Source organism: Dendrobium catenatum, unplaced genomic scaffold (assembly GCF_001605985.2).
Source record: "Dendrobium catenatum unplaced genomic scaffold, ASM160598v2 fragScaff_scaffold_428, whole genome shotgun sequence".
Lineage (NCBI taxonomy): Eukaryota > Viridiplantae > Streptophyta > Magnoliopsida > Asparagales > Orchidaceae > Dendrobium > Dendrobium catenatum.
The window spans coordinates 1-66,576 of NW_021318890.1; the positions used below are offsets into that span (position 1 = coordinate 1).

Consider the following 66,576-nt stretch of genomic DNA (forward strand, 5'->3'; position numbering starts at 1 on the left):
GTTTGACCATTACTTATATATGAGTAAGAAGTTTCCTGTAACTGGGAGGAGACCCCAACATTAAAAGTTCGTCTAATGAGTACCAGTTGTTAACTGACGTGGATTGTATAATATAAAGAGGATATATACCGTATTCCGAACAAAATGTACATACATAATTCCGTTATCAAACAAATTGGCTTTAATTTTTGTCGTTTCGCAATTTATTTTGCTATCTAATAATTTGTCACTACTTTAAGTTGGAGCATAAGTTACATACAAATGAATATATCGTAACATGTAACTAGATCGTGTTAAATACATATCAATCTATCCAGAACCATTACTTTTAATTGCATCTATACTCCTTGTAGTATCTGTATTAGTATGATGTGGTCAACGTACTAATATGAATGACAGAGCATGAAATTGAGTGTTATGGATTGTCAAGAGATGTTATTCGTGAATTTTGGAGTTATATTCATTTATTGATGATCGAACTGTTGTATCATAGGTAAGTACTGGAAGAGTATGGTATTAATAAAATAAGAATTATCAATAATTTTTTAATGTTTTTTAAGTGCTGAGTGTTTTTGAGATTGGATTAGCTAGGAATAACTCTTTAGATATAATTCTATTTTATTATTTTTGATTTGGTTATTTTTGGAGTGTATGTGAGATCAGAGTAGTCGTTGGTTGCCTAATGACAATACCAAGAACTTTCGTTTTACTAAAGTGTCTAAAAGGTGCATAGGCCATATGGTTTTATGTAAATAGTAGTGACAATCTGGAAGCAGCCCTTGTAAGCGGCTATGTCGATATTAATACAAATTGTACTTGCTTTAAGCATACAATGATCCTTTGTATAAAAGAGTATGATGTCTAATGTGTATCTATAGATTGTGTATTTGTTGTCATTATAATGTTGGAAATTTTGCATTATTTTAGAAATGCTATATTTCGCATCTCGTTATGCTTAGTACTGCTAAACCATTAATATCGAGAGAACTTGATTCCTAACAAGTACTGGCCCAATTATGAGTATATTCGCTTAACCGACATGCTTGTGGCAGAGACTATGTTACAATTATCCTATAAATATTTTTTTTTAGTCCAGTTCAGTAAGAAGAAACTAGCTAAATTATCTGACTGTTCATACATGGATACAAAACTAGATTATCATCATTAATGTAAATGGTAAGTTAGATGTCAGATGTACTTTTTATTCTTCTAACTTTACCCTTATGACTCCATAAAAACATTTGGAATATTGTTGATGTACCAACTATAGAAGATTCTCACAATAAGGGATGATGAATGTTACGTTAAGAGATAGTCCAAAACCTTCCTTATTCGGATACCTAGGTATAATATGGTAGCCTTTAAAGAATTCTCCTGACTACAGGTTAAGTGACAGACTCTTATATAAAATCAAACTTTGAAGAATGGCCACAAGAAGGCACCACACTAAATTTGTCCGGTATAACTTGTCATTAAGTTGAGGAATAAATCCGATTATTCCTAATATATTTTATTTTCATGCAAGTCATATGGCTGAATTTTCATTACCGGCAAACATGGTCTTTATGTTTCATAAGCTAGTAAGTTATCTAGAGAGCTCATATGGAGTAGTTTCACAAAAATTATAGATAATGAGGTCTTAAACAGGCATGAATGCCATGTTCATATTTTCTATTAGAGCATACCTTAATGTATTTAATTTGGCTCAAAAAAATTGATGACCATCTATTTTTTCCATTTATTATATTGAATAAAAATAAAAAAATGTAATTAAGACCGTTCCATCCATGCACTCATTTCGAACTCATTTACTTTCTAATTTTTTGGAAATTTATCACATAAATTTTATCCAAGAGATCCAATAGAGTTCCACATAAATTTGAATAATTAAAAGAATAATTCAATAATCTATTTGAATCCTTTGTAAATAAGAGTGATGGTGTCCACCTACTCTTAGACAACATAAAGTACTCCTATCTAGTAAATAATTGAGCTACAGTCTTTTCGTCATTGAAGGCTCCACGCTAGGTGCTTGCTTAAAACCCACACACCTTTTAATTGAAATTTCATTAGTCTTAGAAAATTGATGAACTGTTTCAATCTGGGGGTTGCTCAATGTAAAATATCTCCTTAAACTCTCATCCATGTTTCTAGAAAGAACTCTTACATCCATTTGATTAATTTAAAACTTTTTTGAAACCAAGTCAAAGGGCTAAGAGTACCCTTATGGCACTTCTAGTTTCTTAGCTAACAGGTGGGCAAGTATTCTTCATAAAATTATGCCCGTCTAATCTATGGTTATTATTCCCTTGGGCTTACTATCTACGGCCTTCATTTTACTATGTCCATGAAAAATCATTCACCTTTATTTTATAAAGTCCATTTTGATTCATGCTTTTATGTGTCTTGACTAGTTCCAAACATCATATATTTCGGTAAAAAATCAGGTTCAATTCTTCTTGAGCTTTTGCTAGGTATCCAAAATTATCTCCTAAAATCTTTTTAGCTATATTAAGTGTTTCGATTCTAATCTATTAAAGAGAATTATGATTATGCTCTAACATCTCCTAAGTACTAAGAAATGAGCTCATAACATTTCTTCACATACTGCGAAACTCGGCTTCTCACACTATAAATTATTCTTTAGCGAATGACATAATATACATATTTACATTACTCTTGAGGAATCTTACTTATGAAGCTTATTAACTCCTTCATCTGTTCTCCTTTCTTTTATGGTTCATAGTTTTTTACTCCCTGAGTTGTCTCTTTTATCTTCTTCCAATTTCAGATCAGAGGGTTATCGGCTATTCAGTCAACAAACTATTGGGTGTAACTCTTTTAGCTATCTAGGGTCTCCTATGAAATGATCTTATTAATAGGCTTTCCACCATTAATAGATAGATAAATACCCTAAGAATGACACCTACTATCATAGAACTTGGAGGAATCAAATTTTTCCTAAGAGACAGTTTGACCAATTAAAATTAAGATGAAAACACTTATGTACCACCTATAAATTGACATTGAAACGGTTGAAAGCGATTCGGTGTTCTATAAAATTCCCCTTAAGAGTTCTTCATAAGGAGTTTTATTCAGCTTTGATCTAATGTTCACCCTATTTAAGACATAACACGCCATGTTTACCGCTTATGCCCAACAATATCTAGGAAGGGTGTACTCAGCTAACATTGCCATAGCAGCTTCTACTAAGGTTATATTCTTTTTTTCTGCTATTCCATTTTGCTGAGGAGTTTTAGGGGCTGAGAATTTATGCTCTATACCTATCTCTTGGCAAAATGATTCAAATTTTTCATTTTAAAACTCTCTATCATGTTGACTATGGATTATTGAGATTTTATATCCTAATTTTTGTTGAATCCAAGTGGAGAAAATCTTAAATTCCTCAAATGACTCATTCTTGTGTACTAGGAATCTTACCTAAGTGAATTTAGCGAAGTCATCTATAATTATAAATCTATAAATTTTCCCACCTAGGTTAGCTGTGCTAACGGGTCTAAATAAGTCCATGTGAAGGATTTTTAGTGGCCTAGATGTGTTCACATCTTTGATTGGATGAAAATATGATTTTATTTGTTTTCCTAGTTGGTAGGCATTGCATAAATGGTCCTTTGTGAAGTCTAACTTAGGTACACCTCTAATTAGATTTTTTTGAGTGATATTTCTAAGTGTTTTAATACTAGCATGGCATAATCTCATATGCCATGACCACGAGTCATATATTATTATTTTTAAGTACAGTGAATTTGAATTTTCAATGCAATCAAGATCTAATATGTAAACATTGTTCATTTATTTTCCTTCTAAAATAAGTTTGTCATTTAAACTAATCAGGCATTTATCGAAAAGAAATTTTATGTAAATAGAGGAGATGACAACCAGATGTGAGATCTGTCAAAGGAATAAATACCTGGTTATGTCACCAAGAGGATTACTACAACCGTAAGCTCTACCGGGAAGATTGTGGAAGGAGATATCTATGGACTTCATAGATGGGTTGCCCCACTCAGAGGAGTTCACAGTGATTTTAGTGGTGGTGGACAGACTGAGCAAGTGTGCACATTTCATTCCTCTCTGACACCCTTACACCGTAGTGAAAGTAGCGTCAGCCTTCATCAAAGAGATGATTATATTATACGGAGTACCAGAGGCGATCGTATCAGATAGAGATAAAGTGTTCCTCAATCACTTCTGGAGGGAGTTATTCAGATTACAGGGGACAGTTCTCAAGAGGAGTTCATCTTACCACCCATAGACAGATTGCCAAATGGAAGTAGTCAATAAGAGCTTGGAGATGCACTTGAGATGCTTTGTGTTAGAGACACCCAAGCTATGGGCTAAGTGACTATCATAGGTTGAGTACTGGTGCAACACATCTTTTCATTCTGCTTCACAGATGACCCTATTCAAGGTGTTGTACGGACCAGATCCCCATACTTGGTGCATTTTGGGAGTAGCAGCACTCTCATTTTTTCAATATAAAAGTACTTGGAGGAGAGGGATTGAGTGGTAGAGGAGTTGAAAAGGCATCTACTGAGAGTTCAAGAAATTATGAAGAAACAAGCAGAAGGACATAGGAAGGACATTCAGTTTGAAGTGGGGGAGAGGGTGTTCTTGAAGCTCCGATCATATAGACATAAGACAATCGCCAATATGAGGAATGAAAAGCTAGCTCTAAGGTACTTTGATATTTATGAAGTACTATAGAAGATTGAGATAGTATCATATCGACTGAAATTACCACCAACGATGATTTTACATCCAATTTTTCATGTCTCGCAGTTGAGGAAGGTCATTGGTAACTACACAGCCAACCCCGAGCTACCACGAACTGAGAATTTAGAGGTGATTTTGAAACCTTTAGAGCTGATGGGGGTTCACTAAAAAGAAGATGAAACTAAGGAAGTGTTGATCAAGTGGAAGAACCTCCATGATTACGAGGCCACGTGGGAGCCATACGAGAGGGTGAAACAATGGTTTCCTTATTTTCACCTTGATGATAGGTGATTCTTTGAGAGGGCGGTATTGATGTGTCGCCAGTTCACCCTAAACTAGTCCAGCCGGCCCAAGAGCCGGTTCAGGTTTATAGGAGGCGGAACTTGTCTGCCTCCCTTGGGTTTGGTCGGCCACATGGTGGGCCCCAACTTGCCAAATAGCTTTGAATTTCAAAGAGGAGTGGGCGACTAAGTGTTAGGAGGGAGAATAGTTTAGGAAAGTTTTTGTATTAAGAGGGAAAGGAGGTTTAGGAAGGATTATGTTTTGTTTGATTGAAAATTAGGGTTTCTTGGCATTTGGGCTCTTGACTCTCTTGTCTAGAGATTTGGGAGAGACGATCCTCCTCTCGAATTGAGGATCTCTTGTATCTTGCTTTGTGTTTGTTTCCCTTTGTTTTCTATAAGACATTGTTATCCTTGATTGTTCTTCCACGACGATTTCTACATTTTTCTCGCTGTTTTTATCGATTATTGTTAGGTTTGCTTGCGAACTAAAGTAGACCCAACATGATTACTTGAGAACTCAAGTATTTCATATCAAAGGAAGTAGGGGTAATTCTACCTTAAGACAAAGAACTTAAGTACTAAGAGTATCCTAAGAGAGATATTTCATCTCATTCAAAAATAAGGTCAATTGCTTATATCTATGAGTTTTTAACTATGTTTTATGTGCTTGATCTTGATTGATTTAAACTCGATGTGACCAATTTTGATGTTATTGGATTCATTTCTTCGAGCCAATCATCTTGTTAAAATTAGAATTTGGATAGTTTAGAGCTAAATTTAAAAAAAAAATCATACTATTTTATATTGAGATTAGTGTATTAATCATTTTAGTTTTATTGTTTAATATTTTAATTTTTTTAAATATCTTAATACAAAAATTTTCAACTGATTTGAGGAAGCGCGTGCTGTTATCCTTTGGGTGATGGATAATATGGATGGCTCTGACAGGAAATGCTATAGTGATAGGTTCCTCAGCCACCGGACACGCTAACATGCGCTGATATCGTGTTACCGTGCACCTAATTTAATCCTGCCCGCCATCTCTCTCTCTCTCTCTCGCTCGCTTGTAGCGCAGGTGCCCATCAATAATATACCTGAAGAACCTTTGCTTCGATGCTATAAAAGGCCACGGCGGCCACCTCTTCCTCTCTCGATATCTCTCTCTCTCTCGTCGAAAGAGAGAGATATTTTCTCTGCCACGTCTATTTTATCTGGGCCCTTTTCTTTGAGTTTGGGTGTAAGGGTTTGGGTTAGGGCTAGGGTTTTGGGCCGAGAGATGTGGGATGCTTGGATCGCTTATGAGGTTGCTGTCGACGTGCTGGTGCCCACCCGGCCGTAGCAGTACTGGTGGAGATATTGATGATGATGGTCAGGAGGGGCTGCTGTGGTTCCGGGACATTGGGCAGTGTGCCGGTGGGGATTTCTCAATGGCAGTGGTGCAGGCAAATCAGGTGCTGGAAGATCAGAGTCAGATCGAGTCAGGGCCATTTGGCACTTTCGTCGGTGTATACGATGGACACGGCGGGCCAGATGCGGCGCGCTACGTTTGTGACCATCTCTTCAGGAACTTCCGAGGTGATCCGTCGTCATTGTTGTTTGCTGATGACTTTTGTGCTGCTCCGATTCTCTTGTAGGGACTGTGATTTAGGGTTGCTGTTATGCGGACTTTGGCTGGATTTGATGCGATTTGAATGTTTAAGGGCTGTTTGGTAGTCTATTTTAGGTAGGATTTTAGCAAGATTTAACATAAATTCTGCAAAGCAGTATTTAAAGACGTTTAAATCCCTACTTGCTTGATAAACCTTGTTTCAATCCCTGTTATTGATAAGCATTTCGCCAAATTCAGTGTCTGCCATCGTGGTTCAAAGATTTTACAGGTTTCAAAAGGCTAATGGTGGGAGGCTGCTTGGGTGAGGAAGAATAATTAAGATTGTTACCCTTCTAGTTTATTAGGATTGATGCTCGTGTAGCTTTTATAGTGGATGTATTGAAAGTAGTGGAGTAAGGATGATCTATGTAGTGTTATCCACGTAGAAAAAGGGTTTATGTGAAATCCAAGCCATCGTCAGTCGTCACTGTTCATATTCTTTCTCAGTACCTGGAAAATTGCGATGAGCAAGCTTAGGGTAGATAACCCATTCAAAGCCTTCTGTCTTGTGGCTTCATGATACACTAGTGGCAACCCCGAAACTTGGCTCCACTTGATAGAAAAATTCTATGTATTTAACTCTAAAATCCTTCCACATAGATGGGCTAACATAAGAAAGGTATCAATGATTCACTAGATGGCAAAAACAAAAAGTTTAACAACATTTGCTCCGCAAAACCACTGTTTGCCATTGAAATAAAAGGAATTGAAGTACTAATTAGCAAATCTAATGTGATAATGGTTATCCTCAGAGTATCAATTGTAATTTAACAACTTCTCAATTAGATAATTGGAGTGGATCAACTATTTTGTAAGACTAGTTTTGAAATCATCTTATAAATAGAGATTCATAAGGAGATTCAAATTCATTGACCCAAAATATTAGATCAAGTAGGGGTGTAAACGAGTTGAGGAGTCACTCTTGGATTGAGCTTGAGCTTGATTAATTAGTTGAGTTCGAGCTTGAGCTTTATTCTACGAGTTCGAACCGCCTCATTGGCCTGCTCGTTTATTATGAAAGATAGAAAATGATTATTATTTAAGTAATTATTATAATAAAATGATAAAATAATGATAAATTATAAGAAAAATAATAAATAATTACTTAATATAAGAAATTGTCATATAATATTTAAATATTTTTAACAACTTTGTATTTAAAATCTTGAATCATGATATATTTTAAGTATATTTTATATTAGTAATTTTGAACGAATTGGCTCACGAGTTAGCGAGTCGTGTCTGGGTTAGCTCAAACTTTGCTCATTAGCTCGTGTCTGGGCTAGCTCAAACTTTGCTCATTAGCTATTCGAGCTCAACTCACAAGTCATTTATCGAGCTGAGCTTGAGCCTGAGCTGGCTCACGATTCAACTTGAATCACTTACACCTCTAAGATCAAGTCATTGAAGTAGCATTTGAGAATTAATGGTATAAGTAGTATAGACATCCAAACAAAGACACTTTTTGGTAAAATTACTTGGCTATGATTTCACCATTGAATATAACTTAGGTAAAATAAATAAGGCTACTAATGCCTTATTAATAATACATGGACGCATCGAAGAGCCCTAACCAAACACAAGATTGCTTATACTCATCAGTACCATTATTCCCACTTGATGGATCAAACAAAGAACGAGCTTGTAACAAACTCTGGGATGGTATGTGTTGACAAACATCCAAAACCATCAAGTTGAATATCCACAATGCGCTGTCGAGATGGTTTAGTTAAAAAGAATGGAAAGGTGATGTTAGTCACTGATCTGACATTGAAAATAGTGGTGTCCTAGGAATACCACGCTAGAGTGGTTCGAGGACAAGAGGGAGCAAAAAAGAGAAAAAAAGCTTCATCGAATGGCGGAACACTTATATTAGGATGTCTAATAGTTTATCCAAAGTTGCTCAATTTGCTAAGTGAACTTTATAAACTGCAATATTGCTCAAGTCGCCTTTTGTTCCAACTGCAAATTAAGGAGATATTGCATTAGATTTCCTTATGAAGTTATCAACATCCACTATGGTCATTGTTTATGGACTTACTAAATATGTACTCTTTTAAACCTTAACTCAATTAAGAACAATAAGGGTTCTGGCAATATTTATCTCTGTGTACAAACGCCATGAGGTGAAATATAATAATCTCAAATTGCAATGGGCTGTTTTTGAACAATTTTTGGGAGTTAATTCAAGGTTCTTATCACAAAGCATTACAATTAGTGCCGACATTCGAATAGCAAATAAATTCAATATAAAGAGTAGAGAGCATTAATTATCCCAAACATGTGGATTATGCCAACATTCAAATATCAACCAAGTCCAAAATGCCTAAATCGTCACATGAGTTATTATGTCGGGCTTGAAATCTAGTAAAATCCGGAGAATAGTGATAGACTTTCATGTAGTTAGTACCTCGCTAAAAAATATCAACATAATATTCTAGCCACTAAATCAACAATTTTTTTAAATAAACATGAGATTGGACCGAGCTTTAATCATCATAACCTTAAGTGAAGGCATTAATAAAGCATTGGTGAAAACAATTGTAGATTTGCAAAGTGAATAGTTAATGGGAATAGCAGCAGGTTCTCCAATAGGTTGACAATTGTTTGATCCAGGAATAGCTCTTGGTTAATCAGATGATGACTCAAATAGGGAGTATTACCAATAACATTAAGTGAAGGCATTAACTAAAAAGATGAACATCCCTAGGGAAATAAGGTAGAGTAGGCAGGACCTATTTTATTGAAAGACCTCATTTAAGCATGATTATTAATAACACAATAGTTTAATGTGTCCATATTATCTTCAAAAGAGCCAACTTCAACAGGTGGAATCTTGGAGGATGATTTCCTTAAGCCTAGTTGAACCTTGAAGCAATCGATAAAATCATGTTAAAGAAAAACAAACTTGTTAGATTTACAATGTGAGTTATAACTTTTAAATCCCAATTTTTGCCAAAAACCTTGGGATGAAGTGATGATCTGTACTTTCTAAGCTAACGAGGTAGAAATATCCATCTCAACGAGAACACATGCGATAGATAGTAGAAAGAGTCTAGCAGTAAACACATTCACCTGTAGTGGTTTGCCAAAAATTGAATCTAAATAATGTATTGTGGATTTATTGATGTAGTAATCACTTGCAATAGAGACCACTTTAAAATATGCATTTTAAAGGCATTTGCATAATAGGCACTCCTAGAGAACATTCTATAATAATTTTCTTCCAATGATAATTTGATAAGCACATGACACTTGTCAAGAAATCTAACAGAGTAATCACTTGACAAATGAAGCTCAAACATGAAAGATCGAATCATTTCAAAGCTTGGGCACCAAAATGAAAAATTTTCAATAAAAGAGTAGGAGACTGGAGCAAGCATATTAGAAATCTTTGCCTCTGAAAATAAGGTTATTGTGAGGAGCAGCGGTATGCTTGTGTCACACAGAATTTGGGTGGCGATGAAAGAATAATATGAAGGCAAGCGGTGGTAAGGATTGAGAGGGGCCTTTGGCCATAACAACATTTGCAAAAGAAGAGGGAACAATAGGCTTTGAAGTTTGACTACCAATGCCAAAAGCAATCCGACACGAGGAATCAACAGCTACCTTAAATCATCTAGAGATGTTTGACGGGCATGCAATAGCAAATTATTGGGTATATCCATCAAAGCCATGGAAATAGGTGTTGCAGAAAGCCCAAATAAGATGACGATAAAGTATTAGAAGTGGCAGGAGAAAGCTCTAGTTTAGAGAAAAAAGGACTGTAAGTAAACCTTGCCATGATCCAGACTTAAAAGGGAGATCTCTAACTCGGTAGTGGGCACAGTAATAACAAAAATTCACTTGTTGTATGGGGTGAGTCGCCGAAGGAATAGAGACCGTTGGCCCAAAATAGGAGAGGACGTTGTCGCTTTAAGTATTGAATTCCAAAAGACTTGACAGCATTCAAGATTCAACAGACAAGGTCACATGGGTGATCTAAAGGAGACGCACTTGTGACCAAATATGTGAGAAAGATTGTAGGCAAGTGTGGAAGCATGTGTCCGAGAAGCAGCCACTAGGGCACATCACCACAAGGATGATGGTGAAGCTTGAATGTTCTAGGATGGTGGAAAGGTTGTCAGAGTGTGTGAGCTCGACAATGGATGTGAGAAAGGGTTGTTGGAAGCACAAAATGGTAGTTTGGGTTTAGAATTTTCCATACATGGTTTGGAGAGTTTGTTATGACCAAATTTGTCAGTGTGGTTGTTGAAGTATAGCTTGTCTTGAGAAAGCATATAGTGGATGATGCGGTCTGTTAGTTTATTGTTGAACTTGTCTTCTTGAATGAAGGAATTAAATTGTTGTTTATGATTGGGGTTACTTGTCATCTGCCTTATATCGACTCTTTGATTTGCTTTTTGTTTGTTTCCCAGTGCAAAATTGTGTTCATAGGTAAATGAACATTTAGGAAGTCAGAGATTTTATTTTTATTTTGGTTGGTTGGATTTTGGGCGTGGGGTGTTTGCAGTGGTTTTCTGCAGTTAAGCTGCTCAACATCCTTCGTGTATCAATTGCTCATTGATTGACCTAACCCATAGTGCTTGGTTCTGGCAGTTATAATTTTGGCTATTTTTCTTGCCCTTCATTAGCATATATAGAAAACCAATTCATGGAGAATATTTAATTTATTTGCATATGCTTGTACTAGTTGCCATCTTCTATTATGTTTCTACTTTCTATTTATGCAGAGATTTCGTCTGTATCTGGGAGTGTGACGAGTGATGAAATCCGGAGGGCTTTTTTAGCTACAGAAGAAGGATTTATAGCACTTGTTTCACAACTGTGGAACTCTCGGCCTCACTTAGCAACTACTGGCTCCTGCTGTCTCGTTGGATTTATCAGTCAGGGGACTCTCTTTGTTGCAAATATAGGTGATTCCCGTGCTGTACTTGGGAGGAAGATTGGTAGCACTAGCGGTATTGCTGCCATTCAGCTGTCTACTGAACACAATGCTAACGTTGAAGCTGTGAGGCAGGAACTGAAGGCACAGCATCCAGACGACCCACAGATTGTTGTTTTTAGACATGGTGTTTGGAGGGTCAAAGGCATCATTCAGGTCAGTGCCTGAAGCGTACTATCTTTAGTGTATATGTTGATGTTCAAGATTTTTTCCTTGTAACGTTGATAGCATTTATGGAATTCATTACTTAGTATTCTTTACATTAATCAAGATTATGCCTTTTTCCCTTTTAATTTAGAGACATGTATAATATATCACTGAACCCTTCTTCCATGTTCCACCTAATGCACTTGATGCAGGACTATATGCGAAATAGGAACCTTGCACAAAATAGTTAAAGAACAATTTTGGATTTTCGTTATTAGCCACTAAAACAACAAAATGAAACTAATAAGTGGTCACTTCCGTTTAGGCTAAGCTAAGCAAGAGACTAAACGAAATCAAAACATTTAGAGAAATTAAAGCATTGCATGCGGAGTAGTTTCCAACATAACCTTGGCCTAACAATGAGATCCAAAGGCAAAGAAGTAACAATCCTACGATTACTAGTGGATGGCGATTAGTAGACACAATCTCTTGCTAGAACAATCTCTCTATGAGGCAAGTAGAATTTGAAAGTAAATGAGTCAAGGAAGAAGATCACCTCCTCGGAGGAACGTCTTGATTCACCTCGTACCTTCCAATAGTTGATCCTTCAAAGGCTTGATCAAATCGAACATCACGTGATCCACAGATTTTCCATGGATCCGTCGATGCATGGACTTACGTTGATGAACGACAATTTGAGAAGATCCTTGATGCCTTGGCCGTCGTATGCGAAGCCGGAATCAAACTCTGGATCGGTCAAACATCATAATCATGTGAGGAGAGAACACGAGATAGAAGAGGGAGAGGGTTGACGGTGGGGAGGGGGGGCCGGCGGCTTGTAAGGGGGGAAATGCTAGGGTTAGGAAGAAACTAGGTTGAGTGGAAGTGAAAATGTTCTAATTCCCAAATATGAAATTATTCTCAGATTTGAGTAAGAATGGAGGGAAAATAATTTGACTTTGAATTTCAAATAGCACGCAATCAAGTCCCTTAATGGAGCATTAAAGGAAAGGGGCCTACTAAGGGGGCCGGTAGCATGGTGAGAGGAAGGGGGTTGGGGAAGAGTGTTATGTGTTTCCTAATCCGCTCCGACTAATTAATGATGAAAAATTTCAAATCCGTTCCAATTCAAATTTGAAAATTGAAACCTCATTGAAACTTTCCTAATTTGGCATCGGTCAAATTTGGAAACTTTCAACTCATCAAATTTTTGAATTTCAAATTTGAAAATACGTGAGGTGGCGGCAAAGGAGCCGGTGATTAACGGAGAGGTGGGGGAGTGGATGAAGGGGAGGCCGGCGGCTAGAGGAAGTGCCGGCGGGATGATGGTGAGGGTCGGGTTTTGTGATTGGGATGAGGGTGAGCTTTGGTAGGAGGGGTTATTGGGTGGTGGTTGGTGGTGGGGGGGATGACCGGCGGTAGGCGTTGGGTAGAGGGGAAAGAAGGAAGGAGGATAACCAAGAGCCACCGTTGGTGACTGTTGGGTACGACGGGTGGCCTCTCCTAGGCTCCACCAAGCTCTCAATCTCTCTCTCAAGCTCTCACTTAAGCTTCAAGAAGACAAATGCAGGAAAATTTCTTAATATTATTCATTAACCTTGAAAATAACAAGATGAAGGCTATAAATAGCCTCATACAATGACCTAAAGCAAAAGGACTCAAATACCCTCAATGGGCTACATGACTCAATCCCTCAAGCAAGGGTAAAAGCGGAAAATACTGAAATAAAAAAGATTACATCAATAAGTAGACAATAATAAAATTGTGGCCGTTGATTTACGGCCACGTCGACGGTAGACTTTCCAACCGATGTCCCCATCAACACTCTTCAAGCCGTCATAATTACTAAAGTTCCTAGCACTTGTCATTATTGTCAATGGTAAAGAAAATCTCTTAAGAGTTGGCGTAAGACTGCAGTTGATTGCATCGAGTACCTACATACTTGAGGAATCAAGGTTTGGTGCCGGTAATAGGTCCTTGTTGTGTTGGTAGGGGTTTTATGTGATCGGTTATGATGTCAAACTATAAGAGAAGAAATGTTTTTGTATTAATCTTTAGGAAGAAAAGATATTTTTATAGTTGTAGTAATATGATGAGAATAAAATTTAGAAGCCGTGATGCGATATATTGAAGTTATGAACAAAGGCAATGAAACATTAACTTAGAAAAATCGTGTTGATATTAGTGAATCAAATTAGTTTTTGTTAGATCTATTATGTAGTAAATTTTTTTGCTAAGAGAACAACGGAAGTATTAATGCAAAAAATGATTTTTATAAGATTTTTGTAAGTGTTGATAGGTGCATCCAATTGTGTCCGTAATAATTGATTTGATAGAAATTGAACACATCAACATTTCCCTTGTTACTTTATAGTCGGAGGCAAATGGAAGGTCTGCTCACCTCTACTTGTAAATTGAAGCGCTCGATTCCCTCTTTTGATTTTTTTTTATTGTCAGTAGGAGTTGCTTGAACAACTTTATAGTATTAACTCTTGAACATTTACTCTATAGTGACGTGAATTCTTTCTGCTGTTCTTGATTTTCTCCATTATTGGGAGATGCCCTTCCTTTCCTCTATAGGTGATTATTAATAGATGAGGATTTTGAAGCAAAATAAGTGCATATGCATAATCTCTGAAATCCTTTGGTTAACTTAGAATTTGTTAGTGCAAAAAATCCTCAATCATATATTTATAATTACGAGATATTACTCTATATATTTGGAGGGAGGCAAAAAATGATGAAAAGTTTTCTCCATAAATTTAACAATATATCTGTAGAGAGTTTTTTGGTGTCTGCTTTGGTGATGAGTGATGAGTGCGACACTTCTAAATCGTCATTCACAGGTGTTAAATGAGGATTTGGAAAACCTCAACTTTTTGATAGGTACAACTTTAGTTAGCATGTTTGCAGGGTTTACTAATCCCTTAATCTTGCTCAGTGATAAATTGGCTTTTTTGAGTTGTCTACGTTAGTGTTACTTTAATTGTATGAATTTTATCCTAGAGTGGAAGAGGATGTTTTTTGTTAGGTGAATTGAGGTTTGATTATCATAGAAGATTATATATCCCATCTATGTTTTCTCTATTTCTTCTAGAAAACTTTCAAGCTTAACTATCTCTTTGTTGGCTCAATGACGGTTACATATGCTACTTCCATTGTCGAGAATGCAACAAATCTTCTATAACCGAGTCTTTAACACCAATTTGCTGGTAGTGCCACCCAAGGTATAAATTTTCCCAATAATACTTCTCCATGTATTTAGATATTCTTGTATATCCGCATTTATTCTCCATGTATTTAGATATTCTTGTATATCCGCATTAAGGTATTCTTGTAGCTTTATATATCTTTTTTAAACTTTAGTGCGTCTTTGATTACACTGTTCAGGTAGCTTAAGATTCACTTTACAACTTCATATTCCTTTTTAAGTGTTATGCGTGGATTGTTAGCTCTTACTACATGTAAAATATTTGGTTTTGTGCAAAATATTTTATACATCAAAGAGCCAATTGTTGAGGCATAGGATACTGTAGTCATGTAATGTTTCTAGTGATTGGAGAACCTGAAATGACTTGCAATGGAATGCTCATCATCCTTGCTTGATTCTTATTAAATTTGTCCAACACTTTTTCAATGTATTGAGATTTGTATAAGTTCAAGTTACTTGTAGTTTTGTCTTGATTTATACTCATAATGAGAATATTTTTGACTTACCTATGTTCTTCATATCAATTTTTGTTGACAACTAATCTTTTCATTTTATTGATCTTCTTGATGTCAACCCTTGCAATTGACATGTTGTTAATATATAAAAGCAAGATGTTACAATCTTTTTTGTGCTTTATATATAATAGTAATGATTAACTTTGTATCTATGAAGTTAATCTTATGTATTTAGCCTTCAAATTTTTGATATCATTGGATAGTGGCTTTCTTCAAGTCATAGATGCTTTTATCGAGCTTGCAAACTAGAAATTTCTTTTTTTACAACAAATTCTTCAGGTTTAACTATATAGATTTCTTCATCTAGATAGCCATGGAGGAAAGATTTACTAATACCCATTTGTTGACAACACAAGTATTCTGTAGCTATGAAGCTCAACTGTAGTTGTATAGTTACTAGTTTAGTCATTGGAGAAACTTTTAGCGGAATCAGCATTTTCCTTATGTTAGAAGCCTTTCACTATATTCTTATCTTGTAGATTTTGTGCTTTTTTTCTCATCCAAGATATGGGTGTCAAAACGGGTCGACGGGTCGGGTTTGGGTCGAACCCGACTTGACCTGGGTCTAAACAGGTCAACCCGAACCCGACCCGACCCATGCGGGTTGCCAGGTTGACTCGAACCGCGACCCATTTGGAAAATGCCAATCTGAAGCCAGGACAGAGACGACTGGGCGAGACCAACTGACCGATTGCGGAGTGCGGATGAGGGCCGCGACTCACGAGGCAAGCGGCGTCCGGGGCGGGGGCAAGACTCGAGGCGAGGGCCACGATCTTGCGAACCCAAGTCGCGAGGCCTGCCGCCTGCGGCGTGCACAATCTTGCGAACCCGAGTCGCGAGGCCTGACGCCTGCGGCGTGCGCGATCTTGCGGCGGCCAGGCGAGGCTAGACCGTTGAGCACGAGGTAGGGCCGGAAATCGAAAAAACAGCTAGGCGAGGCCAGCGCAAAATCTTGTTAGGTCGCGCAGGATCCGGGTTAAACGGGTTGATCCGCAGGTTATCGGGTCAACCCTAACCCGACCCGTTCAAACGGGTCATTAATCTGAACCCAGGCCAATCCTGTTTCACAAACGGGTTGACCCGAACCCGGATTTTTTGGGTTGGGTTCTGGTCGGGTTTTCGGGTCGTGCCAAAAATTGACACCCCTAATCCAATAATTTTTAGATCCATTTATGTTTTATTACTTTCTTATCTTTCAGTAGCTTATTTAATGTCCATGTGTTGTTTTGTTAAAGAAAATTCGTCTCTTTATTTATTGTTAGTTTTTACTTGTGTGAATTGTTAACCCATAGAGCATCTTCCTAACATTTAAGTTCATGTCCTAGAAAGTTTTTGGTAGCCCTACATGCAGCCTCATACTCATTGGTCTTTCCATTTAGAGGTTTGTTAATCATTTCGACTGCTCCATTTCTTCAAGAAGTTGCTAAGGCCATTTTCTTCATTCATTTGTAGATAAGACATTACCCAGAGATTTCGCCCTCATTTTTATGAGGACTTTATGATCTTAGTTCTGGTTTCCTATAGGCGCAAGCCCCTATAATTAATTACCCCTCTCGACAACGAGAGAGAACTTTCGATTAAGGCTAGTCGTCAATCAGATACTTAGAGAATACATGTTATCTGTCATATAGTAGTAGCATGGGTTTGAGATATAGTTGGAGAATTTAGAGGATTGGAAGATTTTGAGATTTGATATTTAAAATTGGAAATTTCACCATTCTGCACTTAAAGCGGATGGTGGGGGAATGGATGATGGACTCGATCAAGATCCCATGGTTCCGTCGTCCCGGGCCATCGTGGTCCCTGGTCTACTTAGTCAGAGGAGGTAGTCGACCCAACCTGACAGAAGGATCCTTGTCGGCAGCCATGGGTTGTTTCGTCCAAGGGGACCTTGTAAACCTGGGGTGAATATTTATTTAATGGGACAAATTTGAATCCACTTTAGCTAACAGAGGGCTTTGTGCCCTATCGATCATATCCTATTGATTCATATCTCAAGGATTTGATGCCACTAAGGAGCGTATTGGCTCTGGTCATAACTGGTATTTTGTGGTGCCATTTGACGACAAACCACTCAGTTCAGTGGGCCCCGAGTCATAACCGTTTATCCTACGGTGTCATTTGGCGGCAAAACTGCCAGTTAGAGGATACGTACTACGTCCTTAATGGCAGGAGATTGTTTGAGAATGGATCCTAGTGATATTTTCGACTAGGCATTTGGCTCTATGTGAGCTTAAATAAATTTTAATTTTTTCACCTCGGCAAACTGTTGTGGAAGGTGGATGAAATTTGCTTTAAGTATGGATGCATAATTTCAATTTTAAATATTTGGGATTTTGGGATTTCTGGAATTTTGAATTTTATGGGTATTTGTATAGAGTTTGAAAGGCATTTGAAATATTTGGAATGGTCCACTCCGGTTGAGATTAGTATTCAACACGGCCATCATCGGGGTGTGGGGTCATTCATTGACCAAACCTTGTTGACCCTATCACCTTGTCGATAGGGGATCGGGCTTTCATAGATTTCATGCCTTTATTAGTGAATTCTCTTAATCATAGGCCTTGAAGGCCTAATATGAATGTATTAAAATAAATACAGCGGTTGCCACAACCGTGTATTTGTTTGAAGGTTCGAACCCTGTCGGCTCCTATTGATCCGCATAGGAGGATCAAGTTCGAACATGAATTCACTTATCGGCTCGCGTAGCATCCCTAGATGTCATGTTTGTACCAATAACACGTTCACCGGGGCTCATGCGAGTATTTGGGGCATTTTGTAATTATGTATTGAACCTTTTCGACTCCTATTTACATGCTTAGGAGGATCAAGTTCAAATTTATTGACCCGCGCAGCATCCCTAGACATCACGTGTGTACCAATAACACGCTCGTCGGGACCCATGCGGGTATATTATACATTTACCCCTTTTTAGTGTACCTACTTGTATACAAACTATAGTGCACGTGTGGGGCATTTTGAGACTTTGTTGACGCCTTTTGTTTGCTTGTACGAAGGTTGCAGATCCGGTGGCGTGAAGTAGTAGTTTATGGATTGAGTTGTTTGCTGTTTTGTACAGGCAGATTGTCGTACACTACTCATTGCTATCTGCATGTGGATTGTAGTGTACTAACGAATCTCTTGCTTGGTTATAGATGATTGCATTTTTTGTAGTGCTTCTGTGTTCGCTCACAGACAATTTGTTGTATGTGCAACAAACTTCTTATAGCAACTCGTATGCATTTACACTTGATGTAGTCACTTTGCATCTTGCTTGTGGACAATAGACTGGGTGTACTATGAGTCTTCTACAGTGGCTCGTGGATACTTGCACTTGTTGTAGTCATTTGATATTTTGTTTGTAGATAGCATTTGATGTGTTGTAAGTCTCCTACGATGTGCCTTCTACGAGGACCATAGGCATTTACACTTATTACATCCCTTGTGCATTTTACTGTGGTTTTTGGTCCTCACAGTACATCTGCTACTACTATATGAATGCAGGTAGATGTATTTGTTCACATATTGTAATTGACTACAGGATATTGCATTTACTGATGTCTTTTTGTATCTACCTGCAGATGGCACATGGTGCATGCATTTGTATTCGTAGGGAACTTGTATGTATTGCAGATCTTTTTGTAGTGACTTGTAGGAGTTTGTACACTTTGCAAGTTTTGTGTGCATTTACATGCACACTGGCTTCCTTGCTATCATTCACAAAGGATCTTGGTAGTGGCTTGTTATCATTTATGTTCGGACTGCTGCATGTATTTCAGATCCTCAGGTTGTAAGGAATTGGTGCTTTTGACTGATATTAAGTGGTTGTTGACTATGAGACAACTTAGCATTCACCATTTATTATTTGCCATCACCTTTGGTTAAACTTTTGTATAAAAGAGAGCTCTGCTACATCTGCCTGTGAACCCCTTTGTTTGTATGTGATGAGTCTCCTACAATAGCTCATAGAAGCTCCCCTTTTTGCATTCTGCTTGTGGACAACATTTAGTGTGTATGTCGAGTTCTCACAAGGACCCTTTACTCTTGCTTATAGGGAGCTAGTATATTTGCTTAACACTGGATTATTGTTGATTGTAGGAGTGTTATAACATTCACTGCATGTTATTGATTGCCACATATAAGTATATTGTTCTGCATTAGAAAGTTCCTTCTATCATTTCTCATGAATGACAACTCACATAAGTATCCATATGCATTGGAGACTCGTCATATCTGGAGCATATCCACTTCGTGCGTAGTGCCAGCAAATCATTGAATTTATTAGCAGCCTACCATGTTTATATGTTTCAGCTTTTCGTGCTCTTAGATAACCACTATATTCATCTACGAGCTGGTTTCCATTGATTGGAAGGAAGCCTTACTATTCACTTCACGTTCTTCATATGTTCTTTGTGAATATGACATTCATGATTGAGATGAATAACATGCACTCATGTTATACACTCACTTTAGGTTGATCGTATACGATGAATTTGATATTTGTTGATTTGAATATGCACTTCCATTTTCCCTTACGATCATTTGAATGTTGTTGTCCAAGGAGTTACATGTTAGAGTGCAAGAAACTTTATTTGTTTGCATAGGGATTGAATGACATCTCCAAAAAATTCTTTAACATTTTGAAGTCCTTCATTGCTCATTTGTTTCATTCATGTTCAGACCAATGTCAAACTTGATCTCAAGCTTAATAAATTATGCTTAGGTTCATTCAAGTTCTAAGTATGGCACATTCAAGTACAAATCCAAGTAGCCTTGTTCATTTCCAAAACTTGCTCATTTGAGTCAAATGCTTACAAGTTCAAGTCCCAAATAACCTTGTTGAATTTAAGTACAAGTTCAAATCAACTTTGATTTGAGTCTTTTGATCATTTGAATTTTGAGTTCAAATGGTCCAAGTCATATTCACTGAGATCTCAATTAGTTTGAGTTCTAAAATGAGTCTTCAACACCTTTGCTTGTGTTCAAATCATTCATTTCATGATTTGATCAAGTTTAGTGAGGTTCAAAGTCTTTTGCAATGCACTTAGATCCCTTGTCATTATTCATTTGAATTCAAATTTAGGCTTGTTATAATTTGCTTAAGCTTGAGTTCTCTGTGCATTTTGTTCAAGTTCAAATTATCTGAATTCAGTCTAAGTCTAGAAGTCCTTTGTTTTCCTTTGAGTTCAAGTATTCAATGTCAAGTCTGCTGCGGTCCAAATCTTTATCTTTAAGTTCAAATGCTTTAGTTCTTTTGAGTTCAATCAAGTCCAAGTCCATGTCCATTTTCGTTCAAGTCCTCAGCATTTTTTAAATGAATTTTCGGCAGCCTCCCGGCTTCTCCCCTATTTAGGGGAAAAACCAAGAGACAATCTTTCTCCTCGACGCTTCGTGAGCGCTTCAGGTAGGTGTCAAAATGACACCGCGGTTGCAAATTTTTGTTAAAATCCCTGCCCACTACGTGAGCGTTTAAGGGTTTGGAGCACAAGTTAGAAAGAGCACAAATTTCCCCCCTTTGCACTAAGTGAGCGTTCGGAGGTACTTATATTAAAAAAACATTTTTTTATCCCCCTCGCCGCAAGCGCCGCACCGATTACCCTCCCTACAACGCTACGTGAGCACGTAGGGCTCTCTCTCTCTCTCTCTCTCTCTCTCTCCCTCTCTCTCGGCTTGGGAAGAAGAGGGCACGACACAGGGAAATAGAGGAGAAAGGAAAAGGTCAGATGAAGTTGTCGGCTTAAGTGGAGATCGGGATGGGGTCGGTCGCAGGCGGAGAGGTCAGTCTCTCTCTCTCTCTCTCTCTCTCTCTCTCTCTCGATTTGGGGGGAGAGTCGGCGCAGGCAGAGAGATCAGGATTAGGTTGACGGATTGAGGACGTCGAGCAGAGCTTCGATCAGGTGGAAGAGGAGTTGCTTGGTGGAGATCGGAGGAGTGGGGTCGGACTGAGGAGAAATGGGCGAAGGTCTTTGGTCTCGGCAGAGGAAGGGAGATCGGAGGTCTCACAGATTGGAGTCGTGTGGGAGGAGAATCAGCGACCAACCCCTGAAGCTTCATTTCACTCTCTATTTAATGACGAGAGTGGCTATGGTCGAGCGGGTTCTACGCAGATATCGTGGGAGAGGACACGAGCGGCGCCGCTTGCAGTGTTACGGACATGAGCGGGATATCTGGCAAAGCTTTACACGTAGGTAATGATTTTTTAAAGCCCCTTAATTTGTTGTTCTGTTTTTATTACAGAGGTTAACATCGGGTCAACCCTAACCCGACCCGTTTTTCAAACAGGTCATTAATCTGAACCCGGATCCCGAATCCGGATTTTTTTGGGTCGGGTTCTGGTCAGGTTTTCTGGTCGTGCTAAAAATTGACACCCCTAATCCAAAAATTTTTAGATCCATTTATGTTTTATTACTTTCTTATCTTTCAGTAGCTTATTTAATGTCCATGTGTTGTTTTGTTAAAGAAAATCCTGTTGCTTTATTTATTGTTAGTTTTTACTTCGGTGAATTGTTAACCCATACAGCTTCTTCCTAACATTTAAGTTCATGTCCTAGAAAGTTTTTGGTAGCCCTACATGCAGCCTCATACTCATTGGTCTTTCCATTTAGAGTTTTGTTACTCATTTCGACTGCTCCATTTCTTCAAGAAGTTGCTAAGGCCATTTTCTTCATTCATATCCCATTTATAACATGATAGTTTCTAAACTCTACGCCATCATGCTCTTCACAATGTTATACTGCAATTTTTTTTTATTTTGACACATTGATTTTGGCACCAACTTATTTTCAATCTAACTTCTCCACTTCACAATATAATAAACACATTTGTTTTTAGTGAAGTAACTTGTACCTTCTTGGTGCAATTGTCTGTGAAAGTGATAAGGTACATGAAGTCTCCTAGGGATATTACAAGAAATGACCCTCATGTATAATGTGAACCAATTTTTTGTTTTTTTTAGTTCTCCTCTAGTCTTAGAGGATCTCCCTTCTTTGCTTTCTTGAAATGCAATCTTAAAAAAAATTAGATTCAAAAAATTTCTGATGTAGGCAGGGGGGGGATCAAATCATCTTGAATTTCTTCTTGACTTTGGGCTGCTTGCTGTTCTCGTTTTGGGGCCTTGGGCTGCTTGCTATTCTCGGTTTGGGGCCTTAGGCTGCTTGATGTTCTCATTTTGGGGCCTTGGCTATTGCTATTCCCGTGAAAAGGCTGTTGGGGTTCTGCCCCCTTTTTCCTGGTCTCCTCGGTTTCTGCTGGTTCCTCCCCTTGTAAGCTAGATTGGGATGAATGTGGATGATATTTTGGGTGCCTTTTCAGCTGCTGTTTGTGGTGTCTTTTGACCTTCTATATCCCCCATTTTAATGGGCTTAATTAATGATTATGGTGACTGTTTGGTTGCCATCTCAAGTCCTATATATATGTGATGTTTGGTGAATAAAAGAATGATAAAAAATGGTATTTTTGGATAAAACCTGAGGGTTTTTGGAAAAGTTTGCTAGCTTGTTCCTCTTCTTCTTCTTCTACTACTTGGGAAGGCTTGCGAGCTTCTCCTATCTTCGTTTTGGACTTCTTGCCTCCTCTCCGCAAGTACCATTCCACTTGTATCCTTCTTCTCAAACAAAGGAAAAGCAACTTTAGGTGTATTTTTATGTTTGTTTATGTGTCGTTTGTAAGTCAAAGTTGTAAGTGTCGTTTTTAAATTATAAAAGTTAAGGGGGGGGGGGGTCAAATCATCTTGAATTTCTTCTTGACCTTGGGCTGCTTGCTGTTCTCGGTTTTGGGCCTTGGGCTGCTTGCTGTTCTCGGTTTGGGGCCTTGGCTGTTGCTGTTCCCATGAAAAGGCTATTGGGGTTCCGCCCCCTTTTTCCTGGCCTCCTCGGTTTATGCTGGTTCCGCTTATTGTAAGCTAGATTGGGTTGAATTTGGCTGATATTTTGGGTGTCTTTTCAGCTGCTATTTGTGGTGTCTTTTGGCCTTCTATATCCCCCATTTTAATGAGCTTAATTAATGATTATGGTGTATGTTTGGCTGCCCTCTCAAGTCCTATATCTATGTGATGTTTGGTGAATAAAAGAATGATAAAAAAATGGTATTTTTGGATAAAACCTGAGGGTTTTTGGAAAAGCTTGCGAGCTTGTTCCTCTTCTTCTTCTTCTATTAGGGAAGGCTTGCGAGCTTCTCCTATCTTCATCTTGGACTTCTTGCCTCCTCTCCGCAAGTACCATTCCACTTGTATCCTTCTTCTCAAGCAAAGGAAAAGCAACTTTAGGTGTATTTTTATGTTTGTTAATGTGTCGTTTGTAAGTCAAAGTTGTAAGTGTCGTTTTTAAATTATAAAAGTGGCTTTTTGAGTATTTTCTGTATATTCTTATCCTAGGAAGAGTTTTTCTCTTTGCAAAAATTTGGGGCTTTTCCCAAATTTTTGCTTGCGTCAAATTGGTATCAGAGCAAGTTGTCGTATGAGTCTTGGTGTCATGTAAGTTTTTTTTAGTCATGATTCATAGTCCATACAATCAGCCTTCGGAAGCCTCAGGACAAGATTCAAAACAAACTCAAGCCTCATTGGGAGATGAATTCTTTCAACCGGAGGAAAATTGATGTAGGCAAGGTGGGGGGGGGGGGTCAAATCATTTTGAATTTCTTCTTGACCTTGGGTTGCTTGCTGTTCTCGGTTTGGGGCCTTGGGCTGCTTGCTGTTCTCGGTTTGGGGCCTTGGGCAGTTGCTGTTCCCATGAAAAGGTTGTTGGGGTTCCGCCCCTTTTTTTCCTGGCCTCCTTGGTTTCTGCTGGTTCCGCCCCTTGTAAGCTAGATTGGGATGAATTTGGCTATATTTTGGGTGCCTTTTCAGCTATTGTTTGTGTTGTCTTTTGCCCTTCTATATCCCCCATTTTAATGGGCTTAATTAATGATTATGGTGGCTATTTGGCTGCCCTCTCAAGTCCTATATATATGTGATGCTTGGTGAATAAAAGAATGATAAAAAAATGGTATTTTTGGATACAACCTGAGGGTTTTTGGAAAAGGTTGCGAGTTTGTTTCTCCTCCTCTTCTTCTTCTTCTTCTTCTTCTACTAGTTGGGAAGGCTTGCGAGCTTCTCCTATCTTCGTCTTGGACTTCTTGCTTCCTCTTCCTCTCCGCAAGTACCATTCCACTTGTATCCTTCTTCTCAAGCAAAGGAAAAGCAACTTTAGGTATATTTTTATGTTTGTTTATGTGTCGTTTGCCAGCCAAAGTTGTAAGTGTCGTTTTTAAATTATAAAAGTGACTTTTTGAGTATTTTATGTATTTTCTTATCCTAGGAAAGCCCCAAATTTTTGCTTGCATCAATTTCATATTTGAGAGTTTATTTTTGGAGTGGAGGATCTTTGTCTTTCTTGCTCATGTAGCCTAATCTCTGATGCTAGGTTTCTATATGTGTGTTTCCACTTATTGCAGCTCTTATTTCTTATATAGTTGTTTTTGTATAGATAGTATAATTGTTTTTGTATAGATAGTATCGATCTTGCTATCTTTGATCGTCACCATGGTTCCTTCGGTTTCATTATAGGTATTGGCATTGAATGTGGCATTGTATCCTTTAGAAGTATGCTATCTTATTTGATTATCTTTCTCCGTTGGCTAGGATTGTGTTTGAACTGATTAGCGCTACAACATGCATGCAGAGTCAAACCTTGTATTTAGTAAAGAAGGGAGTGCCCTAAAGTTGAAGAAGCTAAATGTACATTAAATGCTAGGGCCATGGAGAAGGAAGTAAAGTTTGAAATATGAGTCAGTTGTTCAAGCTAGGGGTGTAAGTGAGCTGAGCCGGCTCGAGCTCGACTTGTTTATGAGCTCGCAAGCTGAGCTTATCGAGCCACGAGCTCGAGCTCAAGCTCAAACTCCACCTCGTTTATTTGACTTGCGAGCCGGTTCGAAATTATTAAATTTAAATATATAAAAAAAATTAATAATAATTTCATATGTATATTTTAAATTTTTGCTTGTTAAAATTTCAAAATCCAATGCTCATTTCGAGTTCTCAAATCCTGCCTAAATCTGAAATCTCAATCGTCTCTCTCTCTCTCTCTCTCTCTTCCTTCGGTGCAGTTGTAAGGAGAATTAAAGCCGAGAATTAATTTTCGAGGATTGTGCGTGTTGGAAGGAGAACCTGACCACACCGGAGGCTTGGCGAGTGGCTCAAACCTGTTTACGGTGGAATGAGTCGAGCTCGAGCATGATTTTTTAGCTTGACTTGAGTTCGAGCTCGAGCTCGGTATTTAACAGTTGAGCTCGACTCGAACACCTCCTGACTCGAACTCGGCTCGACTCATTTGCACCCGTAATTCAAGCTAGATATCCAGAACACCTATAAAGAGCACCAAAATTTAGGATTTCCATTGTTAGAAGAGATCCCTTTGATGGAAAGCAACAAGATGAGAAGCCCAGAAGTGGCCTGATAGTGGAAAATAATATCCGTGAAAGCAAAATGAGTGACTCGCCCAGGATTCTTGGAGTAACCACTAATTAAAATTACAACCCATCCACTGAACCACACCTTGTAGGCAGCAGAGAATGGATTGCCTAGAAGCTACGGACACTAGGGTACATAGAATACTAGAATCACGGAGAAGGAAAGAAATTGAGCTAATAATCTGGAGATATGTGCCAATTATTCAAAGCTAGAGATTCACAAAGTCCACAAAGAGCACCAAAATAGAGAGCTAGAGCCAATTTGCTAGGAGAGATCCCTTCGAGCCAGAGCAGTAAAAATGAGAAGCCCTAAAATTGCTTGGCTGGGAATGCAAAAGGAGCAATTTGCCTGGCAATCATTAAGGCAGCATGCATCCAGGAGAAAATGAAAATCTACTTCAAGTTTTTGTATCTTGGATTTACTTTTCTTCTTGCATGAACATAATTCCATGGAGCTAAAATTAATGTTGATATTCGTTGCAAAATCATAATATCACCATCCTCTCAATAAAATGATTTTCTTCCTTTAGTCTTTAGCCTTTGTCTTGAAGCATTTCTACTCGCAAAACTTTCTTACTAGCGCCATGCTATTGCTAATTCATTTCATAAAACGGCAACAGAAGTTTTTGTGAAATGATGCAGGCTGTAACATAGCTTAGCACGGTCCTTGGGATTATGATTACTTTGGCAAATGATTGTTTTCATTGACCAGATTAGTGCTTTATTTTAAATGGATGTCTACTGCCATACCCATTTATTTCTCTTCTGATGATTCATATTTTCTTACTCTTTCCTAAAGATGTTTTCTCATTTAGCAGTTATAGCCCTCTTGTTGATGCTTTTGTGGTTTACTATGCAGGTTTCTAGGTCTATTGGTGATGCATACATGAAATTTGCACAGTATAACAGGGAACCAATCAACGAGAAGTTCAGAATTTCTGAACCACTGAAGATGCCAATCATGACTGCAAATCCAGCCATTTTATGCCATTCTATTCAAACAAGTGATTCTTTTTTAATATTTGCATCGGATGGCTTATGGGAACATCTGAGTAATGAGAAGGCTGTTGAAATTGTTCACAATCACCCCCATGCAGTAAGGATTTACTGATACATCACGGTTATAGCTTTCAATCATTCCTCAGTAAATGAATTCAGCCTTTATTTCTTTATCATGAATCATTATAATTTATTAAATTTTTTATATTGACAAAATAGTGAGATGGTGGTCTTAAGCGAATTATTATTTTTTTCCGATTATTTATCACTTACATAAACCTTTTTTTTAATAGGTTGCGCCTTACTTTGTTGTAGTGGGTTAGGGGGTTCTAATGTGAGAATTTATTGATTTATTAATTTATGATGAGTGCTTACGAGAGAATTATTGAAATGAATGTGTAAATACTCATATTGATTTAGAATATGACTGCTCTGATACTTTCTGATCTGAAATTATATGAGTGATACCAAATATAGAATTGAGATGTTGATGAATTATGATAGTGGTAGGATAATGAAGGCTTTATTGTGAACTTGAGCGTTTATTTGAAGCCTTGTGATTTATGCAAAAAATTAAGAATCAAACAGGTTAGGGTTTCCTTGATGACGATTTAAGGTTTCTCCCAAATTAGGAAGCATGCAAGAACTATGGAGATGGTTGAAAGAAGAGCAAGGTGAGATGTTTGCTATGCAAGATGAATCCCTAAGCCCTAATCATAATTCTATATTTCCTCTTGTAGGGAGAGGGAGAGGGGACGAGAGAGAGAGAGAGAGTGTCCAAGTCACAAATAAGATAGTGATTGAGTTTTTGGCTCTTGTTGTGATAACTGAAAATAGGTAGGAAAGATAAATAAGTGATTGACCAATGAAAATTGAGTACTATTATGCTTTGAAGCTTAAAAATAAAACCTAATGAAATCCTATTTAGAAATGTAGGATGCATCACAAATCCTACTTCAAATGATTAACAAATTTAATTTATTTCTTGTATTCAATGTATCTAACAACAATAATTTAAATGCTAATAAAATAATCTAGAATTATCCTGAATAATTTAAATAAACACAAAACAATTGTGTGGCAGATCAAGGCTCTTTGGTCTTGATTTTGATGCATTTTACAATGATCGAGCCTTATCTTTATTTAGAACATAAATATTCTCCTTTTAAATTTGATAATTTTAAACCTAATTGTCTTATGACAAATTCAATCATAATTGTATTGAATTGGGAGTTTGAAGAGCTTCCTGGATTATGTCTACCCCCTTTATGTCATTTGTTTCTGCAAAATTGAATCTATTGCACATAATGTCGAAAAGAAATTAGGGTGAACACTTCTGTAATGATATTTTCTCTAATTATATAATCAATATAATTGATATTTTGAGTCTTCTAGGAGATGTAATTTGTCCATCCAATGTGTTAAGCCCATGTTATGTTTTTTTGGATATTGGGGTTGGTTTGGATGCATTTTGATAATGATGGATCTGCAAAATGCAGTTGATCATCAAATTATGATCACCCAATATTGAACTAGACGTGATTTGGAGGGGTGGTTACTGTTGTGGCCATCGCAATAGTTTGGTTGGTATGATGTTGCAAGATGCCGACCTTCCTGAGTAGTTGCAAATATGTGCCTCTTGATATCGCCTTATGAGCTGTCTGCTAAAATACTCACTTAAAGGCATCATGCACCCGCAGTGAAGACCTAAGCTAGAATGATAATTACTAATCTCTTTTTGTTCATGATGGCATCTTCATGAGCATCCCTTGTCTCCTTTAACTTTCAAAAAATTATCCAACTAGAATCACATATGGTCCCTTGGGCACATTCATCCTTCGCACGCTTGTATGATCAATTCACTCTTTTATGAAAAACATAACATGTAGAACATTGGGAGATGTATATTGAATCTCTCTTTGAGTTCTAGGACTACTACATGTTCCATTGAAATTAGTAGTTATTGTGCTTTTAGTGTGAATTTAGTAGCAAGGGCTTTAATGGTGATCTTGAAGTTGACCAATTAAATTTTAAAATTTGGGTATAACCTCTTCAAACTTCTCCTCAATGTTGGCTTGAGTTGATACTCAAGTTTCATGGGATTCAGGCCCCACAGGGTTTATAATGCAATACTTACTATCCCAAACAACGATGGGAAATTCTGTACTCTTGCATAAAAATATGCAATTGCAATGCAAATATCTCGCGGTCTAGGTAGATAATAAAGGCTTTATTGAGAACTCTAATATTTCTTGGAAGACATGAAGTTCACTCGAGAAACCAAGAATTAAACTATGTTTAGTGTTTCCTTGATGGCTAAGGTTTCATAATGAAAGAGACTTACATGAATGCTTGGATCAAGATTTCTTGAAGTATTCAAGTAGGGTTTCATTGTTTTGAACTAAACAAGAATAATGAAAGAACTATGGAGATGATTGACAGAAAAGCAAGATGAGATATTTTCCATGCAAGATAAATCATTAAATCCTAATCAGGCGTGGGTGGAAGTGAGAGAATTGACTAAATAAGAATGAATATTATGGTTTCATCAAAGCTTGAGAAATGTAATATCAAATGATTTCTTATTTAAATATATGATGCGATAAAATGCTCATGCAATTTAATAACAAATTTATTCTAATTCTTATATTTAATGCACCTAAATAAGAAAAATAATTGAAATGCTAATAAAATAATCTTAATAATCCACATAAATCCTAAAGCAAGTATATTGCTAGCTAAGGCTTTTCTATCTTGATTTTGATGCTATTTTAAATGTAGAATCTTACTTGCATATTTTTTAAGGTTTTAGAAATTTCTAGAACATAGATAATTCCTTTAACTTGGATAATTTCAAGCTCAAATTAGCTTGACCAATTTAGTCTCAATTGGATTGAATTAGATTTTGTAGAATCTCTCATATCATTGATCGAGAAGTTAATATTAGTAGTTTTAGGCTTTGTTGGGATAGCTTTCTTACTACTTTCTAAAGCAACTTTTTAATTCAAAAATTTTTTGTACTAGAAAGCTGCTTTAAAAAGTATTAAGAAAGCTGTTCCAAACGAAGCATTAATTTTTTGCTTTTAGTTATATGCCTTTTTTGTGAAAGACATTCACAGATGAATTCTGCCCAATTTAAATGATTCCTTATTATGATGCTTTTCATGTAACACTTATAAGTTTTTATTAGGTTGTGATTTAAAAAAAATTGGTGACCTTCCATTTATCATCTCATTGCTTGGAGCATATAGGTGTGCTTATCATGACCCAGTTCGAATACTCAAACTAATGAGATGGGAACTGATAGTCGGACGGTTAATATAATTACACATAATAGTAATAATTAACAATCCACAAACTTTGAAGAGCCATTAACAAATTATTCCTTTGCTCATGAGTACAAGTCAGATTATACCTGTTAGCATTCGAGCCACTTATGTACACAAAATCCTCTCTTTTAGCAATTTCTACTTATCAAGAGACTTACCTGAAAAAATAGTTTAATAGAGTGAATTTACAAAGTAAATTCAGTGGGTAATCACTATTTCATATACAATAGTTTGTCATATAAAATAAAACATATAGTTAACATATGCATCTTCTTTCATATACTGTAGATTTTATAATTCATCTTTCAAATAAATTGCTTCTTATTCTGTTTCATTTTTCCATTTCCGTTTAACATTTATTCCATTTCCATTAGTACAGGAGCACCATCTAAATACACCTATAAGAGTACAACCATTACTATTTCTTTTTTTATTTTTATTTAACGTGCACTGATACGTTTCTTCCCCAGCCAACTATACGGGGGTGAACTCTTAGAATTTGCATGGATATACCCTTTCCTTTCATTGTTTGCATTTGTTCCATTTCAGTCATATGGTTGTCTTTATGTACTTTTGAATAAAATATATGTATACATTTTCAAATTGTGCTTTATTCTTCTTTCAATGTATTTAAATCCACATATACATTTCACATAACACATTTTTATACTAATATTACTTTGTTACTTTAATGGATAACTTTAATCATGTACCATAAAATATATAATAACCTTCAATCATTTGTAATTGAATAAATAGTCAAGAAACTATATAAAATAAAAATAAAATCATGTAATATCTATAAAAATAACAAAAATTACCCACTTTAATTATTTTCGAGCTTTAATTCTTCCCAACCTCGAGTTTTGCTATAGAGATTTGAAACTTTCAAAATAAATTAGAAAACATCGTATGCCAGAGTAGTAGTTTCAATAAAAACCCCTAGTCTAACAATGAGAATTAATAAGCAAAGAAGCACACTCAAATCCCTACATTTACTAAACTTAGCAGAAGCAGGTAGAGTCGTCCGTCGTGACTGCAACAAATTCACAAGAAAAGTTAGGCTAAAGAAATAATAGAGTAGGAGGGGTAGAGAACCTTCGTCAAGGATCGCAACGATTCTCCACTCAACAATCTCTAATTGTTCTGCATTGGCTTACACCAAAGTATCCAGAATGCGCTCGATGTAATCTTCCACGGAGTGATCGATCCTCGGGTTGACGTCGAAGTTCTTCTTCTTCTCTTCACTTTGGATGGCTTGCAAAATGTTTCAAGTTGAAGTACAGTAGGTTCAATTTTAGCAATTGAGGGCAGATTTTTGAATCTGGAAGAGATGATGAAAATGATGTTATTAGAGTTTCAAGCCAAAACATCATCATCAAAGGCATGGGCATCGTTGCTCGGATTAGTAAGGGAAAACCTAATATAGGGACGATACGGGAGGATTACGAAGTATAGATTTTGGGAGAAGAAGAGGAGATGCACCTTTGGAGCTAATTCCATGGAGGGGAGCATGTTAAGGGTATGGCTGGCGAAGAAATTGGAATGATAAAGATCAGAGAGCTAATTTGGGGAGAGGAAAACTTGGAGGGATCACAACACGCGCTACATCGGAGGAGGAAGAAGCTAGTGGGGTGGTGACGATCTTAGGATGAGAAAGTTGAAGATGTCCATTTTTGAGAGAGAATATACTCACTAGTGGATTATAAGGTGGAGCAATATTTTGCAAAAAATGGGTTGACAGAAGATGAAAAACTCACAGCAGCTGCTCTATGTTTGGAAGGGAAGGATCTGCCTTGGTAGGCAAGGGGTGGGGGTCCTTGGTCAACAGCTAGGTGGGGGAGGGAAAGATAGGGTTTAGAGAAGATGAGGATAGGAAAACCACGAACCCGGCAGTCTCCAAGGTTGGTGGGTGATGCGCCAATCTCCCTCTCCAAGGGATCTCTCTTCGATCTCTCAAGCTCTCTCAAGAACTCCAACAAGAAAACATAATTCTCAAATAATCATTCATTAACCTCAAAAGAAAATGAGGGCTATATAAAGCCTCATACAAGGTCTCAAGGACAAATGACACTAATGCCCCTTGGGCTTACATACGACATCCCTTCATAAGAGGGTACAACGGAAAACTAAAGAAAGCAAATAAAATGCGACAACATAATTAAGAAAATACATAGGAAAAATAAAAAAATATAAAGACTCGATCGTGGCCGTAGATCGGCGGCCACACCTCTGATAAACCTTCCTGGCTTCCATGATCTGATGTCCCCATCATTCATGCTCTAATGAGCTTGATCAATTTAGTCTCAATTGGTTTGAATTAGATTTTGGGGAATCTCTCATATCATTGATCGAGAAGTTAATATGAATAGTTTTAGGTTTCGTCTGGAACAACTTTTTTACTGCTTTCTAAAACAACTTTTTAGTATGAAAATTTCTAATTCAAAAAATTTTTGTACTAAATAGTTGTTCTAGAAAGTATTATGAAATTTTTTTCAAATGAAGCTTTAATCTATTGCTTTTAGTTATATGCCTTTTTTCGTGAAAGACATTCACATAGATGAATTCTGCCCAATTTAAATGATTTCTTAATATGATGCTTTCATGTAACACTTTATTTGGTTTTGATTTTAAAAATTTGGTGACCTTCGATTAATCACCTCATTGCTCGGAGGATATAGGTGTGCTATAGACCATAGCATGTTTGCTTTCACCCATATCGTAGCATACTGCATCTCTTATGCTATTTGCATGATTAGCAGAAAAAAAGTAAACTTAAATGCTATGTGCACGATGTATTTGCTATAACACGTCAGGCATATTATGCATGATACACAGTATTTGAGTTATCTATCTCATTTATTTATTTTTTTGATTGATTACTACATTTAAATTATTTGTATGAATAAGAAAATTTTTTGGACTATAAACATAGTATAATGAGAGTAGTTTCATTATTATGTTTAAGTCTCATGAAAATATATTTATTTTCTCTTTATTGAAGTAATATGATTGATTTATAGGATGTAGAGTAATTGAAGTAATATGATTGATTTATAGGAAGTAGAAATTTTAATCTTCCTTTATATGTAGGTTTTTATCGTCAAATGTTCATCTTGTATGATAGGTGAAAATTATCTTTATTATTTTTAGACGAGGAACATAACTGCCAAGCATCATGGAAATGGTTTCTACTAGCTTGTTCAAGTTCCCTCTAGTTATTCACTGTTCGATGTTCCAAGGTGTTTCAAAATGATGGTGAAACAGTCACAAACTATTTTGAGGAACTTCATAATGTTATACTGAGATACAGTTGATAATCAATAATTAATAGTGATTTAGGTTTCGTTTGGGGCAATTTTTTTATTGCTTTCTAAAACAGATTATAATATAAAAAATTCTAATTTACAAAACTTTTGTACTAAAAAGTTGTTTTAAAAACCGATAAAAAACTGTCCTAAATGAAGCCTTAATTTAATTGACATTTCAATTAAATTTTTATGACTAATTTTTTATTGAATAATAATAAAACCTTAATAAATTATCATTTCAATTAAATGATCAGTTAGCTTAATCATCCTGATTTATGTATAATTAAAAAAATAATGAAATTTACCTTTTTTTTGAAATTTCAAGAAATAACTCGCTTTGTTTTCTTAAGCTAAAAAATTAAAACATGATTATCAAACACATTTTTCCATTCATATTTCTGAAAACTAAAAAGAATTGTAGGAAAGGAAATCGAATCTAAACGTATGATTTTAGAAATTTCTAGAACATAGATAATCCCTTTAACTTGGATAATTTCAAGCTCTAATTAGCTTGACCAATTTAGTCTCAATTGGATTGAATTAGATTTTGTAGGATTTCTCATATCATTGATCGAGAAGTTAATATTAGTAGTTTTAGGCTGCGTTTGACAACTTTCTTACTACTTTCTAAAGCAACTTTTTAGTATGAAACTTTTTAATTCAAATTTTTTTTGTACTAGAAATCTGTTTTAAAAAGTATTAAGAAAGTTGTCCCAAACGAAGCATTAATCATATGCTTTTAGTTATATGCCTTTTTTGTGAAAGACATTCACACAGATGAATTCTGACCAATTTAAATGATTCCTTAATATGATGCTTTTCATGTAACACTAAAGTTTTTGTTAGGTTGTGATTTAAAAAAAAATTGGTGACCTTCCATTATCATCTCATTGCTTGGAGCATATAGGTGTGCTTATCATGACCCAGTTCGAATACTCGAACTAATGAGGTGGGAACTAATAGTCGGACGGTCAATATAATTACACATAATAGCAATAATTAACAATCCACATACTCTGGAGAGCTGCTAACAAATTATTCATTTGTTCATGAGTACAAGTTAGAATATACCTGTTATCATTCGAGCCACTTTTGTACACAAAATCCTCTCTTTTAGCTATTTATACTTATCAAGAGACTTACCTGAAAAATTAGTTTAATAGAGTGAATTTACAAAGTAAACTCAGTGGGTAATCACTATTTCATATAAAATAGTTTGACATATAAAATAAAACATACAGTTAACATATGCATCTTCTTTCATATACTGTAGATTTTATAATTCATCTTTCAAATAAATTGCTTCTTATTCTATTTCATTTTTCCATTTCCATTTTCATTAGTACAGGAGCACCATCTAAATACACCAATAAGGGTAAAGCCATTACTATTTCTTTTTTTTATTTTTATTTAACGTGTACTGATTCGTTTCTTACCCAGCCAACTATACGGGAGTGAACTCTTATAATTTGCATGGATATACCCTTTCCTTTTATTGTTTGCATTTGTTCCATTTCAATCATATGGTTGTCTTTATGTACTTTTTTCAAATTGTGCTTTATTGTTCTTTCAATGTATTTAAATCCACATACATTTCACATAACACATTTTTATACTAATATTGCTTTGTTACTTTAATGGATAACTTTAATCATGTACCATAAAATATATAACAACCTTCAGTCATTTTTAATTGAATGAATAGTCAGGAAACTGTATAAAATAAAAATAGAATCATATAATATCTATAAAAATAACAAAAATTACCCACTTTAATTATTTTCGAGCTTTAATTCTCCCCAACCTCGAGTTTTGCTATAGAATCCCAATACCCATCTCAGATCAGTTATGAGAATCTCATTGTTCCAATAAAACATAAATTTTCATTAATTATCGTTGAACAATCTACAAATTCAAAGTCACGATCAATTTAATTTGACTAACATCCTTAAGAGTAATGCTAAATGCATCTGCTAATATTACAAAATCTCGAAAAAACTTTCAACTTTCCATATCTTGAATATAATTCACAATTTAGTTCTCTGATAATGAAAATTATTACCTTAGCCAATGATTCCTTCCTTCCTCTTTGAAATTGTCTCCGTAGAAATTTAGATTCATCACTAAATTTCCTCTCTTTCTGCTTGACAATTACCTATTATTTCATCAATTAGAGAATTGTAAAATAATAACTGTAAAGGCAAAAGAACAATTTAATTTACTTACTTTTGTCGTCATAAATGATAATCCGTTAATTTGTCTTTCATCAAAATTTTCCATTACTTTATTTCTGAATTCCTTCTTCTTTCTTCCTTTAAAATAGTTTACCTCTTCTTAGGATTTGTTCACAGAAGAAAATGTGACAAAAAAAAAAAAAATTGGAAAACTTGCTTTTTTCCTCCTACTTCCTCTCAGCCGTTTCTCTCGACTGAAGATTTCTCACGCAATTTGCTTCTTTAGGAGTGAGCGAACCGAAGTTCTTTCGCATGAGGAGTCGTTCTATTTCATTCCCGTATGCATTCCTTCTCTCATAATCACGAACTGACCCGTCCAGGAGCTCTCGTGCTTGAGTTCAGCCCAGTCGGCTTCGCGTGCTGCTCTCGGTTCCGCTCCTTGTTCGTGCAGGTTATTAGTTAGGGCTGGCCGGTTCAATTGAACCAACTAGATTTAAACCGGTTATTACAGTGCTATAGGCCACATCATGCTTGCTTTGACCCATATCGTAGCATGCTGCATCTCTTGTGCTATTTGCTTGATTAGGAGAAACAAAATAAACTAAAATGCTATATTTCTATTTATTTGCTATAACACATCACACATATTATGCATGATACACTATTTGAGTTTCTTATTTCAAATTTTAATTTTTTAATTGGTTACTGTATTTAAATTTTTTGTATGAATAAGTAACTTTTTAGACTTTAAACATATTATAATGAAAGTAGTTTCATTGTTATGTTTAATTCTCATGCAAATATATTTATTCTTCTCCCTCTACTTGAAGTAATATGATTGATTTATAGAAAGTAGAATAATTGAAGTAATATGATTTATTTACAGGAAGTGGAAATTTTTGTCTTCCTTTATATGGCTAGCTAAGGCTTTTATATCTTTGATTTTGTTGCTATTTTAAACGTAGAATCTTACTTGTATATTTTGGAAGGTTCTAGAAATTTCTAGAACATATATAATTCCTTTAACTTGGATAGTTTCATGCTCTAATGAGCTTGATCAATTTAGTCTCAATTGGATTGAATTAGATTTTGGGGAATCTCTCATATCATTGATCGAGAAGTTAATATGAATAGTTTTAGGCTTCATTTGGGACAACTTTTTTACTGCTTTTTAAAGCAGCTTTTTAGTATGAAAATTTCTAATTCAAAAAATTTTTGTACTAAAAAGTTGTTTTAGAAAATATTAAGAAAATTGTTTCAAATGAAGCTTTAATCTATAGCTTTTAGTTATATGCCTTTTTTCGTGAAAGACATTCACACAGATGAATTCTGCCCAATTTAAATGATTTCTTAATATGACGCTTTTCATGTAAAAAATACTTATAAGTTTTTATTAGGTTGTGATTTTAAAAATTTTATGACCTTCGATTAATCACCTCATTGCTCGGAGCATATAGGTGTGCTATAGACCCCATATCGTAGCATACTGCATCTCTTATGCTATTTGCATGATTAGCAGAAAAAAAGTAAACTAAAATGCTATGTGCACGATGTATTTGCTATAACACGTCAGGCATATTATGCATGATACACACTATTTGAGTTATCTATCTCATTTATTTATTTTTTTGATTGATTACTGCATTTAAATTTTTTGTATTAATAAGAAAATTTTTTGGACTATAAACATAGTATAATGAGAGTATTTTCATTATTATGTTTAGTTCTCATGAAAATATATTTATTCTTTTCTCTCTATTGAAGTAATATGATTGATTTATAGGATTTAGAGTAATTGAAGTAATATCATTGATTTACAGGAAGTAGAAATTTTAATCTTCCTTTATATGTAGGTTTTTTTTTTATTATTGTTAGATGAGGAACAAAACAACAAAGCATCATGGAAATGGTTGCTACTAGCTTGTTCAACCATTTTCATTCATATTTCTGAAAACAAAAAAGAATTGTAGGAAAGGAAATGGAATCAAAACAACAAAGAATCATGGAAATGATTATCAAACGCATTTTTCCATTCATATTTCTGAAAACAAAAAAGAATTGTAGGAAAGGAAATGGAATCTAAACGTATGATAAACCGAAAAAAAATGTCATATGGTGTTCAGACATTGTAAACTTGCAATTTACATCTTGTCTTTACTACAACAACAATAACATCAAGCATTTATCCCACAATGTGGTGTTGGCTACATAAAACCTTTATTTTCCTTTCTGTCGTGTTAAGGGTCAAATTCTCATTTAAATCTAATAAAGAAAGGTCATTTCTAATATTTTCTAATGAAGCCTTTTTAGGTCTGCTTCTACCTTTCTTAACATTAAGCCAAATGTAATACATCTACTTTCCGAACCGGGTCATCGGAAGGCCTCCGTTTTATATAACCAAACTATCTATGATAACTCTCTTTAATCTTATCTTTCACTGGAGCTACGCCAACCTTTTTCACGTATATGCTCGTTTTGGATCCTATCTCTAAGAGTAAAGCCACTGATCTGCCCGAGTATCCTCATTTCTACAACACTTAAACTAATATTATGCTTCTCTTTTAACGGCCAACTTTCTACATAATAAAGCATTGCAGGTCTCACCACTATCTTATAAAATTTTACCGTAAGTATGAGGGGAATTTTTATATGACACAAGCCCTACTGAATAAAATCACTCATTTGTAAGGAGGATTGTGAAGTAATAATATGTTTACTGGGTGTCTGAGAGTCTCTATGCATCGTTGAACTGAAGTAGTGAAATGAACAAATAATAACCCCTACAAAACAGAGATGATGGGGAAGTATAGCTTGATGGATAGTTTTCCATCCCTCTTACATCGTCTTACATTTTAATATCACTAAAAATTACTCGTTGTGCTGCTGCAGGGAAGTGCCAAAAAGCTGATCAAAGCAGCTCTCCAGGAAGCTGCTAGGAAAAGAGAGATGCGCTATGCTGATCTGAAAAGAATCGATAAGAAGGTTCGAAGGCACTTCCATGATGATATTACTGTCATCATAATATTCCTGAACCATGATCTTCTGGCCAAAGGTTTCGCTCAAATGTCCACGCTATCAGTCAGGAGTGCCCTGGAACACTAGTTCTCCTCATATGCAAGGTAACAAGTCATTTTCTTTCCGCTGATCCCATATCCACAGCTTATTGCAACGCCTGTTTTTATCAGATTTTAGGGTGATTTCTTGCACGTTTCATCTATTTGGTTTAGTAATCAGTAAGGCTGCTGCACTCCAGATTTTTGCTATTTTCATGCTTTTCTTAGAGTGTATTCATTTGGGACTTGAACAATTCCTAGGTTTTCTTTACTTTGGGAGATTTTATTAAAAATAGAGGTAGCAGACGATTGATTCATTAGTTAAATTTTGAGTGGCTGATCATGAGTCTATTTATTATTATTCTTATCATATTTGAGTGGCTTTGTTTGGGACGGTTTTTTTTACTGTTTTCTAAGTCAAATTTTTAATACAAAAATTTTTTGAATTAGAATTTTTCACGTTAAAAAGTTGCTTTAGAAAGTTGCAAGAAAACTGTAAGCTTATGTTCTTTCTGATAATTGTTGATTTGGAAATATTTCTAAATAGTGAAGACCCCGTAAATTGTTATGTTCTTTGTGTTGATTGTGCTTTGATTCTGATTTTATTTTCGCTATGTAAACAACAATACTATGGGTCAAACAAATTCATATTCAAATTTAATTTATGCATAAGAAATACTTATATATATCTATTCATAATAATCGTATCAGACTAGATGATAATTATATTCATATTTTGAAAAATCAGAGTTGTACATTATACTAAATGCGGAAGAACGATCAAGAGAGTGATTGGAGGGAGGGATAATAAGTGGAACTGCCTTTGAAGTTATGGAATATGGCAGAACACAGCTCACTTTGGTTTGTTGGTTCGAATCTTGTGTGTATGATGTGTGAGAGTCGGCCTTAATTGGCCTAAATGTTAAAAAAAAAAAAGAAAGAGAAGAAAATGGCAGAACCTTTGATCAGTAAAAGGATTTTGGAATTTTGTAAAAAGGAAGGGTGGTGTTTTAGTTGGAGGTATTACTTCTCATAATATCTCTTATAATTCTATTAAATGTTCCATACGAGTTAATTTGATTTTATCTCAAAATTGTTTTGTAGTCAGTTTTTTGATTTTCGGGTTGTTTGGTTTGCTGAAAAAAGGGTGCATTGCTTTTAAAATATTTTATTATTTAGATGAATGTAAAATAAATGAGAGATTTGTTTTTATTTGAGATAAAATAAATGTAATATAAAATATATAATCGGTGATAGTCGGTAGTGGCGATAGGTGGTAGTGATGGTGGCGATTATTGGTAGCTAATGGTGGTGGTGGTGACAGTCATTGATGGTGGTATTGGCACGCGGTGGCTGATGATCGGTGATGTCATTAAAAATAGGCAAAATTTGAGGAACTTTAAATACATAAAAAATAAATTAGATGTTGAATTAAAATTTTATATTGCATTTGATTTATTTTAATCTGAACATCAATATTTTTCAAACCCGAACATTTAGAATATTTATGCCCTTTTTAGTTCAAACCTAACAACCCCTTAGAGTTGAGCTAAGTTTGGTGCTAGACTAGGTTAGTCTAATTTTTGAATAATAATTTAAATAATTATTATTTGGTCTTATTAATTTGAATAAAAATGAAATGATTTTTAAAATTTTATAATCTGTTTTTAAAATTGAATGTAATATTTATTTAAATTTTAATAATACGATTTTATTAAAGAGGATTTCATTTTAAGACAATTTTTTTAATAGTTTGAAGTTTTAAATATTAGCGATCATATTATTTGTAATGGAGTTTTTTTCTTTAATTTAGATTTTAAAATGTTAGACATTCTATTTCTTTGCCTTTGAATTATTCAAACATTTGAAAGAATGAATATTTACATCCTAACTTTTATAAAGATTCAACAATAATAAAAATATGTAGCTGACACAAATTTTTTATATAGAAAGTCCAAAAAAGAGAAAAAATCAAGAGGCTTGGCTTAAGAGAAATGAACAACTAAGGGGATATATTATAAAAATTTGTTACAGATAAGTATTATTATTTTTGGACATATAGATTAATTAAGATAAATTTATACATATATTACATATACAAGTATGAAATTTATGACTTCTTCATTGAGTTCATCAAATATCTAACACCCAAATTCTAATTATGCAATTATGCCTCCAATTCAAATTTAAAAATCTAAAAATTCACATTGACCTTTTTTTATTCGCAGTAGAAGTCCTTGAACCCTAAACCCTAGTTCTTAAAATTCGTCAAGAAATTCCAAGAATTCGAGAAATTATTACGTGCATAGTTCGGATGAAAAGTCGTCTGAACATAAATTTTTCTCCGGACTCCCATCACGCAAAAACATGTGAATTTTTTCTTATAGAGTAGAAATTAATATGTGCGGAGTCGAAACACAAAATTGCTTCCTAATATATGAATGTACATAGTATATGTATACTATGTTAAAAATAAAAGTAAATAATATATATACATTATATATACTCATAGTTCCAATGCAACTCTAAATCCGGTCTTAAAAAATAATCTCTTTATAAACAGAGTGTGTATAAGCCGAGAGAAAAAAAGAGAGAGAGATTTACATACATATCATCTTATACTACTCTATTTACATATTTAATACCTAAAATTTTAATATTACATACATACCACTAATAGTTTATTTTAATATCAAATATGAATGATAGAAATGAAATATTTATACACAACTCCCCTTGACCTATTGGTTGAGAGCTTAGGCTTCCAACTAAGAGGTCCAAGGTTCGAGTCCATGTATATGTGTTGTGTGTGTGAGTTTGCCTTAAATGGCCTAAATGTCCCAAAAAAAAAATGAAATATTTGAGTGGTAGAAAGGAAATAGGAGTGATATATTTGATATTAAAATAATATAAAATGGTGTATATATAATATTAAAGTTTTAGATGTTAAATATATAAATATGATAGTATAAAATGGTATGTTTGTAAATTTCTGAAAAAGAAACCCCCTGTCTAGAATGTACTCATAAAGTAACATGGGAAAGCCTCCCGAGTAATCTCCACCAGCTTCTTGCCGATCTGAGACAGCAAATAAGCGTCCAAGCAAGCAACCGCCATCTGATTCTCCGACAGCGGCCACCGATCCCAATACCGAACCTGCTGAAGCCTAATCGCCTTCTCCCTCCCCAGCAATTTTCTGGCGAGCTGATCTAGAGTTGTCAGCCGACGCAACCCTCGCCACGCTCTCGCCTCGCCGAGTTCCCATGGATCCACGTACACAAGCATCGGATCTGGCCGGCCGAGCCAATCGCCCGCTCGCCGAACCCCTGCTCCGACGAGCGTAACTTGATCTCGATCGAAGAGGAAATTGACGAGAGCGTCGGGAATTCCTCCGTCGTTGTAGAGGAGGGAGAATACGAGGCATCTGTTCCCGCAGCAGAGCTGGATGGTTGCGATATTGCCTGAAGATGGATCGATGGGAGCCTTTGGATTGAAGAGAGTTCTGGGGGTTGATGATGAAGGGAAGGATGGGTTATTGATCTGTTTAATTTCAGACGGCAAGAAAATCGAAGAATCAGGAGCCGATGCGGGTGGAGAGGAACCGACAGAAGCCATTGATTCAGAGAGAGTGGCGGCGGGTTGAGTTTCAGATTTCTTGGAGATAGCTGGGGGTTTTAAGGATCCGCCCTTTGTTTTAGCCGGAAAAGAGGTTGGGGGATCGGCCAGGTTGTCAAAGAAGTTAGGGTGGCGGCGGAGAAAATTGTTGTAGGAGGACGGCGAAGGATTTTGGGGAGTGGGAGAGATTGGGGGAGGGATAGTGCCGTACGTGTCAGTGGTGCTGATGCCGACGATGAGACGGCGACCGTCGATATGCTTTGTTCCGTTGATCCAAGCGGCGGCGACGTTGCTGCGATTCGTCACCGTGGCTTCTAGATTGATGTCGTTGATGACCACCAAGAAGGATTCCGGCGACTCTTGGCCCAGAACTAGAAACGACATCTTTCTTTTGAACTGGGTTTATGGTTCCTCCTACCGATCAACGGAGAGAGGGAAAAAGAGAAAGAGCGAGAGAGCATTATTTAAAATTAATTAAATAAAAAAGATTAAAAAGTAGAATTTAAAAAAGGCCATTTACATTCATATCATTTTATACTATTTTATTTACATATTTAACACTTAAAATTTTAATATTACATACATATCATCTTATATTATTTTAATATTAAATATGACATCCATATTTCATTCACACCACTCATATATTTCATTCTTACCATTCATATTTGATATGAAAGTGAAGTAGAAGTGATATGTATGTAATATTAAAATTTTAGATATCAGATATATAAATATTTTTTCTTCTTCGGCATTCTATAGATGCATATGTTAGATATATAAATATATGTATGTAAATCCCCCTAAAAATATTAAAAAGAATTTAAAGAATAAAATATTTTATTTTGTTTTTTAAAACACAAAATTTTATTGTTTTTAGTTTTTACATAGAAAATCCATAAAATTGCATATCTATTAAAAATTTGAAATATTTTTTTTTAACATGAAAAAAGTTTAGCAAAATACTTTTTGAAATTTAATTTGCAAAATATTTTTGTTTATGTTATTATTATTATTAATTTGGGATAGCTTTTAGATTATTTTTAAAACAATTTTTTAAGTACAAAAAAATTTTTGTATTAAAAAGATAATTTAAAAAGTAAGAAGAAAGCTATTCCAAACAAAACTTTAAACTCTACTAACATGAAAATTTTCTTTTACATACATGGATGGCAGTTGCTTGTCGGAGTTCTAAAGGATTATGGAGGTTTAGGAGCTTTAAAGGTCAACAAATTCACTATTGTTCGCGAGATCTAACGGTCTCTTAAATTCTTGAAGAAGATTGAAGCTTGTAAGGCCACATATATGATCATAGTCACCATCGATGCAACAAGACTTACACATCAGGATTTACATTACAGCTATTAATCATATTAGAAGGTGAAATGGAGAAAATTTTCCTTCAACTTTTGCAATGCAATTATCTTACTACGGCATATAATATCCTCATTATTGAAAATCTTCTATTGATATTTAGGCTATGTTAGAGATAGATTTTTTCCTATTTTTTAAAATATTTTTTAGTATACAAATTTATTGAATTATAAATTTTTTAATTAAAAATTTACTTTAGAAAATGATAAAACAAAATCTTAATTGAGAAGGTCCTTCGGTATACATGCCAAAGCATTCATCCATGATGGAGAAAATAAAAAGTGAGAGAAAAAGTTTGCACTGTAGCAACCAAGCACTCTGTCTGATCTACTTATTTGCTGAAATGAAGATAAGTTTCCTAAAAAATTTTATAAATATCTTCGTTTTGCATACAATATCTTCATTAAAATAGACAGATATTTGATTTGACATATTTATAAAAAGAGAATAACACTCAGAATGGCCCCATAAGAGTAATGATTCCGTCAGGTTATCGAATGCATTCGGAAACCAATAACAAAATGCCACGTCACTAAAGTGCTCGGTACAGACGTTCGGTACACTCGGTATTTTTACCGGACACAATGAAAATTGCAAAAGAACACCCCTAGGACATAAAATTGATCAGAGAAGATAAAAGTTGGTTGCCAAAAAGCTAGATTTATGAGGTACATAATAAATACACAATTTTATAAAAAATTGTATATTTATTATATATTTATTATGCACCCTCACAAAATTCAAGAGGTATCAGAACTTCGCACGTAATAATTTCTTACCAAAAGAGCCTTCCAAGAAAGATAAATGAGATTTGGAGAAGTATTTGGTCCATGCAAAAAGGAGTTGCTCACTTTGGCTATAGGAGAAGAGAAATTATTCTATGCGGAGTTCGGATAGGAAGAATCATTTGAACATACGTGTACATAATGTGTACCAATTTTTTGTATGCTCTTCCCATCCAGACTCCACTAGGAATAATTTCTCATAGGAGAAAACCTAGATTCTTCACCTTTCTTCAACCTCATAACATAATTGGCAAACACAAAATATATTTATATCAACAACAACAACAACAACAACAACAACATTAAACCTTTGTCCCACTACATGGGGTCGGCTACATGAATCCTTTTTCGCTATTGTATCCGGTTAAAAGTTAAATTCTCATCTAAATCTAATAAAGAAAGATCATTTCTAATATTTTCTAACCAAGTCTTTTTAGGTCTATCCCTACCTTTCTTAACATAAGTCAAATCTAATACCTCAACTTTCCTAACCGGGTCATCGGAAGGCCTCCGTTTAATGTGACCAAACCATCTAAGGCGACTCTCTCTAATCTTATTTTCCACTGGAGCTACTCCAACCTTTTCACGTATATGCTCATTTCGTATCCTATCTCTAACGGTCAAGCCACTCATCCACCTAAGCATCCTCATCTCTGCAACACTTAACTTAATATTATGCTTCTCTTTTAATGGCCAACATTCGGCACCATAAAGCATTACAGGTCTCACCACCATTTTATAGAATTTTCCCTTAAGTTTGAGGGAGACTTTTCTATCGCACAATAAGTCCGATGCATTCATCCACTTCAATCATCCAACTTGAATTCTGCTGATAATATCCCCATCAATTTCACCATCACTCTGAACAATAGATCCAAGATATCCAAATCTAATGCTTCTAATGATAAACATTGCAAAATATATTTATATCAAAATTTTCAAAAACCAAATCTAATGCTTCTAACGATAAACATTGCAAACAACTTACACCAGAATTCTGCTGAAGACATATCTCTCTCAAATGTACACAAAATGAAGGAGACCATCATTCTACAAAACCTTGATTCCAATAGCAGCCATTGATTGCAGTTGTTAACAGCAGAGAATTCAAATTCATTAAACACAGAAACCAAAATAGATTACAGCTATTCCATTTCACTACCATAATAGCTAAAAAATCAGCACTGAAACATATAGGCAGACCTTAACAATGGCTGAACTGAACAAGTAAAAGGCCATGGCTTCAGTATTGTATCTGGAATCTCAGGGATGTCCATTGCCATCCCACTTTTCTCCTCCACCTGCTTCAGAGTGGTGTTCAGAAACTTCAGCCTTTCAGTCAGTTCCATCACTCGGCTCCTCATCGCTGAATTCTCAGCATCAAGCGTAGAACACTTCGTACTGATCAGATTCACCTGGTTCAAAATCCCATCGTTTTCTTCCTTGAACTGAGAGATTTGGCTCATCATATCATCCAAATGCTGCTGCTTTTTCATCCGAGATCTCCTCGCAGATTCCCTGTTGGACAACATCCTCTTCCGCTTCCTCTCATCAATTTCCTCAGTCGTCATCTCTCTCAAAACAAGAAAATCTTGAGCAAAAATAGAGATCGGGATGACTTGAGAATCAGTTATTTGGAGCAAAGGTGAGCTAATTCATGAGATAACATAGAAGTAGTAGAGGAAAACAACAGAGAAGGACTGAAGAAGGCGAATCCTCTGAAAAAAGGAGCCGGAGTTCATAAAGGCCTGAGATGGTGGGTGTTCTAACCTAAATCATCAAAAAGATCGGTCAGATTTACAGAACGAACGGTATGGAGATGGAAAGAACTAGGCTTTGATCATATATATAAAAGCTAGGTTTAGAGATACCACAAAGAAGAGCTCTTGGCATGTAAAAGTCGTCGGAGAAACAAATTACTCGCCGGAAAAATCGAAACTTGGAGAAAGATGTTCTACGGGATAAGAATTCCGATAATTTCGTACCAGAAACACAAAATAAAAACTTCGCTGGAAACAAAGCGGATCCTTAGATCCAGATATGGGGAAGCCGGAAGAGACAGAAACAGAGGGGCCATCAGGAGATAAACGACAGCGGCATTTATAGCGGAGAGAGATTACAGATATGCTTTGCGGGATAAATAAACTAAAAATTTTCATTTTTTATAATTAAAGTATTCATTTGGAATTAAAATTCTAATGACAATTTAAAGACAAAAATGTGATTTTTTCTAAATTATATCTAATTTTTTAAGGATATTTAATATATTTAAAATAAACATAATTATATATAAATTGGTATTTTGAGAAAAAAATCATTTTAAAATTACTAAAAATTAGCTTTTATTTTTTTTCCATTGGATTCAACAAATTTTGTGGATATAATTTGATAGGTTATATGACACACTTTTAATTATAATTGAATTTATTATTATTATTATTGAACTATTATCTAATTTTATTTTTTGAATGCGTTCGGAACTATTCAAAGATCTTTTTGATTTGGCCATTCAATAGCTATTTGAATCTAATATTTATTTAATATAAATAATTTTTATTAAATATTTTATTATTATTTAATAACATTTATAGTAGAATATTACTATTTTTTAAATTAAATTAAATCATATTTTAGGAGATTTGACAACATTGTTATATGTTAATAGTCTAATGACAATAGTTGTTTGATGTTTGCGATGCTTGTTGATGATTATTATTAGCAGTAATTGTTGGAAAGTATAATGGAGTTTTTTTACTTCTCCATATTGATCATTTTAATCATAGATCATTTATCAATGATTCAATTCTCGATGGTGTCAGAATCCAATGATTTTTTAACTCATTAGATTCGTCTCATCGGGTAGCTCTTTTTTATTATAAGCATGTTATAATTGGAGGCAGTGTGGTCCATCGAAGAATATTAAGAAGTTTTTTCAGATATGTTTCATGTGCTTGATTAAAGCTCATTTGGAGTTGAATTGGATCACTTTTAGTGTCGATTATTTTTCTCGTAACAAAGGAGTTTGATTTGTTCTGGATTTAATTCATCAAATTTGAATTCAAATATTGCATCGATATTCATGTCGATCATGTGAACTTTGTAGAGATGGCTCAAATTCAATAAAATATATCCATAAATTAAATAAATCTATCTAAAATTATTAATATATTTGTGATTTGGATAATTATCACCCATATTGACTTTGTCAATGTCGTTATCCAAAAGGCTAAGCGCCACTGGTCAACTTTAGTTCATCTTTTTTTTGGGACATTTAGGCCATTCATAAAATATATCCATAAATTAAATAAATCTATCTAAAATTATTAATATATTTGTGATTTGGATAATTATCACCCATATTGACTTTGTCAATGTCGTTATCCAAAAGGCTAAGCGACGGTGGTCAACTTTAGTTCATCTTCATATATTTGGACATTTGTCTACAGTGTGATTTTGTCAAACCTACTTCCCTCGTGACTTCTTTTATAGTAATTAATCTGTTAAAAAATGTTAAAATAAATCAGATCAAGATAAATTTGATATGTATTAGATGTGATACATTTTCAAAAATTTGTCCAAGTAAATACCAATAAAGATATAGCTTTTAAATTGAAAATTTTTAAAATTAATTTTAGGATAGTTCGCTGTTTTATTTTAGCGAATTTGTAGATAAATTGAACATCTCGATGAGATAAATCTATCGATATTAAAAATGATCTGATTTGAGTTCAAATGAGCCAAAGTAAAGAACCTGAAGTGTAATTGAAAACTAAATGAATATTTTGATGAGAGGAATCCAATGAACCTAAGATCACTCAATAATGAGATCAATAACGTGCTTAAATATGAAAAAATAGTCTATGATTAAAGGGATCAACATAGACTGTTTGATAGATGCTTTTAGATTTTGACTAAACTAATTAAAATATCACTTAAAGCAATTATCAATAGAGTTTCTTTCACTATTTAAAAAGAGATATTGAACTTGGAATTAATCTTAGGCTTAAAGTTAAAGAGAGTTTTGCATAACGATAGGCGCTTACTATAACCAGCAATTAATGTGCTCGACTTTATTCGCCCAACCATCATCATATGACTACCATCATCCAACAACAGTCGCCCAGCCATAGTATCCTGACTGTTGTCACTTGATTATCATTATTTGACTAATATATGATGATCGTCATTACCTAATCTCTTTTGCTCGGTTTCCATGATCAATTTATTCATTGTCCATTCTTCATCACTCAACTATAAACTCCAACCCATCGTCGTCCGACTATGGTCTCCTAATAACCATTATCAAACCATCATGGTTTGAATGAAGCCTACTAGACACCATTTTCTAGCTTTAGTCTCCCAACCATTATCAATTGTCTGGCTTATAGCACCTACACGATGATTTTTATGAGTCGAAGCTGGGACTTCTGCCTTCAAGGGACAACTACATTCTGTAATCATTACTCAATTCATCGATCATAATGAAAAAGCAAGATTTACGTTAAATTGTATATTATTCAATTTATTTTTAAAATATTAGTTTATTTCTATTATAAGTTTGTCCATCCTTAAAAAAGAAGCTGGCTCTGCCCCTATCAGCACTAACACTGACTGACACTTAATTCATTGCTTATTGTTGCTTATAATGTTGATATATATCATCACTAGCTAAAATTTCTGACATCAACATCAAGATTATGATCGATTTTTTGGTCTCTGAAATCTTCTTAAACGGAGAATGACTAAAAATATCATAAAAATGCTTTATCATTGCAAATTTTTTACCAAACACAAAAATTTATTTTGAAATGCTATAATGTATATTTTGATTAATTAAATATGTATCATACTCATTTTAAATAAATTTAATAATTATAAAATTTAGCATAATTAAATTTCAGTTGAAATATCTTACCTAAACTCTATCATTGTCTTACTGGCAAATTTTTGGTGATATACCTTTGGTTTGATGAAATGATGAAATAGATTTAAGTGTTGGAAAAGATTAATATAAAGACAAAAAAGTGGTAATTTTTAAATAAAAAAAGATTTGAAAGAAATTAAGATAGTATGGAACGTCAAGCCATATTATTCATTTGGTTGCTGTAAAAAATATACTATATATTTTTTATAAAAATCATTATTTTTAGAGAATTTTATAAAAGTTTGAACATTTTAAAATTAATTTTTATTTATAATTATATTAAGTTAAATAATAAGTTTAATAAATTTTATTATTCTTTCAAATTTTGATTTTTAATTTCAATGAATCAAATGAGTTCGTGAAGGGATTCAAGATGAGGTCATTAGGGCCTATGCTTAGTGCTCCTACTTAGGATTTATTTGGGATAAATTTTTTACTATTTTTTAAAGCAATTTTTTAGTAAGCAAATAAAAATATTTGTACTAAAATGCTGATTTAAGAAGCAAAAAGAAAACCATCCCAAACAAAGCCTTAGTCGAGCTAATTTTATTGAGAATTTATTTGGCATGGCTGCAACTTTTTATAAAGGTGATTGTAAAGCTGAAGTAGGTAAGTAACTTTGGCTTTGTTTGTGAGGGCTTCCAGCAGTAAGAAAGCCGCTCAAAACAAAACCTTTGTTGAAAGCTTCTATAAAAAGCAACTTTCTAGCATAGAAAAATTTCGAAAGCAGCAAAAAATAGTAATTAAATAAAAATTATGAAAACAATTGAAAAATAAGTCAGTAAGAAAGCTAGCCTTTGTTTGAGATAGCTTTTGAGCACTACTTTTCACTATTTTTAAAAAGTTTTTTTATTAAAAATCTACAAAAGCAGTAAGAAAACTATGCCAAACTGAGGCATACTTGTCTAATTGGATGAATAAATCTTTTTATCAACTATTAATTATTTCATAATTTAAAATTAAAATATTTACCAAAAAATATTAAAATATTCAATTTAGAGAAATTACAAATATATAAATGTGTTACTCTTAAGAGGTCAAGATCAAGATAGACATATATGAATTACAGCTTATATAATCTAAAAATAATTTTAAATAATAAAACTATATTTTATTATAATAATTGAATTTTACGTGGCCAATATATAATACTCTTATTTGTTGGTTTTATTGCTTAGAATAAGAAAAAAAACAAAGAGAGAAAGCTTAATAGAAAATAATAAAATAGGAAGAACGAAGAAGATGAATTCCCTTTGTCTTCTCTTTCTTAAATATTGGAATAACTCAAATGGAGGTTGATTAATTTTATTAGAATCAATGATCAAATTTGCAATGTTATAATCTTAAACAATATGAGGAAAACCAATAAAAATTAAACTATAATAATAGATTATAGGCTACAATAATATATATTATAAGTATAGTATCAAAATTAGCAAATTTTCTTAAAATCCTTTCGGTGTCAAATTGAGAGCGGTTTTGCGACAATTTTATGACTGCTTTATTTTTCAAATTACAACTACGATTTTATTTAACACGGCTTTCTTAGTACTGCAAGCAACTTTAAAAATGCCATTTTAAAAAGCAATAAGAAATTAACTAAAATATGATAAAATTATCTTAGATTAAGACTATATTTAGGTCGGTTTTTTTACTATTTTTTAAAATAATTTTTTAATAAAAAATTTAAATTTTTTACTAAAAATTTTCTTTAAGAAGAAATAAGAAATTAAGCCATCCCAACCGTAGCCTAAAACCATTTTGTTTTAAGGAATAAAAAAATTTCTCAGCCTGCAAAGTCAATTTATTTACTTTTCCTACCACTGTAAACCTTTATTGTTGTTTCATGTGCAGTTCTTCTTCTAGATAACCATTTAGCTAAAGAGATTTTGTGTATGTTCAATAGATGGACCTAAGTTTATAAATATGAACCATAGCAATAAGCACACAAATAGAGGTTATATTTGAGTAGTATAAATCTCATAATAATATTTGAGATGAAAATTTTCAAAATTAAATTGAATGTCTTTGATGAGATTAACTCACTCATCGACACCACCAATGAACCGATCGAGTTTAAATGAAACTAAGTCAAGTTCATGAAGTATATTTAGAAGCTTCATAATATTAATTGAAGGACCAAACAGTCTCTAAATCCCACTTAATTATAGCCAAAATGAACGGCATAATGAGATGAATCAAATGAGTCCAAGATCACTAAATTCTATGATCACTAAGATACTCAAATACTGAATAAATAACCTATAATCAAAGAGATATATATAGAATAATTGATAAAATATTTTGAATTATGGCCAAATTTATCAAAGTACCTCTCTTAAGAAAACTTTAAATAGAACTTTATTTTCATTATGGAGTAGGTTTGAGAGCTAAGAAAGCTAAATAATTCTATTAAAATTTTTGGTGATCATCTTCGATTATCACCATTTGTAATTGGCACCACTGTCGTTTGACCTCTGTCATCCGAATATTGTTGCATGAATATTAATATCCAACTTCATTTTTAGACTTCAACTATTTGTTTGTGGATATTCAGATTTTGTAATCCCTACAATGAGAATCAAACAATTATTCTTAATTCTGTAATCCCATCTTCTTTAATTATGGAGAAGAGCGAATTTTTTTTATTAATAATTATATGGTGAATTATAACAATTGGGTCATGTAGGTTTTCCCCCATTTTGATTTTCAGTATAAAAAAAATCTATTTTCTCTTAAAATTTTTATCTATACATGTTGAATCTTCTATAAAGTTAAGACATTAAAATCTCTATCACGATAAATTTTCTAGAAGTAATAATAATTTTCTTAATTGGAGTTATATAGAGTGAATTCTTTATTGAGTGGTCCTTAATAAGAACAAATTCTTATTTAGATGCAATAGTTTGAAGCTAAGGGGCTTTGCAAGACAAAATCAGTGAGTAGTGACCAACAAGATTGTTTGACATGAGAGGCATCATGCTTTTCTTTCTATAAAATAAGCATAATCAATGGAACAATCATGCTTAAGTTTGTAGAGAAAAGGAGAGAGAGAGAGAGAGAGAGAGAGAGAGAGAGAGAGAGATGGAGAGAGAGAGACCAAGATCCTTTTAAAAAGAACAAATCCAAGAGTTCAATGTCTCAACGCCACCTACCCAACATTAGTGCTCCTAAGGGCAAAATTCTAGATTTTGGTTTCATTAACACAAACCCCTAGGGACTGCTTCAGAATAATTTTAGACACTCATATGCATATAGAAAAGCTACAAACACATGCAAGAAGTATAAATGCAGATATTTCAGCAGGTAACCCTTACCAAATCGGGCTAAAACAGGTGCAACAATTCATGACTTCAGTAAGTATTACATGCAACATGAGCAAGAACATTTCTTCAACTTGCTTAGCTTGGATCTTCTCAATCTTAAGCTTAATGGTTAGGTTAAGGATGTTAATCAATATTTCTCCTCTCCCCTCTCTATCTATACCTCCTGGATAGTGCAGAGGGGAAAGACCAAGTGGCTCTCTAAAGGTGATGATGATTTTCACTTATTATATGGGAAGATTAAAGGCAAAATGAATCATAATATCATCAGACAAATCTCCTTCTCTGATGGGACTTGGTCTAATCAAGTCACTTTGAAACTCTTTTTAACCCTGCTACTCAATCTCTTACTTATGATGTTATACCTAATGGGAATGTTAAATCCTTGCAAGGGAGGTGATTTCTGACTTCAATGGGAAACATAAACAAAGCCTGTATGGTGCTAAAATTGGCATTTGCAATGTCTTTAACTCAGTTTCTAAGGACTATCTTCTATATCGGCTTCACCAAAAGGGGTTTCCCTAGCATTTTTATTATGTGGACTAAAGCTTGTATTGAAAATGTGCATTCCTCCATTTGTATTAAAGGTTCTCCTGAAGGCTTTTTTAACTCCTCGTCTGACTTAAGGCAAGACTATCCCTTATCTCCATACTTATCTTGTATTGTCATTTATGAGCTCTCTACATACTTTAGAGATTATAGTTTGAAATAATTCTTACTTTGACATCCACGTGGGAAATTCCCATTATCTCCATCTTTTCTTTGTCGATGACCTCATCATTTTTGGGAATGTTAGACCCACCAATATACAATCCCTTAACAATATCCTTACTCAATTGTCTCCTGCTTTTGGTTTGAACATTAACCACTCCAAAAGCTCTGTTTTCTTTTCAAAACAAACTCCAAACAAACAACTTTTGGTGGCTATTTTAGATCTCAAATTGAAAAATGCTGCCTTTATGTACTTGGGAATTCCCATTGCCATTCGCAGGGGTCTTATTTCTGACACCTAACCTCTTTTAAACAATGCATTCTTATTTCTAGATGATTGGAAAGTTAAAGCCCTCTCTTTTGCCAGCAGTTTTCAATTTCTCAAATTCATAATTTGAAACTCTATAGCCTACTGGATTAGAGGGCAAGTCATTCCTAAGAGTTGTTTGAAAGCTCTTAATAAATTATGCTCGAGGCTTCTCTTCCATGGTGATATTACTAAGAAGAAACTCTCTTGTTTTTTGGAAAAATACTTGTAAGTTGAGAAAATTTGGTGGTTTGGCCATCCCTACACTTAATGACATTATTCATGCATTCAATTGCACCCTCATCTGGTGGTTTTTAAACCATGAAGGTTTACTTGCCTGCTGGTGCAAGCATAAATATACATCTGTTTGGATCTTCTGTATGAATTATTGCTGAGCAGGGTGATTTTGGCTTTCTAAGTCTAGATTTCTATTTTTCTTTCAGTACTTTGCATTTCTTATACCACCATTCTTGTGCACTTTTTGTAGACTATTTCTTCTGCAAATTTCTGTGCACCTTACCTCTTTGGCACTGCATTTCTCATCACTTGTAAGTAATCCCAGAGATGTATTTTTGTTCTCTTTTGTCATTATTTGTCTAGATTTTGAGCTAATGCTTCTTCCTCGAGCTGGCCTATTTTAAAGCAGCAATTAGCCTGCCTCCATGCATTGCTATCGAAAGTCCTTTGAACCATCATTTGTTACATTAAACTACATAAATCAACACTTGTTCAATTGTACTTACCTTTGAATTGTTGGTTTCTCCAGGCTGAAGATTTACCTCATGAAATCATAAGCATATTTGATGTTGAACATCACTATAAATTTATAAGTCCATCCCTTTCAAATATTTGATTGGTCAAGTCATTCAAAACTTCATAAATCTGTAGATTTAAAGGATGAGATTGATCTCCAGCAACAAATTCATGAACAGTTCCATGGACTTCTATAGAGCTGCACCCAGGAATTTTCCTCACTCCTTTATCCTTCATCACCCTCCTCATCCTTGCAGCATCTTTCCATCTACTAACCTTAGCATAAAGATTGGATAAAAGAACATAGTTACCATGATCAAATGGCTCTAACTCCAATAGCATTTTTTCTACTTCACCTCCCAATTTAATCTTCCCATGGAGCTTACAAGCACTTAAAAGTGCTCTCCAAACATCACCATTGGCTGCCATTGGCATCTCCTCTATAAACTTCTTAGCCTCATCAATCAACCCAGCTCGACCCAAAAGATCGACGACACAAACATAGTGCTCAATTGTCGGCCAGATTCCATGATCTCTTTTCATTCCGCCGAAACTCCGCAAGCCTTCGTCAACTAGCCCTGAATGACTACAAGCAGAAAGAACACAGATGAAGGTGATTTCATTAGGTTTTATACCACTTTCACACATCTCATAGAATAGATTCATTACTTCTTTTCCCTTCGAATGCATTGCCAACCCTCCCAACATTGAATTCCATAAGAACACTTTCTTGTCATTAAATCCTTCAAATATGTTATAAGCCTCATCAATCTGCCCACATTTTGCATACATGTCAACAAGCGAAGTGCATAGATGAGAATCAATCTGAATTTGTCGCTTATCGATCTGGGCATGAATCCATCGCCCTTGCTCGATGGCACCTAACCCAGCACAGGCCGACAGAAGCTGAGTAAACATGATCTTATCAACACCAACACCCATGAATTCCATTTCTCTGAATAATGTTAGAGCCTCACTGTACTCCTTAGCTCTCATGCACGCACCAATCATTGCACTCCAAGAGACAATGTTTCTTCTCGGCATTTCATAGAACAGTTGGCGTGCTTCATAGATCAGGTTAGCACTTGCAAATCCCACAAGCATTGATGTCCATGACACCACATCTCTTGACGGCATTTCATCAAACACCTTCCGGGCACTTTCCATGTCTCCTAACTTAACATACCCATCCAGCAAGCAGTTCCAAGAAACGACATCAGGATTCTTCATACTGCATAGAATGAAGCTTAACTGAGTTGGATGGACTCCGGCCTTTAGATAGAAGTTCATAAGTGAATTCCATGACTGAGTAGGGAATTTATTCGGGGATTTCACCATCAAAGTATGAACTTGCTTACCAAAGTGGAAAAACGTCGAGCACCTGGAGCACGCGTTGAGGACGAAGGTCAGAGTGAACTTATCAGGAACCATTACAGTGTCGCGAGTCAGCTGGGAAAATAGATGGAGGGATGTGATTGGATTGCCGACAGCTGAGTAGGAGCGGATGAGTGAGTTGAGTGCGAAGGTAGTGTTGAGGAAGGAGGATTTGATGAGAAGAGAGTGGACTTGGGCGAGTTCTTTGGGGCTTTGGCATAGTTGAAGGAGGGAGAAGTAATGCGGGGAAGAAGGTGGAGATAGAACTGATTTTGAGTCGCAGAGGTTGGAGTAGGAAGCAGCGGAGAGCATGGCTTTTGATTTGCGGGACGTATTTTTTTGGAGTCCTTATTGGAATTATAATTTTGATATTTATATACATTTGCTCTTAAAATATAAAAATTTATATGTAAAATATTTATTTTTTTTTAACTTTATTTATTTTGTTAATGGATCTTCTCAAATACAAGACTTACGAGCTCAGCTTGATCTAGCCATTTTTTGTGCTTATCGATGCCTTCTTGTATCACTTTGATTCATTAATGTTGTTGTTTGTGAGCTCCCGTGCCAGATAGGCGAAATTATTATGTGTGATATCGTCCGGAGGCTTATTAGGATGCACCACGTCACCAATTAACTGTGTACTGTTACTATGTACCGCTATGTATCAGGTGATGTGGTACTTCCTGGTTGACCTTCAGACGATCTGATGATCACCACACATAATAATTTCTCGTCAAATAAAAGAAGATAAGACGAGAGAATGAACACTCAAGCAAAGGCATTATACATATAATTTGTTTTGGGAAATTATAAACATAACATCTGAAATTTCATAATTTACAAAATGAACACTCTCACATTGAAATATATGATTAGATAACACGTCCAAGCATTTTAAAAGATTGAGCTACAACAGAAAATTTTCAAGCAAAGATCTAAGTTGTGCTAATTAAGGTTTAGTATGGCATGGCATTCTTACGTATTCTTAAAACAGTTTTTTTAAAAATTATTTTGAGAAGCAATAAAAAAAACAGTTCCAAACAAAGCCTAGCTCAATAGATTGCAGAGATACATATGATTGTTCAGAATGTTCGCACTCATTTAATGAGCTTTGAATGAACTGATCAGCTTTTCATTCTCTCCAGCGATGATCACAATTAGGATTGCAACATACAAATATAAGTGTCATTCCTTCATCACCTCCTGTAGTGGCCTGCAATGAGTTCAAAATTTATCAAATTAAGATTTTGTTTGTGACTGCTAACTGCTTTCATAAAGCTTCTTAAATCAACTTTTTAATACAAAAAATAATTTTTGTATTAGAAAGTTGATTTAATAAGTAGTAAGAAAACTGTCCCAATTCCAAACGAAACCAAAATCAAATTTTTATATACTAAGACTGAACTCTCATGCTCACTCCACAACCACTCTTCCAAGTTTTACCTCTTCTTTTCTGATTCTTCTCTCTTAAAAATTTTGCTTCTCACTTGATGTTTAAACTTTAACAGGAACTAACCATTCATTTCTCAGCAATTAAATCTATCAAAAATTCATTGCTTCTTGTCATTTAGGCCATCTTCAACCGAACGGTATTTTCTAGTTGGTAGTAGCCGTGACCGTCCAATCAAACAAGCGAATAACTTTCGGTTTGATTAGAGATGCCCTTACACCATAATTGATACTAAATGCACCTAGTTAAGAATTTTTGTGTGATCTATAGGAAATAAGAAGAGACTAAAATTGTATAAATATGGAAGTGCAGTACAGACCTGGAGGAAGACGACTTCTGGGTGGCCACAGACTGCGCATTTAACAGATTTGGTGCGAGGAAGAGTTGGATCAGCAGTAACGTCTTGAAGGGTCTGTGAAAACTCACTAATTTCATGATCTACGACATTTCTATAAACGCAGAAGCTGTCAGCAACTTCCTGATTGAGTTCAACTGGAATTAATCAATAAATATTCTTTACTGCTGATGTGAACGCTAACAATTAATACCTCATGATCACAGTTTCTGCAAGCGTAAAGGAGGATCTTCCGCACCTTTTCTTCCTTTGGATACAGAAGATTGTTGCTATATCAGAGAAGAAGAGATGATTAATTGATCAAAAATTAAGCATTTCTATGAAGTAAATGAAAAAATATAAAAAAATGGCTTCTTTACCATTCCCGGCAGAACCTCATCACACTCATGGTGGCTGAATAAGCAGTATTTGATGCGATCCTTCTCACCGTTTGATTAGAAGAATGAAATTCTTTCTAGCTTTCATATAAGTTGATGGTAGAATAATGGGGGGAAGAATATAAGGAGATGCCATTTAGCTTTAGATGGAGGCCAAGAGGTGTTTCGTTACATGAAAAGTGTATCAGCAAGCATCTCAAATACGTTTCAGAGCCTCATTGGATAGGGCTTTTTTTTGGAAGAGAAGTATTTATGTATTTGTTGCGTGCTAGAAAATTTGAGTAGGTAGGGTGTGTTTTACGTCTCAACACTGTACAGAAATTCAGTATTTATAGATAAAAGTAATAAGGTCAGAGAATTGATTATGTGGAAAATCCAGAAAGAGAAAGAAATATGGGGTTTGATCCAGTTGTAAAATTCACTATGTAGCAAAGGATACAAAGATCCTCCTTTCTTCACTGTTGAAGAAGAGGGAGAGTACAAAGATCAAATGTATACAAAGGAATAGTCTATACCCAATAACAATGTTTATTTTTTCCAACGGAGATTATAGAAAATAGATATCCATAGGAGGATAAATCAATCTATCTTGTACTAAAAAGCTGCTTCATAAAACAGTAAAAAACTGCCCAAACCAAGAATGAAATAAGCTGTCGCAAATATCTTCTTAGGCAAATCAATTCCTTTTTGTTAAGAGAACTTTAGTCGCTATTTTAAGACTGATTTTTTATTCACTTGCAATGGCTTTATGTGCCTAATTATTTTGTAACGGGGTCTTCTGTTGTAAAGTTAATGCTGATTTGTGACACAATTTTGGCTAAACAACTTCAACTTAATTAGTTTCTAACTGATTTACACTATTTTAAGTCTGATTTGCAATAGTATTAACGTTGTTACAAATTATTTTCATTTTTACGTGATTTTGATTGATAAATTCAAATTTATCTATGATTAATGTCCAACCATACTAACAGATGGGCTCTATGAGTACAACCTAAAAACCTATGTGAGGGGAAAAAGAGAGAGATAGAGAATAGTTTACGAGCTCAATATTTGTAACATAAGTGCTAATGGGTGCTAATGATGCAAAAAACATGCAAAATATTTATCTTTACTCATTATTTATTGGGATTTGAGGACTACAAGAAATACTACATCTATAAGAAATAAAAAAAAAAATGCATAAGATAATGACTATGAGTGCATACTTCCTAAGACACGTGTTATCCTTTAACTAGTTTGGTAAATAACTGTCCCTCTAAGTCCTGCATTTTTTTCTTAGGGTGACTACAATAGTGTCCAATACTTAAGGGCATGGTTACTGGAGAATGCTAGTCTGACAAGGCTATAGCTATTTGACATCTCAAGTTCATTGGTCACCTATGGTGGAGCTCTGAATCGCCTAGGAATAGAAGGTGCATGTGTTTAGGTTACTAGGATGACTAGCTTCATGATTGGCCAACTATGATGGATGTGTCAGAACTCTCTTGGATAAATGCTTTATGTAGTTGATATGATGAGTAAGATTGATGATACTTCGCAGCGGATAATGACGAGTGGTCCCCATGGTTGAAAAAACAAGTGGCAAATAGATAAATCCACGAGGACCCTTGACTATCCTTGTGAAAGGCGACTCTCCTTCGAGTGTTCTATCAAGTTAGGGTCTTATGGTCCTCGGGGGAGCTCTTTTTTAGGCCTAGTCACTAGGTACAAGTTGATTTGCTATGAAACACTGACCACCTATTAAATACATGAAAAAACGTACGAGAGCATACATATATTTGCAACTTTGCTACAAAATTTTGCCAAGAACTAAAATGTATTCGCAATGCTTAATTGCTAAGGAAAGAGACATCATTGTAGCTTTGCGGTAAATATATGACCCAATAGATAGCATCACAAACTTTAACTTTTCAAAGACTAAAGCTGCATAAGGGTGTTAAAATGAGTTTTCAGGTTGAGTTCAGGTACAACTTGAAATTGGCCCGCCTTCAGTTTACCTGACATGAATCCAACTCGATAAGGCAAATAGGTCATAAATCCAAATTCAAACTCAACTCACCCCTAACCCAAGTTGACCTGACCCGACCCGCTATTTTAAACAAGTGCATTGCAGGTGTGGGTGCGGACGCGAGCGTGAGAGAGATCATAGTGGGCGCGAGTGCAGGATCACTGTGAACGAGGGGTGACCCGCGTTAGTTTTGAGTTGATTTCAGGTTTTTGGGTAGACTCAAACCCAACCCATTTGCTAAATGGGTTGACAGGAACCAAGAATTTTTTGTGTCCGGCCCGGGTCAGATTTCGAATTGGGTTAAATTCAGCTGTACTATATCATTTTGTTATAAAAATAGAACTGAAGAAAAAAATGCTAAATAGCAAGGAAAAGGTATAGACGTGGAGCCTCCATCGGACTTGCAGCATCATGCTAGTAGCTTATTGCGCCAATCAGCAACATATTTGAAAAAAGAATGGAAAAAGAATATGTAAAAAAGAATCTGTACTAGCTCAAAGAAAATATCGTAAGCATCAATACTGGTTCAAAACTAACATGATGCTGCAAGTCAGATGCAAATCTGCGATTGACTGAATTCTATGGAAAATTTGTAATTAAAGCTGGGATGAGGAAGAACTGGGACACGGAAGAACTGAAGAAGCCAGCAGGCGCTGGCGAGTTCGATCACGCGAGCCAGCATTCGAAAGTGAAGATGGGGGACTCCTCATAAGGAATAATGTCTTCCTACTCAACATATATTTATTATTGTTTTGACGATATGCAATGTAATTAGATATATAGTTTGTTAACTAAGAGGGACTTGATATTTATTATTGTTTTGACGATATTTAAATTTTGTAGATTTGATTTAAAAATATTAATACCAATTAATATTATTGTTGGAACAATAAAATAATTAAATAATTAAGGTGAGACAAATCTATACTATTATAAAAGTGACTTGGGATTTCACTTTTAGCAAATCTTGATCGTTCATTTATCAATTTTAAAATAATCAGAAACGTTCATTTAGCACTATTCATAATCTTCAATTTTTTTTCCTTTCTACGTAACATTTATTCAACCATTTATTTCACTGCAAATAAATTTAATTTCACATTGGAACACTCAAAGCGAGTGTTTCTATATCATAGCGATCGTTTTTTGGAAGAGAAGTATTTATGTATTTGTTGCGTGTTAAAAAATTTGAGTTGGTAGGGTGTGTTTTACGTCTCAATACTGTACAAAAATTCATAGCGTATTTATAGATAAAAGTAATAAGGTCAGAGAATTGTTTATGTGGAAAACCCATAAAGAGAAAGAACTATGGGGTTTGACCCAATTGTAAAATTCACTATGTAGCAAAAGATAGAAAGATCCTCCTTTCTTCACTGTTGTAGAAGAGGGAGAGTCCAAAGATCAAACATATACAAAGGAATAGTCTATACCCAATAACAATGTTTATTTGTTCCAACAAAGATTATAGAAAATAGATTGGCCAACTATGATGGATGAGTTGTAACTCTCTTGGATGTCTGCTTTATGTAGTTGATATGATGAGCGTGATTGACGATACTTCACTGTAGATAATAACGAGTGGTCCCCCTTGGTTGAAAAACAAGTGGAAAATCAAGCAATCCACGAGGTCCCTTGACTATCCTTATGAAAGGCAACTCTCCTTCGAGTGCTCTTTTTTATGCCTAGTCACTAGGTGCAAGTTGATTTGCTATGACCCATCAAACACCTGTTAAATACATGAAAAGACATATGAGAGTATACATATATTTGTAACTTTGCTACAAAATTTTTCCAAGAACTAAAATGTATTCACAATGCTTAATTGCCAAGGAAAGAGACATCGTTGTAGTTTTGCGGTAAATATATGACCCAATAGATAGCATCACAAATTTTAACTTTTTAGAGACTAAAAGTTGCACATGTGGTGCTCTTATATAAATGAAAAGGAAAAAAAGGAATAAATTGATAGAAAGGCATATAATTGAAATTTATATTTATATTATATGTTTATGTATATGCTAAAAGAAAAATAATGGCAAAGGAACATGACTACATTTATATATGTTTAAATGTTATATTATAAATTATAATTATGAAGTGAGTTTATTACAAAACTCAAATTGTTAAATTTAAAGTGTCAGGTAAATCTCCTATGAACTAGATGGTTGAAAGAGAAGAGTTCGTCTACAAAAGAAGATGATCGATAAACTTGAATTATTATATGTTTAAATTGAAAAATGAATTTTAGTGGCTCTTCAGTTATATGTTGGTGTTAGTATATGTTAAATATTTTATATTATTGAAAGAAATGTATTAATTGTTAGATGGTTGAAAGAGAAGAGTTCGTCTACAAAAGAAGATGATCGATAAACTTGAATTATTATATGTTTAAATTGAAAAATGAATTTTAGTGGCTCTTCAGTTATATGTTGGTGTTAGTATATGTTAAATATTTTATGTTATTGAAAGAAATGTATTAACTGTCTAACTGTCTATTTTCGCCTCGCTAATTCGAATCTCTGGATTAGGTCATGACAAAATTTTTATTGCAAAATAGTTGAATATATATATATATATATACAACCATTCTCTATGGAGATCCCAAGTAATCAAGCTTTTCAGGGCAAACAGTTTTGAAGGTTTCCTAAACAGCTCGGTCAGCTGTCCCCCTCCTACCATCTCCGACGCTACCGGACAACTCAGCACCAACATTGCCTACACCACATGGCAACTCATCGATCAGAACCTCGCCGCTGCCCTGTACTCCGTCATTTCCCCCACCATCCTACCATATGTCCTCTCCGTGGATCACTGCAGCGAAATCTGGCACATTCTTGATAGCCGGCTCCAATCCTCAACCAGATCAATGATATCTCAACTAAAGAATGAACTCCATTACCTATCCATGAAGGACAAGACGATGACCCAGTACCTTCTCGACGTCAAATCAAAAGTCGACGCCCTTGCAGTCGCCGGCTCTCCAGTTGACGTTGAAGACGTCATTCACTACACGCTCAACGGCCTGCCTAACACCTACCAGGCTTTCAAGACAGCCATCCGCACCAACCTCCGCTCCGTCACTCTTGACGAACTCTACACCCTCTTATGCAGCGAGGAGCTAAATCTGCTCCATGAAACCACAAAAGAACTTCATGCCCTTAGCCTTCAAGGCAACCAAACGGCACTTACCGCAAATCGTGGACGCGGAAGAGGTAGATCATCCAACAGTCACGGCAGAAACAACCCAAGATCATCCTATACTCAGTCCAACAATAGAGGAGCAAAATCAAACAGACCATCCATATCTTGCCAAATCTGTGGCAAACTGGGCCACTCCGCGGTCAAATGCTGGCATCGCCACGATGAGCTGTACAACTCCGATCCACCAACCGCTCTGTTCACCTCATCCAACTCGTCCACTCCTTTTGAATGGTTTCTTGACAGTGGAGACACAACTCATCTCACGTCGGATCCCACATATGTCCAGCATTCTCAACCATATCATGGCACCAGTCAGGTAACCCTTGGTAACAGACAACAAGTTCCGATCAAGAACACCGGCAACAGTCTTCTTCCCACCCCATCTGGTAATTTCAAGCTATCACATCTCAATCTAGTTCCAAATTTATCGTTTAATCTTTTATCCGTTCAACAACTAACTGCTGACAATGATTGTTTTATCACCTTCTATCCGCACGGCTACGAAATCAAGGACCGGACGACCCACCGCCGTCTTCACACGGGTCCATCTATTAACGGACTATATCCACTTCAGTTCAAACAACAACCCAGCAACAACCATGATAATCTTGCTCTCATTTCCGTCCAACACATCACCTTCTATCCACACGGCTACGAAATCAAGGACCGGACGACCCACCGCCGTCTTCACACGGGTCCATCTATTAACGGACTATATCCACTTCAGTTCAAACAACAACCCAGCAACAACCATGATAATCTTGCTCTCATTTCCGTCCAACACATTCCAGACTTATGGCACCAGCGACTCGGTCATCCGTCATCGCAAACGCTAGCTGCTATCTCCAAACGGAACATCATAGTTCATTCTAGCTCCACCGGTCCATCATGTAACTCGTGCAAAATGGCTAAAAGCCATCGTCTCCCTACCTCTATTTCTCAATCTGTAACTAGCTCATTATTTTCTGTAGTACACTCGGACGTATGGGGGCCTTTCTCTACGGTACCCGCTCAAGGCTACTGTTATTACGTATCCTTCATAGATGATCTGTCAAAGTTTACTTGGATCTATCCAATAACTAACAAATCTGAGGTTTTCGTTAAGTTTCTTGAATTTCATAAACTAATAGAAAGATAATTCGCTCATAAAATAAAAATTCTTCGCACAGATAACGGTGACGAATATGTTAATCATAAATTCAATACTTATTGCAAAACCATAGGTATCCATCCTCAAACAACCTGCCCGCACACTCCCTCCCAGAATGGGGTCGCCGAGCGCAAACACAGGCATCTAATTGAGACGATAAGAACCCTGCTCATACAATCTTTCCCTCTGGGTCGACACGCTTCTTGCCACCAATCACCTCATTAACTGCATGCCATCATCAAATACCCAAAACAAATCACCATACAAAATTTTACATGGCAAGCAACCCGACTACAAGCATCTCAAGGTAATCGGATGTCTGTGCTATCCCTGGCTTAAGCCCTACTCGACTCATAAACTATCTCCTATCTCTCACCCATGCGTCTTCATTAGTTACCCTCACAATCAAAAAGGGTATAAATGTCTAGACCTCCGGACCAACAAAATCTACATATCCAGCCATGTAATTTTTGTTGAAAACAGCTTTCCCTACTCCACTCACAATTCCCAGATCCCGGTCACACTCGGCTCATCTCACGCCATTCCACCCCTACTACTTGTACCCAATACAAGTCTACCTTCCACCTTATCCCTCGGCTCGACCACCCATTCCTCCGCCCACAACCACTCAAATAACCCCATGATCGCTATAAGTAACAACGCCCAACACAACGCTGCAAACCACAATCACACAATCCCCTCACCAATCCTTCCCACTCCACCAAACATCTCACACAGCCCCACGGATTCCCAACAACTCCCGTCTCCGCTACCTCATACTGCCAAACAAACTCATCCTATGCTCACCCGACTCAAAACTGGCGCATCCAAACCAAAGAAAATTTTTGATCTCACACATATTACTCAGCCATCTGAACCCAAAACTTACAACCAAGCGGCAAAATCCCAGCATTGGCGCAAGGCCATGTCGCAAGAGTTCCAAGCTCTTCAATCTCAGGGCACATGGGAACTCGTCAAACCAACCTCATCCATGAACATACTCGGATCCAAATGGACCTTCCGCACTAAATTTAACTCGGACGGCTCGATTGCTCGACACAAAGCCCGTCTAGTGGCAAAAGGTTTTAATCAAGAGCAAGGCATCGACTACACCGAAACCTTTAGCTCCGTGGCTAAAATGCCAACAATCCGTGTGCTCATTCACCTTGCCCTGCATCACAACTGGCGTATCCACCAACTAGACGCCTCCAACGCCTTCCTACACGGCAAGCTCTCCGACACCGTCTACATGTCACAACCTCCTGGCTTTTAAGATTCCGCGTATCCCGAACACGTCTGCAAACTCAAGAAAGCTCTCTACGGTTTAAAACAGTCACCAAGGGAGTGGTATGCTACCCTTTCCAACCATCTCATCACCTACGGCTTCATCATCATCGCCTCCGATCCCTCGTTACTGACGTACAAATCTGGTAATACTCGCATGTATATGCTAGTCTACATCGACGACATCCTTCTCACAGGTAATTCTCCAACCGAAATACACAAATTACTCTCTAATCTCCATGTCTCTTTTCAGATGCGCAACCTGGGAAATCTGTCCCAATTTCTGGGCATACAATCCCTTACCACCATGAACAACATCATACTTCATCAACAATCCTACGCCAAAGCAATAATACAACACGCAGGAATGGAGACAGCCAAACCGGTTGCCACACCGATCTCATTCAAGATCACGCTCACACCAACTTCTCATGAACCTTATGCTCACCCGCAACTATACAGACAGATTATAGGCGCTCTACAATATCTTACAATCACTCGTCCAGACATCCAGTTTGCGGTTCAACAGCTCTGCCAACACATGCAACACCTGTTAAACTGTCACCAAGACTCATTAAAGCGTCTACTTCGCTACCTTCAAGGTTCCTCCGCTCTCGGCATTCCAATCAACCGATCCAACCTCATCCTCCAAGGTTACGTCGACGCCGATTGGGCTAGCAACAATCAAGACCGCAAATCTATATCCGGGTATTGTAATTTTCTTGGCTCGTCCATCATCTCCTGGCAAGTCAAGCAACAAAATACGGTCGCCCGGTAATGCAC

At 35.5% G+C, this 66,576-nt stretch overlaps 6 protein-coding genes across 8 annotated transcripts; 2 read left to right on the plus strand and 4 right to left on the minus strand.

Annotated features, from left to right (window-relative positions):
• Nucleotides 1-6,026: 6,026 nt before the first annotated feature.
• LOC110109375 (probable protein phosphatase 2C 42) lies at nt 6,027-43,817 on the plus strand. Of its 3 annotated transcripts, none has more exons than XM_020840414.2 (5): nt 6,027-6,596; nt 11,403-11,770; nt 26,790-27,026; nt 38,633-38,862; nt 43,588-43,817. In XM_020840414.2, the coding sequence occupies exons 1-4, from the start codon at nt 6,305-6,307 to the stop codon at nt 38,843-38,845; spliced, it is 1,110 nt and encodes a 369-aa protein (XP_020696073.2). In that variant the 5' UTR covers nt 6,027-6,304; the 3' UTR covers nt 38,846-38,862; nt 43,588-43,817. The 3 variants fall into 3 exon arrangements, with proteins under 3 accessions (XP_020696073.2, XP_020696072.2, XP_020696071.2); XM_020840413.2 differs by lacking the exon at nt 43,588-43,817 and adding an exon at nt 39,545-39,889 and having other exon boundaries at nt 6,028-6,596; XM_020840412.2 differs by lacking the exon at nt 43,588-43,817 and having other exon boundaries at nt 6,028-6,596; nt 38,633-39,168.
• Nucleotides 41,809-42,795, minus strand: LOC110109377. The gene has a single exon (XM_020840415.1). The coding sequence runs from the start codon at nt 42,793-42,795 to the stop codon at nt 41,809-41,811; it is 987 nt and encodes a 328-aa protein (XP_020696074.1).
• Nucleotides 43,818-45,594: 1,777 nt separating the features above from the next.
• LOC110109372 (bZIP transcription factor 53-like) lies at nt 45,595-46,690 on the minus strand. Its single transcript, XM_020840408.2, has 2 exons — nt 46,442-46,690; nt 45,595-46,340 (listed from the first exon to the last, which is right to left on the minus strand). Exon 2 carries the CDS (start codon nt 46,139-46,141, stop codon nt 45,749-45,751), a length of 393 nt encoding a protein of 130 aa, XP_020696067.1. The 5' UTR covers nt 46,142-46,340; nt 46,442-46,690; the 3' UTR covers nt 45,595-45,748.
• Nucleotides 46,691-54,609: 7,919 nt separating this feature from the next.
• On the minus strand, nt 54,610-56,444 carry LOC110109373 (pentatricopeptide repeat-containing protein At5g66520). The gene is made up of 2 exons (XM_020840409.2): nt 55,947-56,444; nt 54,610-55,860 (listed from the first exon to the last, which is right to left on the minus strand). The coding sequence occupies exon 2, from the start codon at nt 55,816-55,818 to the stop codon at nt 54,652-54,654; it is 1,167 nt and encodes a 388-aa protein (XP_020696068.1). The 5' UTR covers nt 55,819-55,860; nt 55,947-56,444; the 3' UTR covers nt 54,610-54,651.
• Nucleotides 56,445-56,793: 349 nt separating this feature from the next.
• On the minus strand, nt 56,794-58,268 carry LOC110109378 (DNA-directed RNA polymerases II, IV and V subunit 9A). Its single transcript, XM_020840416.2, has 4 exons — nt 58,130-58,268; nt 57,964-58,039; nt 57,735-57,893; nt 56,794-57,178 (listed from the first exon to the last, which is right to left on the minus strand). Exons 1-4 carry the CDS (start codon nt 58,156-58,158, stop codon nt 57,098-57,100), a joined length of 345 nt encoding a protein of 114 aa, XP_020696075.1. The 5' UTR covers nt 58,159-58,268; the 3' UTR covers nt 56,794-57,097.
• A 7,682-nt stretch (nt 58,269-65,950) lies between these two features.
• Nucleotides 65,951-66,571, plus strand: LOC110109374 (uncharacterized mitochondrial protein AtMg00810-like). The gene has a single exon (XM_020840411.2). The coding sequence runs from the start codon at nt 65,951-65,953 to the stop codon at nt 66,569-66,571; it is 621 nt and encodes a 206-aa protein (XP_020696070.2).
• The last annotated feature ends 5 nt before the right edge of the window (nt 66,572-66,576 follow it).

What these genes read in the sequence shown, in the direction of transcription:
- LOC110109375 (XM_020840414.2), top strand. Translation starts at nt 6,305, where the DNA reads ATGCTTGGATCGCTTATGAGGTTGCTGTCGACGTGCTGGTGCCCACCC. An exon ending in TCTCTTCAGGAACTTCCGAG is followed by an intron (nt 6,597 to 11,402) that starts GTGATCCGTCGT and finishes CTATTTATGCAG; the next exon opens with AGATTTCGTCTGTATCTGGG. An exon ending in GGGTCAAAGGCATCATTCAG is followed by an intron (nt 11,771 to 26,789) that starts GTCAGTGCCTGA and finishes TTTACTATGCAG; the next exon opens with GTTTCTAGGTCTATTGGTGA.
- LOC110109377 (XM_020840415.1), bottom strand. Translation starts at nt 42,795, where the DNA reads ATGTCGTTTCTAGTTCTGGGCCAAGAGTCGCCGGAATCCTTCTTGGTG.
- LOC110109372 (XM_020840408.2), bottom strand. Translation starts at nt 46,141, where the DNA reads ATGACGACTGAGGAAATTGATGAGAGGAAGCGGAAGAGGATGTTGTCC.
- LOC110109373 (XM_020840409.2), bottom strand. Translation starts at nt 55,818, where the DNA reads ATGAAGAATCCTGATGTCGTTTCTTGGAACTGCTTGCTGGATGGGTAT.
- LOC110109378 (XM_020840416.2), bottom strand. Translation starts at nt 58,158, where the DNA reads ATGAGTGTGATGAGGTTCTGCCGGGAATG. An exon ending in ATGAGGTTCTGCCGGGAATG is followed by an intron (nt 58,040 to 58,129) that starts GTAAAGAAGCCA and finishes TCTCTGATATAG; the next exon opens with CAACAATCTTCTGTATCCAA. An exon ending in CAGAAGTCGTCTTCCTCCAG is followed by an intron (nt 57,179 to 57,734) that starts GTCTGTACTGCA and finishes AACTCATTGCAG; the next exon opens with GCCACTACAGGAGGTGATGA.
- LOC110109374 (XM_020840411.2), top strand. Translation starts at nt 65,951, where the DNA reads ATGTATATGCTAGTCTACATCGACGACATCCTTCTCACAGGTAATTCT.